This window comes from Nannobrachium achirus (assembly GCF_963921795.1).
Source record: "Nannobrachium achirus genome assembly, chromosome: 4".
In the NCBI taxonomy this organism is placed as follows: Eukaryota; Metazoa; Chordata; class Actinopteri; order Myctophiformes; family Myctophidae; genus Nannobrachium; species Nannobrachium achirus.
The window spans coordinates 17,331,176-17,403,264 of record NC_137813.1 but is presented as its reverse complement, the minus strand read 5'-3'; the positions used below and the strand labels follow the sequence as shown (position 1 = coordinate 17,403,264).

General features: G+C 42.0%; 3 protein-coding genes across 4 annotated transcripts; 1 reads left to right on the top strand and 2 right to left on the bottom strand.

Annotated features, from left to right (window-relative positions):
• Nucleotides 1-29,317: 29,317 nt before the first annotated feature.
• LOC308282711 (uncharacterized protein) lies at nt 29,318-40,977 on the bottom strand (the record flags this gene model as incomplete). Its single annotated transcript, XM_080723099.1, has 6 exons — nt 40,907-40,977; nt 40,121-40,307; nt 38,525-39,609; nt 34,336-34,573; nt 32,329-32,810; nt 29,318-29,452 (listed from the first exon to the last, which is right to left on the bottom strand). The coding sequence occupies exons 1-6, from the start codon at nt 40,922-40,924 to the stop codon at nt 29,318-29,320; spliced, it is 2,145 nt and encodes a 714-aa protein (XP_080579225.1). The 5' UTR covers nt 40,925-40,977.
• A 4,266-nt stretch (nt 40,978-45,243) lies between these two features.
• Nucleotides 45,244-54,752, top strand: farsa (phenylalanyl-tRNA synthetase subunit alpha). Of its 2 annotated transcripts, none has more exons than XM_080724847.1 (13): nt 45,244-45,418; nt 46,410-46,547; nt 47,092-47,181; nt 47,662-47,780; nt 48,734-48,826; nt 50,886-51,014; nt 51,509-51,624; nt 51,863-51,947; nt 52,273-52,372; nt 52,898-53,063; nt 53,174-53,251; nt 53,684-53,798; nt 54,461-54,752. In XM_080724847.1, the coding sequence occupies exons 1-13, from the start codon at nt 45,272-45,274 to the stop codon at nt 54,564-54,566; spliced, it is 1,482 nt and encodes a 493-aa protein (XP_080580973.1). In that variant the 5' UTR covers nt 45,244-45,271; the 3' UTR covers nt 54,567-54,752. The 2 variants fall into 2 exon arrangements, with proteins under 2 accessions (XP_080580973.1, XP_080580972.1); XM_080724846.1 differs by having other exon boundaries at nt 52,895-53,063.
• A 13,569-nt stretch (nt 54,753-68,321) lies between these two features.
• LOC308284271 (E3 ubiquitin-protein ligase TRIM39-like) lies at nt 68,322-70,104 on the bottom strand (the record flags this gene model as incomplete). Its single annotated transcript, XM_080724845.1, has 1 exon — nt 68,322-70,104. The coding sequence occupies one exon, from the start codon at nt 70,102-70,104 to the stop codon at nt 68,461-68,463; it is 1,644 nt and encodes a 547-aa protein (XP_080580971.1). The 3' UTR covers nt 68,322-68,460.
• Nucleotides 70,105-72,089: the final 1,985 nt, after the last annotated feature.

The window sequence follows — 72,089 nt, the reverse complement described above, 5'->3', positions numbered from 1 at the left end:
GGATTTTCCCTCCAACGTCTCATTGGTGAAACATCTGGAAAATCACCCTAAAGATGACTGTGGGCTTTGTGGGATGCACTTCGAGACAGAGGAGGATTTTGAACTTCACCTGAAAACTCACATAGCAACGGTGTGTGAGGTTTGTGGGAAATGCTTTGCCAATAAACCTTTCTATTTGGAGAGACACATGATGACCCACATGGGAGAGAAGCCATTCAAATGCAGTCAATGTGGTAAAGCCTTCAGACAACGGTGCACTTTGACAGATCATCTCAGGATTCACACAGGAGAGAAACCATACTCATGTGCGACATGTGGTAAACGCTTCAAAACCAACTCTAACTTAAAACAACACATGCGTGTGGTAAAACATTTTGTGTCCGCGACGCCTTGAAAAGACACCTCAGGATCAATACTGGGGAAATGCCGCACTCATGCACAATCTGCAGCAAATGTTTCATTAAGTACTCTGCATTAGACTACAAGAGACACTTTCCATCTCCTTCAGACTGGCATACTGTGGCATTTATTTGGCACAGACTAAACTCAAACTAGTCGGCCAAAGGAACGTTCTTTTTGAACTGATTTGTATGTTGCCACGTCTATTATAAACGATTTGGCTTGTTTTCCTTTAAAGTAACTAGTAATCTGTAAGTGTTCATAATTGTGCGTTGCTTTTATTTGGGCTTGTCCCAGTTCACCTCTGGGACAACCAGATCTTATTTTATTGTTGTTTGGGACAAGATCAACACAGTCCTGAGTTATTTGTTGTGTTCAATCTGTGTTTTGAGATATTTAAGTATTTAAGCATGAATGATGATGCATTTTGCATCATATGATGCATCATACTGCATTGCGGTTTGAAGCTTGAAGCTTGGACTTAAACAATATGAACACAGTGGTACATTTACGTTTACGTAAGTAGAATTTTGATATATTTGTACTTGTACTTTACTGGAGCAGAGTTTACAGGTAGGCTATGTGATGTGTCTGACTGATGTGCTCACAGATCCAAAAAGGATGAAAAAATAAAATAAAATAAAACGTGTGTGTGTGTGTGTGCGTGTGCGTGTTTGTGTGTGTGTGTGTGTGTACAAAAGTGAAAGACAAGTATAATCAAAGCACACCAAGATCATTATAGAACATGTTGGGGCTGGGGGTTCCCGAAAAGATATTGAAACCTTTATTTAGAACCAATAACCAATGTCAATGAAGGTTAATCGAATAATCGAGAAGCAGGTTTAACAATTCAACAAATTCGAATTGATCTTTTAAATAATGAAATGACCAATTAGGCTAAGTCTGCTTAATCTTCACCCTGTATGCTATTATACTTTTTTGCAAAATAGTGGCGTACAAAAGTAGCGAGAGTAGCTGATAAAAGTTCACAGTCATCAATGATGTGATTTGTGAACTGCTATTTCTTTTCAATAATTGTTCATTAGAGATTTTTTTTTTTAATAATCGTGATATTGATTTGAAGTCGTATCGCCCACCCCAATAGGAAATGTTTTAAAACAGTAAGAGAGGTTGTCACTCTTTGTCGAATGTTATCTCAATAATTACATTCGTAACCTGACTCCGCCATATTGGGTAGAGTCAGGTTGAGTGAAAGGTGAGGCGGTGTTGTGTCCTTGCTATGTTGATTGTGATGAATGACAGGAGAGAATGTTTTGAGTTATGAGTTACTGAATGATGTCATATTGCAGAAGAATGTCGTCAGTTGTCAGTAGGGATGGGTATCGTTAAGATTTTAGCGATTCCGATTCCGGTTCTGCTTATCGATCCGGTTCCTTATCGATTCTCTTATCGATTCTCAGCCCCCTCGCCATGCAGGGGGCTGGTCAGAAATAGTGGCCAATGGTCTTTTCTACCTCCTCCACTCCTTATTCTCCTCCTGTCATTTTCTTCTTTTTCTAGTTTTTATTTATATTTTTCACCCAAAAAAGCTCAATCCAACGTCCCGTTTTTGCAGTGCTCAGAATGTGAAGGCACAACTTATTTTTTTTACAGTGTAGCCCTAATATGGATATAATATTGATGCCAGCTGATCATTCACTGAAAGGCCTAAAGTTAAAAATACATACTACTGTATATAGCCTATATTTGTAATTGTTGTGCCATTGCTGCTATGTCTGTGTCACTGTTAGAGCTGCATGATTATGGCAAAAACTTTATTTTAAAATTATGGCTACATATTGAGATAATTTATTTCAAATATTATTAAAAATATTATTATTGAATAAATATTGTTTTAAAACGATTGTCTTAAAAGCTAAAATAAATAAGGTTGCATTTGTTGTTTTCAAGGTGAGAAATTTACCTTATGTCACAGTAGTCTGACTCTAGTCTATTCCTTTCAAATATTTAAGGGCAAAATATTACCTCATGACACTGTTCCTGTTGTTTGGGTTGTAAAACCTCTGTAAGGGACTTAAAATGTTAAATAATACATTTATGTTGCTTAATGTACTTTGTGAAACTATCGGAGGATACTATAACGACTTTTAACGGGCTTCACCTGGACATGCATTGATTAATCCAGCGTGCGGACAGACACACAACGACACCACGCAAAGTGAACTGACTTTTTTTTTTTCAACAACAGAGAAACGGGAGGTGGTTTTCCTTTGAAACTGGCTAAAATAAAGGGACATTTAGGCTATAGGATGGCTTTTTCTGTACCTTGCAGCCTTGCAAGAGCTTTTGCAAAGCTGTTGCTTTCTGTTAAATGAAAGTGAAAGTAAACTCCTTCTGCATGGACCGTCTGGAGGCAGGAAAGCCTGGTGACACGATGCTTTTTTTTTTTCTCTTCTTCTTTTTTGAGACGACATTGACAGACACAGGATTATGGAATATATCCGTACATTGCAAAGGTAACCAGCACCATCTGTATTATGTAGGCTGCCACTATAAAGTAGACTGCCTGCTACTTGTTATGTTTGCTTTAGTTAGTCACAGGACCAGAGCATCAGACAACATGTTGGCTGCTTCTAAACAAGGCAGCGCGTCGCGTGTGTGACGTGATGTCATCGCGCATATGCAGGAATCGATAGCAGAATCGTTAAGGACATTGGCTAACGATTCCATGGAACCGAACCACGGGCAACCGGTTCTCAACAAGAACCGGTTTTCGATACCCATCCCTAGTTGTCAGGAGGATGAGTGCAGCACAGGGTGGTGTATTAAAGGGCCATTTATGAGAGACTAGGCTAATGCAGGGGTCTTCAACATTTTTAGGCCAAGGACCCCTTAGTTGAGAGAGATGAAGCAGGGAGGGACCCCCACAACCTTGTCATAGATTCCATATCGTTTCCTTCTTTGACAGCACGATCATTAGTGTATTTTGGATTCATGTCAATTTGTGTTTTCAGATATTTAACCACTTGAACCGTCAATACTTTTCCCTCTACACCAAACCTCTTTGCTGAAAATAGCCGATCTACAAGCTCACAACGCTTCGCAGCTTGTAGATCTGCTATTTTTGGCTAAAGTTCTCAGAATCTGGATAAGAATCTGGCTAAAAAGATTTGTTTTTTTCTTTCTATCACACTAAGATTTGGAGGAATCCCTGTAGTAACTCTGAGGACCCCCTAGGGGTCCTGGACCCCCTGTTGAAGACCCCTGGGCTAATGGGTTTAAAAATGTAAAATGGGGAATGGGCTCTGGGTTAGGGTTAGAAAAAAAAAAAAAACGTTCTCCCCAAAGATCCAGGCCTCAACTTATATATATAATATTGGGGTAATGTTATAAGAAAAATTATACTCAGAGTCCAACAGCTTATATTTAGGCCTGCTAGTTTTGAATACAAAATACATAGGCCTACAATAAATGAATGATAAATCATGATATTACATGTAAAGCCACTCATTGCATCTTTACCAGCTGTAACGTTGATAGACTACATTTACAACAATCCAATAATATGATTTTGAAATGTAAATGGGACATTGAGCACAACTAAGTTACCCGGAAGTACAACGCCGGGACAGCGGAAGTAAACAAGTGTAGTCTTTGTTTACATCTGCACAAAGAGAATGCATTACTCTCGTTAACAGTCAACAAGATACCAAGATGAGTAAAATTCAGTCAGTGAAGCCGCTTCTGTCTGCGGCTGCAGATGAGATCATGAAAGATGTTGAAAAGATCATCGCAGGCTACGAGGAAGAAATGTTCCTGTCCAAACGAGAGATCAGTCGACAACGCAAGATGCTCGATGCGCCTAAACCTGAGATCAAGTTAAATACAATAACAGGTAGGCTATGTGATGATGTGTCTGATTGATGTGCTCACAGATCCAAAAAGGATGATACAAAACAAATCATCTGTGTGTGTGTGTGTGTGTGTGTGTGTGTGTGTGTGTGTGTGTGAGAGAGAGAGAGAGAGAGAGCGAGAGAGAGACAGAGACCTGGTCACCAGCCTTTCAAATGCTCATTTAATAGAGGTTGTTTAGCACTGTTTTCAGTTGTATTGATTGTTCCTAGTATAGCCTAATCAATCTGGCATCTACAGTTGCAATACCAAACCTTGACGGTTCACAGGAAAGGTGCTCATAACTGGGCAGGAGTAGGCAACCTTAGGCACGGTGCCAACTTTGGCACAGGGTAGGGTGATCACTGGCTGAAGTGTAGCCATAAATTATAACTTCCAGCAGAGGGTGCTAATATTCGGAACGTCCGAATATTAGCACCCTCTGCTGGAAGTTATAATTTATGGCTAGCTGAAGTGTGAGACAGACCCCATTTTTGGTTTCAAATATATATATATTTTTAAACACGGTCAATTAAACGAAGTCACCTAATCTACAGCAAATCCTGTAAATAATTCTAGTCTACATTCATTAAAACTCTGAACTTTGACTGGGGAAGGAGTCTGGGAGATTGGTGGATTATTGCTTTAAGTCTATTGACCGTTATAACAATGTCCTGACAATCTAAATAGGCCTATGTCTGAATTTGTGATGGCGTATCATCAAAATGTATGTTGACATGGCAGTGATGGCACACTGACTATCAAGAAAATAAAAAAAAACATGGCACTTAATTTGAAAAACGTTGCTGACCCCTGGTCTACGGTGGATTTTGATGAAACAAAAACTTAAATCATGGTGAGTTTAATGTTGTTTAATACAGTCAGATAGGACTTTTCTGTTTGGCTGAATGGGCTGTCAAGGGTTGTTACTGCGAACACACACACACACACACACACACACACACACACACACACACACACACACACACACACACACACACACACACACACACACACAAACAAACAAACACACACACTGATGTTCTATCATTGCTCAATGTTCTGTTCTCTTCTCCTTCCCTGCTCCTCAGAGAGGCTCCCCATAGAGGCTGATGAAGATGCCAAGATGAGTAAAATTGAAGGTCTTCGGGTCCTTGTGAAGCATTTTCTGTCTGTGGCTGCTGATAGGATCGTGGAAGCTGTTGAGAAGATGATTGCAGACTACGAGGGAGAAATGCACCAGTCCAAACGAGACATCAGTCGACAATGCAAGATGCTCCATGTGCTTCTACAACCTGAGATCACGTTAACTAGAATACCAGGTACATGTGTTCAAAATGTATTTGATTATCCCTAGAATGGCTTTGATTAGGGATGGAGCGCCTTAATTTGTATTGATAATGAGCACCTTATCGATCCTGCTTATTGACCCGGGCTTTTATCGAGCCCACTATTGAGCGTTTTCTAATATTTTGTGGAAATATATGAGACGACAAATTCAGAACATAGCTGGTATATCTTTTATTGGCCAGTCGTTGCGACTGTGAGTTTGTGGCTGACCATCTATGAAGATGACAATTGACAAGTAACAAATATCATTAAAACAATCATTCATTAGTGTGCAATAAGTGTTAAATGGCTTTATATTACGGATAGTACTGTTATAATTTCATGATCGCCTCTTGTCTTGTTTAAACATGACATCATGGGCCGCTATGCTCGATAACAAGCTTGATAAGCCCAAAGCTTATTGATAGCGGGTACTCAATAAATCTGTTATCGGGTTATCGAGCTACCCTTGTTTAGGGCTCCATCCCTAGCTTTGATATTACATACTTTTCATGTATTCCAGATGCACAGCCATAGATCACTCCTATGCCGCCCGGGTAGCAGAGTCTGCTATCCATATCCATATTTGGGAAAATATTTTGTCAAATCACACTTGCAAATGAATTCCGTCCTGGGCAAATTCTGTCCTGTTTTCCGCCCTTCGGCGTCTTACTGATTTTTTTTTTTTACATAATATTTAAGTTAATCAATTTTAATTTCTGTTTACATTGGAGGTTATACTGTTATTCATTTTAAATTGCATTTCCTAATTCTGTATCTACTTAGCACATTTCTTATCTGCCCTTATCTTTTTTTTAACAAAATATATATCTTCCATTCCGTTTCCCTTAGACAACTGACTGAACTGTGAGAAAGCACTACTGTTTGTTGAAATCACTGCTGGACTGAACAAATGAAAACTCCCTTGGGGAGAACTTTTGTAGCAGGTGTGTTGTGGTTCGTGTGGGTTAATCACACCTGTCTGTGCTCCCCAATGGAAGTTATTATTTGTTCAGTCCAGCAATCTTTTATTTTTAATATATATTTATCCAATGAAACTGGAAATGAAAACGAACTGAACTGATACGTGTGGCATGACTAGGGTGACCATATTTTCAGCCACTAAAACCGGGACCCTAAAAGCAATGTGCACGTTACCACGTACGCGCGTGCCCATTCTCTAACGTTTCGTGCAAGTGCACACACGCACCGCAGGGTTGCAAACAGGCAGCGAGTGATTGACAAACAGGCTCAGTGTTGAATTCAGACACGCAATGTATTTGTTCATGTTTTCTGATTGGTTTGGTGAGCATGTTTTCATGAAAAGAACATGATAAATGTCTATGCAACCACTGAAAACAGCTACTATTATTTTAATTCTGGCGAAACCGGGACTTTTTTGAAGTGAATGTTGAAAACCGGGACATATTAGTGTTTTAGAGATATTTGTCGGGACACCGGGACACGCAGCTTGAAAACGGGACTGTCCCGGTTGGGTCACCCTAGGCATGACGATTAAAACCCATTCAGGCCGGGAACACATTTTAGTGTATGGGAGGGGCTTACAGTACATGTACAGTATGTAGCAACATGTTTGTTTTTGTAGGCCAATTTCTGATTTAGGCCTAAATGGGTTACATTTCCATGTATAGCAGCCTATTGGAGGGGAATTTGACATCCTAGAAAAGCTTGACCATAGACCAAACATGATAAGAGTTCAGTGATTCTCAACCTTATGAATTTGATTTAGTTAGGTATTAGCTTTAGATATTAAGCCAAGTTAATGTTTCTTTAAGATAGTTCAATGTTTCTACAGTACAGATTGTAAAGACAGGGACAGCGGAACAGGAACAGTGAAATGTCCACAGGACCCTTAACATTTTGAAGCAAGAACCTTGAGATGTGTGATATACTGACGTTGTTTAATCCTTAATGTTCTCTTCTCCTTTCCTGCTCTTCAGAGGAAGCACAGCTCAACCTCTCTGTGTGGGAGGAGGATTTCCTCAATTCGAGTCCAAGGCAGAAGAACCCAGAGTCCCTGCAGACTGAGAGGAGCCACAAGGACAAAGTAGAAGAAGAACCTCTTCTTGTCCCATCTCCAGGATTCTCTGAGCCTGAAAACGGAGATGACGATGACTGGAATGCTACTCAAGATGGAGACAGTGACAGAAGTGAAGAGTGGAGTAACAGTGGACAACATTGCACACTGACTGCAAAGAAACGGAAGAAGAAAAATCTAAAGTCACGGACAGAGAAAAAGCTACAATCCTGCAAAATATGTGGGAAGTCTTTTCATTATGAAGGCTCATTTGTGAAACATTTGAGAAGTCACCCTAAAGATGGCTGTGGGCTGTGTGGGATGCACTTCAAGACAGAGGAGGATTTAATACTTCACATGGAAACTCACAAGACTGTGAAGACTTCGAAAGTGTTGGCTTGTGATGTTTGTGGAAAATGCTTTGCCAAAACTAGCAATTTGAAGATGCACATGAGAAGCCACACAGAAGAACCTCTACCTGCCCAATCTCCAGGATTTCCTGAGCCTGAAAACGGAAATGACGATGACTGGAATGCTACTCAAAATGGAGACAGTGACAGAAGTGATGAGTGGACGCCAAGCACACTGACCGGTATGACACCACCGATGAAGAAAAAGAAAAACTCCTGCAAATTATGTGGGAAATGTTTTCATTATGGAGCCTCATTGGTGAAACATTTGAAAAGTCACACTAAAGATGAGACACCACAGAAGAAGAAAAACTCCTGCAAATTATGTGGGAAATCCTTTCATTATGAAGGCGCCTCATTGGTGAAACATTTGAAAAGTCACCCTAAAGATGAATGCGGGCTGTGTGGGATGCACTTCGAGACAGAGGAGGATTTTAACCTTCACGTGGAAACTCACAAGACTGTGAAAGTAGTGGTTTGTGATGTTTGTGGGAAATGCTCTGCTGATAGTTTTGCTTTGAAAGTACACATGAGGAGTCACACAGGAGAGCGACCATTCATATGTGAGGTGTGTGGCAAAACCTTCGTCTCTCGCCAAGATATGACCCAACACCTCATGATTCATACTGGAGCGAAGCCTTTCAGTTGTGAGGTTTGTGGAAAATCATTCAACAAACAAAGTGCTTTGACAAGACACCACATGATCCACACTGGAGAGACACCATACTCATGCACCATCTGCAGTGAACATTTCATTAGGTACTCTAGGTTAAGAAAACACATGAGGACTCATTCAAAACGCAAAAGAATCTCTGCGACCACTGCTGTATTTGACAATGGGGATGGTAATGCAGAGATGGAAGACAGTACACCGCTGATGACAAAAGAGCAGCAAATCATATGTAAAGTGTGTGGGAAGGACTTTCACTCCAAATTCTCTTTGGTGAAACATCTGGAAAGTCACCCTAAAGATGACTGCGGGCTGTGTGGGATGCACTTCAAGACAGAGGAGGATTTTGAACTTCACCTGAAAACTCATATACCAACAGTGTGTGATGTTTGTGGGAAATGCTTTGCCAATAAACCTTTCTATTTGGAGAGACACATGATGAGCCACATGGGAGAGAAGCCATTCAAATGCAGTGAATGTGGAAAAGCCTTCAGACAACGCGGCGGTTTGACAGATCACCTCAGAATTCACACTGGGGAGAAACCATACTCATGTGCGACATGTGGTAAACGCTTCAAAACCAACTCTAACTTAAGACAACACATGCGTGTGGTAAAACATTTTATGTCCGCGACACTTTGAAAAGACACCTCAGGATCAATATTGGGGAGGGGAGCGCTTCGCTGTTCCTACATGTCATCTTTTCGACACCCAACTCTAACCCTTACCTCCGTGGAGTGAGTCGCTAACCCTCCGGTCGAAATGATGGTCGTTCGAAAGAGCGAGATTTTACCATTGGGGAGATGCCACACTCATGCACCACCTTACTACTACAGTAGGTCCTCGTCCGTTCCTTATCCGTTACTCGGACGAATGGAGTTTGACGTCACCAAGAATGCTGGTCCCTGATTGGATCAGGATGACAGACGTTTTCAACATTTCATTGTTTAAAGGAGTAGTTCACCCCCAAAATGACTTTTTTTCTACTGATTAGTCACGCCATGGAGACTAGAGTTCAATAATATTTTTAGTTTTTTGTCGCATTCCTAAGACAAAAATGTGATAACAATAAATTTACCCCCATTCGTTCGGAATCAATGGGGGTAAATTTACTCGAATCAAATTTTTGTCTTAGGAATGTGACAAAAACCAAAAAATATTATTGAACTCTAGTCTCCATGGCATGACTAATCAATAGAAAAAAAGTCATTTTGGGGGTGAACTACTCCTTTAATAGTAATACTTTATTATATATAATTTATAGTAACCACTCCCGTTTTTTTCCCGTCAAGGGGAATGTTAGTGCAGAGGTAGAAGTGCTGATGCAATTAATCATACCCTAAAGCTAACTGCAGCGGGCTGTGTGGGATAACAAAAGTCTACATTTGCACTGTCTCCCTCTCAGAGTAAACTTTTTACCAAGGATTTGACCGTGTAGTCAGTCAGTCAGTGCTTCTCAAACATTTTTGTGTCAAACTGTATTAGACCACAGACCCTGATTTGAAAAGAGTTTCTACATGGGGAAATAAATTAAATAAACTGTCTTGAGGACCATCTGGAACCCCCTGAATGACCTTTGGGTGTCCCAGGACCCCACTTTGACCGTCTGTCTACATCCTGTCATCACTGAAACGAAACAGTGTCGCCACCATGGTAACAGCCGCATATTGAAACAATGCCCAACTGACATCCCTGACTGACAACACTACAGTGCCAAAATTCGGAGATGACATCACAGACTGGCCTGCACACAGAACACCATATGGGCATAAAAGAGAGCCAGACAGGCAGATGAATACAACGGGTATTGCACAACTGGACATCAATGGTGACTATTCTACCCAACGGGCACCAGTCTGGGTTCTCCAACATTACTTCTGAGACTCCTACATTCAATCCCTCATACTGTGCACCCCCCCGGGTAAAGTAAATAATCTGATCATCAATGGCCAAATAGTCCCCTAGTGTAAAATAGTTTGAGAGGCATCATAGACATAAAAAATGAGCAGTGCCAACTAATTCCTGCAAGGGCGCCTGCGCAAATCAGTGTTGATGGGCACACATGGCATTATTTGTTTTGTTGTGTATGATGTTAGACTAGAGACCTGGTCGGACTATAAGGTTTTGTGTGATTTTTTAGGATATGGGGTTGGTTAGACTTGGCCCTGGGTTTTGAGCCCTAGCAATGTGTCTTATTCTGTCTGCTGGGTGCTGGGATGACTCGTATTGCTGGGTGCTCACTGCTCACTCTATGGCAGAGTGCTGTAGCAGTATGGAACTACCGGTATTTGACATTGGCCTTTGTACTTCTCTATATAATTTTTCTTAATTTCGTATTATTTATTTCTTGCATTGTTGTGTTTTGTTTACAATAGTTATGTTGTGTCTTGTATTAGTTTGTAGCCTACTATGTAGCCTACTATGTTTGTACTAAAATCACAGTAAAGTATCATGAGGGAAAACATTGTGAATGAGTTATTCCTTAACTAATGTTGCAACATTCATATCTGTTCATTAGTAGTACGAGAGAGAGAGAGAGAGAGAGAGAGAGAGAGAAACCAAGATCATGAAAATGTATTTGAAACCCATTTTTAGAACTGATTGATAACTAACTGACTTAATCATGCAAATGATTTAATAAATAAATAATAGATCATTAATAATGATAGAGAAAAAAAACAATATTAGGGATAATTTATTACCTTAATAAAATGTAATAAAAATGAGACTCAGAATCTAACAGCTTTAGTTAGCTATTAGTAGTAGTTTTGAATAAAAAAAATAAAGAAAGAAAATGATCATGCCTACCCAGCAGCATCTTTGAGGGAGAGTGTTTTCTGATTCAGTCCGAGTGTATCAAAGGGTGCGTTCGGAAATGCGCACCGGTTGTGGTTAGGGTTAGGGGTTAGAGTTAGGTTTAGGCATAGTTTTACTGAGGTTAGGGTTAGGGTTGGGTTTAGGCATAGTTTTACTGAGGTTAGGGTTAGGATTGGGTTTAGGCAATCACTACATTGAGCACACACCCGGTGCGCATTTCCGAACGCACCCTTTGATACACTCGGACTAAAGGTGGTTGCACACTGCTGCATTTTTCGGGCCGAATATCGGAGTGAATTTCGGAGCACGCAAATAAAAAAATCAAACCTCGGTTCGAAGTGGAGCGGTGAATCTGTGTGTGTGTGTGTGTGTGTGTTTGTGCCTGCACAACAGCGCCCCTCCTTTAACTTGTGTGGCCACTCAAGGTATTGCCAGGCTACAGACATACCCAGCCAGCCAGCCAGCCAGCCACATAGCCAGCCAGCCACAGACATACCTGTCTATTGGGAGCGCTTTCACCGCTCCAAAAATCAAACTCTATGTCAGTCACGTTTGCACACTGCCGCCCGTTTCGCGCACCACTCGGTCCCTTGCTCTCTCTATCTCTCTCTCTCTCCTTGCCCTGAAAAACGCATTTCGCAACGAAAAACGCAGCAGTGTGCATTGCAACCAGCTTAACCTCGCCCACCAGGCTTTAACACTCGGACTGAAACACCAGAACACTCTCCCCATATTTGATAAATTTACCCGGAAGTAGAACGCCAGGACAGCGGTAGTTTTAAACGTCCGTGTTTACATCTGCACAAAGCCAGAATCATTACTCTCGTTAACAGTCATTGTGATCAGAGCCATTTAACACGATACCAAGATGAGTAAAATTCAGTCAGTGAAGCCGCTTCTGTCTGCGGCTGCTGATGAGATCATGAAAGATGTTGAAAAGATCATCGCAGGCTACGAGGAAGAAATGTTCCAGTCCAAACGAGAGATCAGTCGACAACGCAAGATGCTCGATGCGCCTAAACCTGAGATCAAAAATACAACATCAGGTAGGTCAGGATATGTCATAATGTGATATCCAAATTATATAGTAGTAAACCTGTGTGTGTGTGTGTGTGTGTGTGTGTGTGTGTGTGTGTGTGTGTGTGTGTGTGTGTGTGTGTGTGTGTGTGTGTGTGTGTGTGTGTGTGCGCGCGCGCGCGTGTGCGTGTGTGAGAGAGAGAGAGAGAGAGAGAGAGAGAGTGTGTGTCGTGAGAGATCTGGTGACTGGTCACCAGCCTTAAGGTAGTTTGTTTGACACTGTCAGTTGTGTTGATTCTTCCTAGAATAGCCCAATAACCTTGAAAGCCCATTCATCCAAACAAAAAAGTCCTATCTGTATATGATAATGATGATTGTATTAAACAAATCTCACCTAGCCTAGCGTAGCTAGCAGACTATGACTGTCTGCCACTGTCTGCTAAATAACACAAGATATTGTCTGGCTACGCCATGGGCTACGCGATCACACCAAGATCACAGCTGTTACTAGAAAAGCTTGGATTATCCTCTTTGTATCTATCAAGTTTTTGTTTTATAAAAGTCTACTGTAGATATGTTATGAGCTACTTTCTTTCAGAGCTACTTTCTTTCAATAAATTATGTGCAAGTCTTTGAGTCTGGAAGGCAGCACTCGTTTTCAATAACTCAAAAGGTCCTGCTGCCTCCTTATGTGTAGAAACCGGTCGTATGCTGGACAATATTATTAAACAAAAAAACTTGACACATACAAAGAGGAAAATCCAAGCTTTTTGTACAGCATCAATCATGTGAGTTTAACATTGTTTAATACAAACAGATAGGACTTTTCTGTTTGGATGAATGGGCTATCAAGGGTTGGTATAGTAACGGTAGATACCGGATAGCATTGTAGAGTCTATAAGAGTTGCTTGCGGCTAGATTGTTCCACGTTTTGGCAGTACTGAGAACACACACACACACACACACACACACACACACACACACACACACACACACACACACACACTGTTCTATCATTGCTCAATGTTCTGTTCTGTTCTCTTCTCCTTCCCTGCCACCTGCTCCCCAGAGAGGCTCCCCATAGAGGCTGATGAAGATACCAAGATGAGTAAAATTGAAGGTCTTCGGGTCCTTGTGAAGCATTTTCTGTCTGTGGCTGCTGATAGGATCGTGGAAGCTGTTGAGAAGATGATTGCAGACTACGAGGGAGAAATGCACCAGTCCAAACGAGACATCAGTCAACAACGCAAGATGATCCATGTGCTTCTACAACCTGAGATCAGGTTAACTAGAATACCAGGTACAAGTATGTGTTCAAAATGTATTTGATTATCCCTAGAATGGCTGTGATATTACATACTTTTCATGTATTCCAGATACACACACACATTAGGCCCGATTTCAGATCTGATCAGATCTGATCAGATCGTTAGCCGTATTTAAACAAATTATGCTACATATTATGTGTGTGATCACCCAATAATTAATTGCTGCGACTTGAAGTCAGATATTGTCCTCTAGTTCCATCCATTTGAAAGTTCTGGCAGTAAGTGCCTGTTTAGTATGAAATATCCAAATTTCCACGACCTGCCTGCGATGGAGCTCGAAATTTTTGCTAGACTGAACAAATAAACTTCCTTTAGGGAGCACATATGTAGCTGTCAATTGTGTGCCACATACGTCATACTCATCATGAATGCCCATTACCCCAGTTCTCAATGTCAATGCTATGTGACTGAATCCTAGAGCAGGAGCGTGTCGATATTTCAACATAACATTTGTTCTACGTCCGATTATTTCGACACGGGTGAATGTTAACCTGGCGGGAAAAGCTAACCTGCCTAAACCTAATCCAAACTCTAAGCCTAACCTACCTTAGTAACCCTGACGTGGGTGAGTAGCTACCGACGCTGGTTGTCAAACGTCTCACTGGAGCTACAGTGAGACGTCACACATGGGGCTAGTGTTCTGTTCATGTTTCGATAGTTGTAGCTCAGATGTTACATATCTAATTATTTAGCTACTGTGTTTTACTGCACATCTGTTTTAACCAATCAAGTCACAGCTCCCTCAATTACTATGGCATCAATAGATCACTAGATGCTGTAATTAAATGTAATCTTTGGATTCAATATTGCACATCCAAAGTTTCTAGGATGTGGTAATGTGCTAGTTAAAAACTTTTTTTTTTTTTTACATTGGTATTACGGTTCGGTTACAGAGAAATGTCCACAGTACACTTTTAACATTTTCATGCAAGAAACTTCAGCTGTGCGATATACTTATGTTTTTTAATCTTTGCTAAATGTTAAATGCTCCTTTCCTGCTCCTCAGAGGAAGCCCAGCTCAACCTCTCTGTGTGGGAGGAGGATTTCCAGGAGTGGAATTCCAGTCCGAGGCAGAAGAACCCAGAGTCCCTGCAGACTGAGAGGAGCCACAAGGTCACAGTAGATGAAGAAGAACCTCTTCCTGTCCCATCTCCAGGATTCTCTGAGCCTGAAAACGATGACTGGAATTCTACTCAAGATGGAGACAGTGACAGAAGTGAAGAGTGGAGTAACAGTGGACATCCTCACAAACTGACTGCAAACAAACCACAGACAAATACAAATAAAAAATCCTGCAAAGTGTGTGGGAAATCTTTTCATTATGAAGGGTCATTGGTGAAACATTTGAAAAGTCACCCTAAAGATGAATGCGGGTTGTGTGGGATGCACTTCAAGACAGAGGAGGATTTTAACCTTCACGTGGAAACTCACAAGACTGTGAAGACAGTGATTTGTGATGTTTGTGGGAAATGCTTGGTCGCAACTAGCAATTTTGCAATGCACATGAGAAGCCACACAGGAGAAAAGCCGTTCATATGCGAGGTGTGTGGGAAAGCCTTTAAGTGTCGCCATAAAATGAAAAGCCACTTCAGGTCCCATACTGGGGAGAAGCCTTTTGTTTGTGAGGTTTGTGGAAAATCATTGAGCTCACAAAGCATTTTGGCAAGACACCACATGATCCACACTGGGGAGACACCATACTCATGCACCATCTGCAGTGAACATTTCATCAGGTACTCTACGTTAAGAAAACACATGAGGACTCATTCAAAACGCAGAAGAATCACTGTAACCTCTCCTGTATTTGACGATAGTGATGTTAATGCAGCGATGGAAGACAGTAGAGCGCTGATGACAAAAGAGCAGCAAATCATATGTAAAGTGTGTGGGAAGGATTTTCACTCCAAAGTTTCATTGGTGAATCATCTGGAAAATCACCCTAAAGATGACTGCGGGCTGTGCGGGATGCACTTCAATACAGAGGAGGATTTTGAACTTCACCTGAAAACTCACAAGAATGAGATGGCAAAGGTTTGTGATGTTTGTGGGAAATGCTTTGCCAATCCTTTCTATTTGGAGAGACACATGAGTACCCACAGAGGAGAGAAGCCATTCAAATGCACTGAATGTGGTAAATCCTTCAGACAACGGTGCACTTTAACAGAACACCTCAGGATTCACACTGGGGAGAAACCATACTCCTGTCCCACGTGCGGTAAACGCTTCAAAACCAGCTCTAATTTAAGACAACACATGCGTGTGGTAAAACATTTTGTGTCCGCGACACTTTGAAAAGACCTCATGATCAGTACTGGGGAGACGCACAGGAAACGACAACGGAAAACATTCCTTGGGGTCAAGGCAGCTCCCAAGGCAACTCCCCCCAAAAAAGTGATGACTCATCACTAAACAATAATTGTATGGGGGCTGTTTCTAGCCCAAGCAATGTTTTTTGTGCAAAACAAATGCTTGCAATGGATTCAGAATCATTAAATAACCCTAGGTTGACCCCTCACATGCTACTTAAAGCATATTTATTTTGGTGTTTTATCCTGTATAGTTTTTTTTTATGTGACTCCAACTTTCATCAGCTGTATTCATGTAACTGTTTCTCCTAGGGAAACTGAATTTCAGTCTTTGTGGGATGTGTTACTAGACACCTTTACAAACACATTGGTGAAGAAATATTTTGGTAAGGAATTTATTCCAGGATATGACACTATTTCTGAAGATATCCCCTTCTTATAGTAGAGCTTTGGCTCCTAGTTTTGAATTTAAAAAAATCACAGATTTAAATGATACATTATTGTGGTATTACAAGTTAAGCTACTTAGCAGCAATTCAAGCCAGCCCATCTTTACCAGCTGCAACATTTATACAACAATCCAATAATAGGATATGGAAATGTAATGGGCCGTTCAGCACAACTAAGTAAGGTCACCTCTGTTCCTAATGGTGAGAACGAGAAGTGAATCTGACAGGTATGAGGAGTGTGGTGTTATACAGGAAGTGGAGCATGTGCTGTTGAGATGTAGGACATATGGAAATGAGTGGGCAGTCTTCTATGACAGGTAATATGATTTAAATTTTAGAGAGACCATGCAGTTTATTACGGAATAGAGAAACGAAGCCATGTCGTCATTTGTGCGTAATGTCGCCCTCTGGGGGGTTCATGCTGGTATTGTTTTGTATTCAGATTGCCATAGGGGATTCTGCGAACGCCGCATATAAGGTCTGTGTTAAAAATATAAACACACCATGTGCGCGTTTCTGTCAGCGGGGGGGTTCTGCATAGTTTATGATATTCATTCATATCTGATATAGCCTGTTGTAACTCGTTTCTAGCGTTTATTGTGTTACTCTTTGGGTAAATCTGTACATTTCCACCTTAGTCGATGCTTCATATCCATTTGGGTCAATCCGAGAGCATGGTGTGTTTATATTTTTAACACAGACCTTGTATGCGGGGTTCGCAGAATCCCCTATGGCGATTTGAATGCAAGACAATACCAGCATGAACCCCGTAGAGGGCGACATTTCACGCCATTTCACGGAAGTGACATCACACTTCGCTACTGAATAATGGTAAAAGAATAGAACGGCATTGGGTTAATTAATAAAATATAGTTAGATCATGATATTTTTTTATTTTTCCCATTATTATTATTTTATTTGTTTAAGGGAATAGCATGTAACCTGAAGAACTATGCCCTTACAGTATTTACACATTCCGGTACAGTAGGTGGCGCTATACGCCTTTGTTGGTTACAACCGGCGTTACCCGGAAGTACAAAGCCGGGACAGCGGAAGTATTAAACGTAATATTTTACAGCGGCATCATTCATATGTAGCTTTGTCTGTAGCCTCGCGTAGCCAGGCTTACTCATCTGCGAAGAGAAAATCATCTGTGTTTACATCTGCACAACAAGAATCATTACTCTCGTTAGCAGTCATTGAGATCAGAAGATGAGTAAAATTCAGTCCGTGAAGCCGCTTCTGTCTGCGGCTGCTGATGAGATCATGAAAGATGTTGTAAAGATCATCGCAGGCTACGAGGAAGAAATGTTCCAGTCCAAACGAGAGATCAGTCGACAACGCAAGATGCTCGGTGCGCCTAAACCTGAGATCAAGTTAAATACAATAACAGGTAGGCTAGGCTGTGTGATGTGTCTGATTGATATTGCCACAGATCTAAAAAGTATAGTAAACTGTAAGCCTAAAAAAAAGTAAAAATCGTTTGTGTGTGTGTGTGTGTGTGTGTACTGTGTATAGAGGGATGATGTCCTTTAATGTAAAGTTATAGTTTGTTTGGCATTGTTGTCACTTTTGTTTATGACAGATCATACATCCAAACAGACAGAAAAGTCCTATCTGATTGTATTAAACAACGTTAAACTCATCAAGATTTTACGCAAAGCTTGGATTATCCTCTTCGTATTTATCAAGTTTTTCTTTTCATAAATATACAGACATCATCATTACTTTCTGCCAATAGATTTCGTGCAGGTGATATTTTTTTCTTCTTTTTAATGAAGCAACGCCCTGCTGCCTCCTGTACCATTTAGAAACATTTTGCACGCAGGATCGTTGAGTGATTTCCAAAGAGCACTCACAAACTCGAACACTAACAACCTATCACCAGCAGAGAATTTATTGACAGAAAGTTGCTCATAACATCATTGGTTACAGTGGATTTTTATGAAACAAAAAGCAATTTTTGTGAGTTTAACGTTTGATACAATCACATTGATATAGGACTTTTCTGTTTGCATGAATGGGCTATCAAGGGTTGGTATATAGCCCTAGCCTAGATTGTCTGTGATCTTACATACATTGCATGTGTTTCAAATACACATTGACAGATGACAGATCGGTCCTATCCGCCGTTGGTTAGCTGAAATGACTGTTGGACTGAACACATGAAAACTTCTTTGAGAATGTGTTTGGGAAACAAACATATGGGGAACACAGTTGACAGGTACATTGCGATTGGCGTGGGGTAATTATTAATCACACCACCTGCCAATTGTGTGCACCATACATTTCTGCTTTCCAAAGGAAGTTTTTATATATTCAGTCCTGCACTCATTCCAGGCCCCTCACCCAGAGAGAATGTCATCCGTGTGACAATATCTGATTCCAAGTATTAGAAATTCATTATTATGAAAGTACACACGTAACGCAGATGAGATTTGCGCCGCGGAGATCAGTCCGCTAACCGGCCACAGATAGGACTGATTTCTGTCTGTTTATTTGGAATACATTGATGTATCTAAGATTACAGACACAACACTAGATGCCAGATAGCATTACAACATCCCTAAGAGATGCTAGCAGCTAGATTGTTGGCACTGAGAAAAGGCACACACACACACACGTTCAATCATTGCTATGTTCTCTTCTCCTTCCCTGCTCCTCAGAGAGGCTCCCCGTAGAGGCTGATGAAGATACCAAGATGAGTAAAATTGAAGGTCTTCAGGTCCTTGTGAAGCATTTCCTGTCTGTGGCTGCTGATCGGATCGTGGAAGCTGTTGAGAAGATGATTGCAGACTACGAGGGAGAAATGCACCAGTCCAAACGAGACATCAGCCAACAATGCAAGATGCTCCATGTGCTTCTACAACCTGAGATCAGGTTAACTAGAATACCAGGTACAAGAATGTGTTCATAATGATGAATTTAATTAGCCCTAGAATGGCTGTGATATTACTTACTTTTTCATGTATTCCAGATACACAGCCATAGATCACTCCTATCCCTGCTCAGGTAGCAGGCTGATCATGGAGGTATTTAACTACAGCGCTGCGTGTGTACTCACCCAATTATTAGTTACTGCGACTTGGACTCAGATATTGTCCTCTCGTTTCGTCCATTTGAAAGTTCTGGCAGTAAACATGTGTTTAATATATCCACTTTTCTACGACCTGCACACAGACAAGATTGTCCGTGATGGAGCCCGAAATGTTTGCTGGGCTGAACAAATAAAAACTTTCTTTGAGGTGTGTTGTGGTTGGTTTTGGGTTAATCAAACATGTTGATTGTGTGCCCCATACTTTTGTGCTCCCCAAAGGAAGTTATAATTTGTTCAGGCCCCATTGCGGGTAGAGAACGTTGATTGTGTGCAGCTTGTGGAAAAGTGGAGATATTTTACGAAATACACGCTTACTGCCACAACACGCAGTGCTACAGGACAAGTTTACCCAGGCAGGCATAGGAGTGATCTATGGCTGTATATCTTGAACACATGAAATCTATATAATATCACAGCCATTTTAGGGATGGTGCGATGGTGCACGGATCGCGCGCAGATCCACTTCCGGTTACTAGCCCAAAACGGAATCACTATCTTTAGGGTAATTAGGAGCGCCACGGAGCGGGATCCGATTTTCTATTGTTTCTATAACTGAAATCAAATAGAATTCTCTGGTTTCTCGGGTGGGACGTCCTGGGCCAACGTCTTTTTCTCTGGATTCTCTGGTTGGGAAAGTAAATGAATTAACTGGGAGAAGTTATGGGTTAAGTTTTGTACTCATGGATTATACTTTGACACATGTAGAATGGGTGGTGCTGGGGGTAGATCCGGTGACCTTATGATTTCCATGCGTTCTCTATCCATTATGGCCAACCATACTACATTTACTTTTTCTTTTAGGACACTGTCAAATTGGTCAGTTTCTGAATGGCAATGCTATGTGACTGAAGTCTGGATCTACAGTCAAAGAGAGGTGTGCCTCCAGGATGTGTTAGTGTGCTAGATTAAAACAGCTTTTTAAACTGGCACTACGGTTAGAGAGAAATGTCCCTAGGACACTTCTAACAATTTGAAGCAAGAACCTTGAGCTGAGCCTTGTTAAATGTTCTCTTCTCCTTTCCTGCTCCTCAGAGGAAGCACAGATCAACTCCTCTGCGTGTAAGGAGGATTTCCTCACCGAGCAGCAGCAGGAGTGGAATTCCAGTCAGAGGCAAAATAACCCAGAGTCCCTGCAGACTGAGAGGAGCCACAAGGACACAGTAGAAGAAGAACCTCTACTTGTCCCATCTCCAGGATTCTCTGAGCCTGAAAACGGAGATGACGATGACTGGAATGCTACTCAAGATGGAGACAGTGACAGAAGTGAAGAGTGGAGTGACAGTGGACAACATCGGACACAGACTGCAAAGACACCACTCCCTAAGAAAAAGCAAAAATCCTGCAAAGTATGTGGGAAATCTTTTCATTATGAAGGATCATTGTTGAAACATTTGAAAAGACACCCTAAAGATGAATGCGGGTTGTGTGGGATGCACTTCACGACAGAGGAGGATTTTAAACTTCACGTGGAAACGCACAAGACTGTGAAAGTAGTGGTTTGTGACGTTTGTGGGAAATGCTTTAGCAGAACTAGCAGTTTGAAGGAGCACATGAGAAGCCACACGGGAGAGCGACCGTTCATATGTGAGGTGTGTGGGAAATCCTTCTCCTGTCTCAAAAGCATGACCATACACCTGAGGACTCATACTGGGGAGAAGCGTTTCAGGTGTGAGGTGTGTGGAAAATCATTCAGCCAACGAATAAATTTGACCAAACACCACATGATTCACACGGGAGAGAAGCCATTCAAATGCAGTGAATGTGGAAAATCCTTCCGATTACGTATCGGTATGACTCATCACTTCAGAATGCACACTGGGGAGAGGCCATACTCTTGCGCCACCTGTGGTAAAAAATTCATTAGGCACTCTAGGTTAAAAGAACACATGCGGACTCATGTAAAACAAAGAATCACTGTGACCACTCCTGTATTTGACGATAGGGATGTTGTTAATGCAGAGATGGAGGACGGTAAAACGCTGATGACAAAAGAGCAGCCGTTGCGAATCCTATGTAAAGTGTGCGGGAAGGATTTCCACTCCAAAGTCGCATTGCTGAATCATCTGGAAGCTCACCCTAAAGGTGAATGCGGGCTGTGCGGGAGACACTTCAATACAGAGGGAGATTTTGATCTTCACATGAAAACTCACTTAGAAAAGGTTTGTGAGGTTTGTGGGAAATGCTTTACCATACCTGCCTTTTTGGAGAGACACATGAGGATTCACACAGGAGAGAAGCCCTTCCAATGCAGTGAATGTGGTAAAAGCTTCAGACAACGCGGCGATATGACAATACACCTCAGGGTTCACACGGGAGAGAAACCATACTCATGCGTGACATGTGATAAACGCTTCAGAACCAACTCTCAATTAAAACAACACATGCGTGGGGTTAAACATTTTGCGTCCGCGACACTTTGAAAAGACCTCATGATCAATACTGGGGAGATGCCACACAGTACAGTCCTCTTAAACTTGCAGGATTTGACTGTGTAGTCAGTCAGGTCATGTCTACTGTAGGCCAGCTGTAGGCCACGCTTCAGAGCCTGGACATCTTTTGGGGACAGAGCTCCGTTCAAAAACAATAAAAGGGCAAAATATGTGTGATTATGGCCTATTTCGTCATAAGCACATAAGAAACGTGTCAAACTATGATGAATGCGCCTCACCCCTGACGGAGATCAATCCCCATCTCTGTCTAGTATTTACACATACTGCCATACTGCCCTCCTAAGATATGAGCAGGCTGTGTTTTTTCAATTCACGTTTTCATTTACTCTTATCGATAATTTTGTGTATTTATTGAATTCTTTACATTTTCCAAAAAAAATATATTGAAGATAAATGAAAAAAGTAATACAAAAAGAAGAAAACAGTGCAAATATGTTTATTTTTATGAATGTATCACTGTTAAAATTGAGTTTTAAGTTACAATGGGTTTGTATAGGAAGATAAAATGAATATCAAAAATCTAAATACTGAATCGAGCAACATAAAAAAACTTCCTGGGATGTTTCACAAGAATCTGCTTAAATAATAAAATGACATTTTGTCTTTTTTGTCATTTTTTTGTTGAAATAAATGTCATTTTTTTGTGATGAATGAATCTTGCGTAACCAGACTTTCCTCCTCTACTAGTGATGAACACACTACTCTGCATTGCAACATTACAATCGATATGATTGTGATGACTTCACATATCTGTCTTTTTCTTTGTGATGAATGAAAGTAACTATGGAAAAGAGCTTTGGCTTCTAGTTTTGAATTAAAATAAAATCACTGTTTTAAATGATACATCATGGTATTACAAGTTAAGCTACTTAGCAGCAATTAATGTCAGCCCATCTTTACCAGCTGCAACATTTATACATTACAACAAACCAATAATATGATTTTGAAATGCGGTTCTTCAGCACAACTAAGTAAGGTCACCTCTGTTCCTAATGGCGAGAAGTGAATCTGATAGGTGTGAGGAGTGTGGTGTTGTGTGGACGGTGGTGTTATACAGGATGTGGAGCATATGTGCTGTTGAGATATAGGACATATGGAAATGAGTCTTCTATGACAGGTAATATGATTTAGAGAGACCATGCAGTTTATAAGGGAATAATGATAAAATAATAAGATATAGGTTAATTAGATTGTTTTAGATTATTTTCCCCCTTAATTCTTTGTTTGAAGGGAATAGAATGTAACCTGAAGAACTATGCCCATACAGTCTTTACACATTACGGTACAGTAGGTGGCGCTATAGGCCTTTGTTGGTTACGACGGCGTTACCCCGAAGTACAACGCCGGGACAGCGGAAGTAAATGTGTAATATTTCACAATATCACAGCATTTGTGTTTACATCTGCACAACGAGAATCATTGCTCTCGTTGTGATCAGAGCCATTTAACACGATACCAAGATGAGTAAAATTCAGTCAGTGAAGCCGCTTCTGTCAGCGGCTGCTGATGAGATCATGAAAGATGTTGAAAAGATCATCGCAGGCTACGAGGAAGAAATGTTCCAGTCCAAACGAGAGATCAGTCGACAACGCAAGATGCTCGATGCGCCTAAACCTGAAATCAAGTTAAATATAATAACAGGTAGGCTATTGATGATGTGTTTGATTGGTGTGCTCACAGAACCAAAAAGGAAACCATGAAAATCGTTTGTGTGTGAGTGTATGAGACAGAGAGACCTGGTCACAGCCTTTTAAATGCTCATTTAATAAAGGTTTGGCACTGTGTTGATTGTTCCTAGTATAGCCTAATGCTATCTGGCATCTGATCTAGAGTTGCAAAACCAACCCTTGACAGCTCATCCATCCAAAACATAAATTATGATTGCATTGCAATTGGATAGGGATTGCATTATCCCTATCCCTATAATGTCTGTGATCTTAACAAATAACACTTATGTGCGGCACTAAAGTGGTTCATGTTACTTGTGTATTCACACAATAATTAATTACTCAACCTTGGATTGACATATGATCCTCTATTTTGAAAATTCTGTCTGAAAACGTATTTAGTCAAATATCTCCACTTTTCCACAAGCTTCACACTGGATGCCAGATAGCATTATAGCATCAAAGAGTTGCTTGAGGCTAGATTGTTCCAATATTTTGGCAGTACTGAGAAAAGAAACGCACAAAACAATACACACACACACACACGTTGGACAATCATTGCTCAATGTTCTGTTATGTTCTCTTCTCCTTCCCTGCTCCTCAGAGAGGCTCCCCATAGAGGCTGATGAAGATGCCAAGATGAGTAAAATTGAAGCTCTTCGGGTCCTTGTGAAGCATTTTCTGTCTGTGGCTGCTGATCGGATCGTGGAAGCTGTTGAGAAGATGATTGCAGACTATGAGGGAGAAATGCACCAGTCCAAACGAGACATCAGTCAACAATGCAAGATGCTCCATGTGCTTCTACAACCTGAGATCAGGTTAACTAGAATACCAGGTACAAGTATGTGTTCAAAATGTATTTGCCCTAGAATGGCTGAGATATTACATACCTTTCATGTATTCCAGTCAGATACATTACACAGCCATAGATCACTCCTATGCCCGCCCGGTTTGCAGACTGATCGTTAGCAGTATTTAAAGTGCTGCGTGTGTACTCAACAATAATTGAGTACAATGGGATGTGGCTGACAAGGTTGGGCATTTAGCCCATGAGGGAGCAGCGTTTTCGGTCATGTCACCACAAAAGTGTCGTCTCATACCCACAGACAGCTGAGCCACATACCCACATTGCTCGTCACCCTGCGTGCATGCTCTGCATGGCGCACAAGTAGGGCTTTTTTGGCTATGACACATTTTGACGCAAGACATTGAGATATACTGATGTTGTTTAATCCTTAATGTTCTCTCCTCCTTTCCTGCTCCTCAGAGGAAGCACAGCTCAACCTCTCTGTGTGGGTGGAGGATTTCCTCACTGAGCAACAGCAGGAGTGTAATTCCAGTCCGAGGCAGAAGAACCCAGAGTCCCTGCAGAACGAGAGGATTCATAAGGACAAAGTAGAAGAAGAACCTCTACTTGTCCCATCTCCAGGATTCTCTGAGCCTGAAAACGGAGATGAGGATGACTGGAATGCTACTCAAGCTGGAGACAGTGACAGAAGCGAAGAGTGGAGTAACAGTGGACAGCATTGCACACTGACTGCAAAGACGCCACAGACGAAGAAAAGGCGAAACTCCTGCAAAATCTGTGGGAAATCTTTTCATTATGAAGGCGCGTCATTGGTGAAACATTTGAAAAGTCACCCTAAAGATGAATGTGGGCTGTGTGGGATGCACTTCAAGACAGAGGAGGATTTTAACCTTCACGTGGAAACTCACAAGAAGAAAGTAGCGGTTTGTGATGTTTGTGGGAAATGCTTTGTCAACCCTCCCTACTTGAAGGATCACATGAGGAGTCACACAGGAGAACGACCGTTCATATGTGAGGTGTGTGGTAAATCCTTCTCCTGTCGCCCAAATATGACTCAACACCTCAAGGTTCATTCTGGGGAGAAGCCTTTCAGATGTGAGCTTTGTGGAAAATCATTCGTCGCACAAGGAACTTTGGCAAGACACCACTTGATCCACACTGGGCAGACACCATACTCATGCACCATCTGCAGTGAACATTTCATTAAGTACTCTATGTTAAGAAAACACATGCGGACTCATTTAAAATACTCAAAATTCACTGCGACCACTCCTGTATTTGACGCTAGGGATGTTAACGCAGAGGTGGAGGACAGTACAGCGCTGCTGATGACAAAAGAGCAGCAAATCACATGTAAAGTGTGTGGGAAGGATTTTCCCTCCAACGTCTCATTGGTGAATCATCTGGAAAGTCACCCTAAAGATGACTGTGGGCTGTGTGGGATGCACTTCAAGACAGAGGAGGATTTCGAACTTCACCTGGAAACTCACATAGCAAAGAATTGTGATGTTTGTGGGAAATGCTTTGCCAACCCTTTACATTTGGAGAGACACATGATGAGCCACATGGGAGAGAAGCCGTTCAAATGCAGTCAATGTGGTAAAGCCTTCAGACAACGCGGCGGTTTGAAACAACACGTCAGGATTCACACTGGAGAGAAACCATACTCATGTGCGACATGCGGTAAACGCTTCAAAACCAGCTCTAACTTAAGACAACACATGCGTGTGGTAAAACATTTTGCATCCGTGACACTTTGAAAAGACACCTCAGGATCAATACTGGGGAAATAATCATTAGGTACTCTATATTAAGAAAACACATGAGGACAAGAAAAGAAAATCACAGTAACCACTCCTGTATGTATCCATTTGCATCTTGGAGTGTACAGAACTTTACATTTGTACGGTCTCTCAAACTTTGTAACAGTCAAGTCAGTCAGTGCTTCATGAAATTAAACTGTTCATTTTACTAAGGAGTGAGGACCCCTTTGAAGTTGAAACCCCCTGAATGACCTTTGGGTGTTTTTTATTTCTCATGATTCTTTTTTCTTGCATTGTTGTCTTTTGTTTCCTATAATTTTTTGTGTCTTCAAAAATCACAGTAAAGAATCATGGGGGAAAACATTTTGAATCAGTTCTTCATCCGTCTGGCTTACCATCATGAAAGAAAAGTTCCTTTTCGTAGGATAGAATCTGTTCTTCCTTAACAGACAAACGTTTCAACAAAGTTCATATTTGTAGATATGCAGCTAACCGACGTATGTACACAATGTTTGTGTGTAAAGTATCCTCGAGAAACATATGTACATAAGTGAAAGAACACAAGTATAATCAAAGGCAATCACACCAAGACCATTATAGAACATGTTAGGACTGGGGGTTCCCGGAAATAATATTTAAACCCATATTTAGAACCAACAACTGACTTAATCATGCGAATGTAGGATAATAAAATAATTGGAAGCAGGTTTAACATACTGAATTTCTATTTCTATTGATTTTATTTCATATCACGCAGCCCTATAAGAAATGTTTGAAACAGTAAGATAGGTTGTCTCTTTTTGTTATTGTTAACCCAATAATTACATCCGAGAATTAATTAAAATTCTTGGCTCCTCCAAACTCAATCTTAAGATCCTTTACATAATATAGCTAGCTACTCTTGCAAGATTTCCACAACTCTAAAAAAGAAACGCCTTTCTGTTCACTACGTTCAACTGAGCCTGGAGGTGAACAACTTCAAGGAGTGGATGCTACAGAGGTGAAAGTTGTCCTTGGTATGTTGATTGTGATAAATACGGGAGAGAATGTTTTGATCACATGAGTTACTGATATTGCAGAAGAATGTCTGTTGTCAGGAGGATGAGTGCAGCTCAGGGTGTTAATGTGGCATAGAAATATTTAAGTTATTGCCAGACAACGCCACCGGGGGAGTTGCGCCCCCGGAAATAGTTAGATAATAGAATTATTGAATTCAAATACACTGATGTATAGAAAAAAGCACACAAGTTTGTTTTACATTAATAAAAGCAAGGCAGAAACGTGGCTCGGATATCAAAATACATGATCTTTATTTATACAGTTGTCGCTGATAATAATAAAATGGCATTTATTGAATAATAAGAGTGGTTCCACACAGGGTTACAAATAACATGGTTAGTTAGAATAATAACCCAAATAAATACATAAAACCACTTGGGGAATAGTAAAACCGACATACGATACAATGTTAGTATGGTGATATTGTCCACATTACTGTAGAGCCAGCAACAAGGAGGGATCTGATTGGCTCGGCTCTGTGGCCAGTGTTTCAATAGAATGTGGTCACAGTGATGTAAATAAAACAAAGCAGCAGTTGTGTCGTCGGCCCACTTAAACTCAGGCGGCACACGCAAGTACGTCCTGTCCGCGCAGCGGCCCTCAGGTAGAGCTGATGTGCGTGGCAATAGGTCACCGCACAACAGAGCAGCTCCAGACAGTGTTTGTTGCACAATACTGCACTGAGTAAAACGAAGGCACCGCTGTAGCCCAACGGCCAGCATTACTTTAGAAGACACTGTTAGTATTTGCAGAGTAGGCTTACACACGACCAGCGTGGCAGCAGGTGAGCAGAGACAGACAGCTGGGTCTGGTAGGAGTTGTGCAGCCTATATGGACCGTGGGAGCCAACGCCCATCCTGCTACATTAAGGAGAGGTTATGACTAGGAGTCCTGGGAAGAAAAGGGGCTGAAATGATTAAAGTGAACTGAGCTAAAGGGAATTCTCAACTGAGAATATAATGTGTACATATAAATTATAAGTGTACTCCTAAGTCAGAGCTAGGGTCAATTAGGCCTATTTTCAATTAGGATTCAAATGATATTAAACATTTGTTTAGTAAAGTACTGTATAAGCTCATACGTATCACATCATGCATACATTACTTTTACATACAAAGATATATTTTGCAAATTCTTCTTTAGCTCTAGTCTGCCTGTGTATGTGGGCTATAAGTAGGCTAAGTTAATCAGTCAGTTTGTGTCTGTCTGTAGCTGCATCTTGGGTTTTGGGAAATATTATGTAGGCCTACATCAAATTGCATTTGATGTACATTTGCCTCATTGTTCATTGTTCCGGCTCAAGAGGCTTTAATAAAATAAAAAAGCCAGTTCTTCCCCTCAACTTTAATTTTAAATGTTAAAACTCAAGAAATGAAGACAGAAAATGTTAAACAAATGGTACAGGTTAAGCTACCCAGCAATAATTAAAGTTAGCGCAACATCGATACATAACAATCCAATTATATGATTATTGGATTGTAAATGTACAACATTGTGATCTGACATAGTGTATGGTTAATCTGAGGATAATGGAGGCATAGCGTTGGCTGTATAAGCATTCAGCATTTATATAAGATGTTTTTACCCCTTGTCTTACACTTGACATACTGCTGAAAACCTGGCAGCACAGATTCAAGTTTACAATGGTTCACATCACCCAAAACAAAACACGGTGCTTCGGGGGTGCGTTTCAATTGTCTGTGAACACAGTCTGCTACAGCGGTGACTGCCCGAGCTGCATTTGCACTGGGTGCAATGTAGACAGCGCACAACACAACATTCCCACAGCCTCCCGGTACTCATGTTGATATCTGCTATTATACCGTAATGTATCTACCTTGTACCTCAGTGACCCGGCATTACAGAGAATCACGGATGGTAGAGGTGGTCTGTGCATCCTTCTCCGTAGTCGCCGTTTCACCCCTCCGCGTCTCCCCCTCTTCCTCGTTCACTTGCTGTCTCTGCCGCTCCTCGGCGGCGTTGCCGACAGTTCTCTTGGAAGCACTGGGGCCAGAGTGTTACTGACTGGCAACGAGTCGAAGCAGTAGAAGCTGGTCATGGGTGTAGCGCAGATACGTCACCGTTGTTGTCGGCGACTCTGCGTGGAGTCCTGACACGCCGGCGAGAAGCATTCTGCTATAATATCCCGGAGGATTGTTAAAAACAGCCATCTCAGCGGCCCCATCGTCAGGTATCAATCAAACACTGTCAGTGCACATAAAACACACTAAAGACACATACTGACATAACAATGAAAGGGTATAAAAGAGGCTAGCAGCAGGAGCAGCCCGGGTCGCAACAGTGCTTGCACCACCGGCAGAGGACATACAACTTATCTCCTGATTAGGGAATCTTACTGGTGAATACTTGTAATCACTAAAGCATTTTCAGATTTGTTTTGCAATACTTGTACCACAAATTCCACAAACCTTTCCCAGACAGCACAGTGACATAACGCAGATGCCTCCTCTCCCTCTATAACAATGTAGGCGCTATGTAGCGTCGGGAGCGTTTGCTCATTGGGAAGATGCATTTGCGACGTCGCTGCGCAAACGAGGAGCTAAATTGGCAAGCGACGTCGCAAATGTATCTTCCCAATGAGCAAACACTCCCGACGCTACATAGTGCCTACATTTTTAGAGGGAGCTACGAGGTCGCTGTGCTGTTAGGGTTTCAGTTCTGAGTTTGCAGGTGAAGCTTCAAGCTTTCCTCTCGGGCTCAAATTGTGTCCCACGGAGGTCCAAAATGTGTTTTTAGACGTGGTTCACAAGGGACGCCATGGAGTGAAAATTGTTTCATCACCTGCGCCGTACAGTTATTCACCTTCTGCATCATCATCCCCATCCTCAACTGCCTGAGTGGTTACAGCAAGTGTATTCTTTTGTGAGCAGCACTTGTGTCGTTTGAAATAAGATTTGCGACTGTAGCATTTGTTGCAAGAGTTGCAAGAGTATGGCTTCCCTCCAGTGTGGATCTTGGCGTGTTTTATCAAACATTGACGCAAACGGAACGATTTACCACACACACTGCAGCCAAACGGTTTCATTCCCGTGTGGAGCCTCATGTGATCTTCCAAATGCGCTTTGTCCCGAAAACACTTGCCACAAATTTTACAAAGCTTTCTGTACGACGTGTGAGTTTTCAGATGAAGCTTCAAGCTTTCTCCAGAGTCAGGTCGTGTCCCGCAGACCCCACAGAGGAGGTCCTCGGTGTGAGTTTTGGCGTGATTCACAAGGGACACCATGGAGAGAAACTCCTTTCCACACACTTTACATATGTACAGTAACTGCTGCTGTGCTGTACTGTCCTTCACCTCTGCATCGTCATCCCCATCGTCAACTGCAGGAGTGGTTACGGCGAGTATTTTGTCTTGTAAACACTTGTGACGTTTTAATGAAGAGATATCACTGAAGCGTTTGTTGCAGGTAGAGCAGGAGTACGGTTTCTCTCCAGTGTGGATTCTGAGGTGTCTCGTCATATGCTGGCGCACTCTGAAGGCTTTCCCACACACGCTGCAACTGAACGGTTTATCTCCTGTGTGAGTTCTCATGTGACTTTCCAAATGCGAGCTCTGCTTGCCACAAATCTCACACACTTTTAGTCTGTTATCGTGAGTCACCTGCGCTGTGCTGTCCTTCGCCTCTGCATTACCATCCCCGTCGTCAACTGCAGGAGTGCTTACAGCAGGTGTCTTTTCTTGGAAACAATTGTGACGTTTTTCACTGAAGCTTTTGTTGCAAGTTTTGCAGGAATATGGTTTCTCCCCAGTGTGAACCCTGAGGTGTCTTGTCATTTGATGGCGTAAGGTGAAGCATTTTCCACACACGCTGCAACTGAACGGTTTCACTCCTGTGTGGGTCCTCATGTGTATTTCCAAAGCGCTTTGACTGCCAGAGCATTTCCCACAGACATTACAAACTCTTGCTTGCAAACTCTTGTGAGTTTTCACGTGGAGTTTTAAATCCTCCTCAGTCTCAAAGTGCCTTCCACACAGCCCGCAGAAATCTTTAGGGTGAATGTCCAGATGATTCACCAGTGAGACTTGGGACCGAAACTCCTTTCCACACACTTTACATATGTACAGTAACTGCTGCTGTGCTGTACTGTCCTTCACCTCTGCATCACCATCCCCATCGTCAACTGCAGGAGTGGTTATGGCGAGTATTTTGTCTTGTAAACACTTGTGACGTTTTAAGAAAGAGATATCACTGAAGCGTTTGTTGCAGGTGGAGCAGGGGTATGGTTTCTCTCCAGTATGGATTCTGAGGTGTCTCGTCATATGCTGGCGCACTCTGAAGGATTTTCCACACTCGCTGCAGCTGAACGGTTTATCTCCTGTGTGAGTTCTCATGTGACTTTTCATATCAGAGTTCTGCTTGCCACAAATCTCACACACTTTTACTCTGTTACCGCGAGTCACCTGCGCTGTGCTGTCCTTCGCCTCTGCATTACCATCCCCGTCGTCAACTGCAGGAGTGCTTACAGCTGGTGTTTTTTCTTGTAAACAATTGTGACGTTTGTCACTGAAGCTTTTGTTGCAAGTTTTGCAGGAATATGGTTTCTCCCCAGTGTGAACCCTGAGGTGTCTTGTCATTTGATGGCGTAAGGTGAAGCATTTTCCACACACGCTGCAACTGAACGGTTTCACTCCTGTGTGGGTCCTCATGTGTATTTCCAAAGCACTTGGACTGCCAAAGCATTTCCCACAGACATTACAAACTCTTGCTTGCAAACTCTTGTGAGTTTTCAGGTGGAGTTTTAAATCTTCCTCAGTCTCAAAGTGCCTCCCGCACAGCCCGCAGAAATCTTTTGGGTGAACGTCCAGATGATTCACCAGTGCAACTTGGGTCCAAAAGGACTTCCCACACACTTTGCAAATGATAGAGGATTTTTGTTTTTTCTTCATCCGAGGTGTCTTTGCAGTCTGTGTGCGATGTTGTCCACTGTTACTCCACTCTTCACTGCTGTCACTGTGTCCATCTTGATTGGCTTCACTTCTGTCACTGTCTGTGTCTTGAGAAGCATCGCTCAGCTGCCAGTCCTCATCCTCTTCTCCATTTTCAGCCTCAGAGAGTCCTGGAGATGGGACCTCTTCATCAGTCTCAATGGGCATCTGCTCAGCTGAAGTGACAGGTAGAGGTTCTTCCTCTTTCTTGTCTATTTCCTGTTCCTCACACTGAGGAGTGAATGTGTCATAGGTGGTGTCGTCCTCTGGTCTTCTGTCCTGGCTGCTGCTCAAAGGTTCCTTGTGGCTCCTCTCAGTCTTCGGGGACTCTGGGTTCTTCTGCCTCGGACTGGAATTCCACTCCTGGAAATCCTCCTCCCAAACAGAGAGGGTGAGCTGTGCTTCCTCTGAGGAGCAGGAAAAGAGAAGAGAACATTCAGCAATGATTGAACAACATCAGCGCACACACACAAACCTGTTTGAATGGACTCTTGGTTGTTTTAAACATGCGTTACAAATAAAATCTATGATTATTATTGTTTCCGCCCGGCCGATGGCATGGTCAAGACTATGTTTTACACCCTGTCCGTCCGCCCGTCCGTAGCTAATCTCCGGCACTTTTGGCCTGATCGACGTGAAACCGTGCACACACACACTCCATGAAATTCTTTTAATAGCATCACCAGGAGGCAGATTTGGCTAAACATATTTTTTTTACTCTTAATTTTTAAACATATTACTCCTACAGATTTTGTCCAAACATCACGCAAATCTGTACTCATGTATTTCTATAGTCATTCAACTAAACGGGTCTGTGAGATTTTTGAACGTTGCTCCAGGAAGGAGCTAAGCTCTAACATCTGGCTTTGTCCAGTGACCCCCATGGGGTCACATTGGCCAAGCTTGGCCAATGGCCAACAAGTTCTCTGTATACCCAGGGTCAGTTGGCCAAGCTTCGCGGGACGCTTATTGAAATTAACTCATGAATAGCACCACTCATTTCACACTAGGTGTGATTTCTCATATTCCATCCTGATTGACGATCACTGTACTGATCAACATGAAACTCCCACACACTCGTGAATAATGCAAGACAGGGGTTTTTCTTCATATATGGTAGGAGAATGATTTTTGCTAACTCATTTCTTGATATTACTCCAACAGCTTTTAAATCATCATTAGATCAACACGGAGGTCGGATTTTTCATAATCCATCCTGATTGCCTAATATTGGCATCTAAAGTTTGCAGGAGTGGCTTGTATTGAACAACATGCCTCAAATTATAAACGCAACATGCAATACTGTCAAATCTTGCACGCACATTCCCACTAGGCTGAGGACAAATTGACACCCTTAATCACAACCTCCACCCCTCATTTCTCACATGGCCCTCTTCTAGCGCCACCATCAGTACGATTTTTGCAAAACACATTTTTGGTCACTGCTCCTACAGATTTTGCCCTAAAATCACGCAAAGCGGTACACAGTATCTCTAAAGTCATGTCATCAAAATGGATCTGTTCCATTTCCCATAAACCCTCCTGATTGGCTACGATTGCCTTCTAGGCTAATGTTTGTGTATGCGACCTAACGGTCGCTTATCTCCCGATTAGGGAGTTTTACTGGTTCATAATCCACCCTGATTGCCTAAGATTGGCATCTAAAGTTTGCAGGAGTGGTTCAATGCCTCAAATTATCAACACAACATGCAATACTGTCAAATTTTGCAGTTGCACGCATATTCCCACTAGGCTGAGGACAAATTGCCACCCTTTTCACATTGGGCTATTACAGCAAACGATACTACGGATTACTACCCGACCTGGGGGCTGGCGTAGACCTTCTTTTTTTTTCTTTTCTTTTATTTAGGTTTATTACTGTACTTTACTGATCTCTGGTTTCATAAAAAACATTGCACATTTGTGACATACCTGCTATTCTATTTAACTTGATCTCAGGTTGTAGAAGCGCATCGAGCATCTTGCGTTGTTGACTGATCTCTCTTTTGGACTGGAACATTTCTTCCTCGTAGCCTGCCATCATCTTCTCAACAGCTTCCACGATCTCATCAGCAGCCGCAGACAGAAACTGCTTCACAAGAACCCGGGGGTCTTGTATTTTACTCTTTTCAACAGCTTCCACGATCTCTTCAGCAGTCGCAGACAGAAACTGCTTCACAAGGACCCGAAGACCTTGAATTTTACTCATCTTGGTATCTGGTTAAAAGGCTCTGATCACACTGACTGTAAGAGAGCAACGTTTCTCTCTGTTTCTGATCAGATGACATTAATTTGTGCTACTAAATATGTTAAATAAGCTGTTCACATGCTGCTGCTAGCTACAGCTGCTATATACACGAGTCTTTGTTTACTTCCGTTGTTCTGGCGTAGCACTTCCGGTTGCTTTATCAAAATAAAGTGAGCAGAAACCTTTCCAGAGCGACTTGGTGACTTCAAAAAGAAAAAAAAGAGACTCTGTTACAAGTAAACGTCCAGTACTAAAATGTTCTTTAAAGTGCAATTTACTATCAATACCAAAAAGGGGTGAACTCATCATGCAGAATTGTCCATTTCACAATCATATCTTGTAACATTGTTTGTTCATGAATAAGATTAATGGCGTGTTGCTGCCATCCACAGTTTCTGTGTGGAATCACATAATTGTTTTAATTTTAACTTGTTGAAAGAACGAACATAAATAGATACAATAACTTAATAAATCCTCACCCAAATACCAACTATTGGGTGATTAGACCTGCCTGTTTTTGACCTCTGTTCACTTATTTTTAAATTGAGTAGACAAAAGTACCCCAACATAAACAAGCCAATGAAGCCATAGTGCTTTCTTTATTTAAATCCTATTTAAATTCGGAACCGTGTATCCGAATTGTACCGTCATGTCTTTTCTTATGCAAACTGCTAATTAAATAAGTATTCAATCAATAGCTGGTGGGGATATGTTTTATCTAGTCAGACTGAATTAAACTGACCTATAGGCATTTGTGCCTGTGAAATGTCACCCTTCTGATATGATTAATTTTGATAACACAATTTAACATATTTATGAATTAAATATATAGTAATATATATAGTAGGCTGTACTCTCTGGATATGACGCTAGTGTCGCAGGGCCTTACCCCCAATCCTTGGCAAGTTATCCTGTTATCCAGTCCCTGTTAACATTGCTAAAGTTATTGAGGAGTTATAAGTACCAACCTGGGTACTGGCAATCATTAGTTACAATAATAATACAACATGTAAACATGTCCATTAAACACTCTGGGTTAAATTAATACAGAGGATTTTAATGTGTTTTATTTGGCCTGGATTGACAACCTGAGTTTATGTAACAAAATCTAGACAGTCGAGGCTACACAATTTTAATGGATAAATGGAATGGACAAATGGATACATTTCACTGTGTCTACTTAAACATACTTTATTCGCTGCTCTTTTGTCATCAGAGATAAACCATATCTTCCATGTCTGCAATAACATCCCCCTTGTCAAATACAGGAGTGGATTTTGGAGGAGTGATTCTTTTAATTTTTGTCTTTTAATAATAATAATAATAATAATAGATACCCATTTCCTCTCGCGAGGGAAATTCAGTATTTTCTGCCCAACCCAGCTGATTCATTTCCCACAAGGAGCGCACTTTTAAGTGATGCCTTGTGTGTTTACTTGATGCAAAGTACTTAATGTATAGCCTTTACCTGTAGACCTACAGCGAGGGAAAACGGGTTGCTTCGTAGTCAGACGTGTGCATGAATTTCAATGTCCAGAGTGTTGTCTCAGGTTGGATATGCCAATCCATGTATTGTATAAAATTCCATAAACGTAGAACTCCATCAAAATACACTGAATGCCAACCAGCGTGGTGATATGAACACAGTAAAATAAAGGTTGCGTTTCCCCTTGCACACCTGAGCAGTAGGAGCGAGATCATTTAGCGACCTACAACCGGGTCGCGACGAGTGGCATCAGCCACTGCCATGTATAAATGGCCACGGTAACTGATAATGCCACACCCGTGTTGGTTGCCATGGTGAGCAATAATGCCGCACCTAGGCATCATATTAGGGCCACCCACTGTGTCAAAGACATCATGACGAGGCCACAGAATTCATTCAAAATTAAACAGAAAGGCATTTTGGCTCCAACACTTAATTATATGTGCCTGCCATGCAATGGCAAAACACTTATTGTAATCCACCTTACTGTAACTAACTATATAATCTCCCCAGCAAATTTCGGCACGTAATGACTGCCGCACGATTTACGCTACCCCCGCAATATATCAAAATGCTCGGCCGGGAATGGGGTGCTAATTCTTGTCTTTTCCGATCATCATTACCATGGCGACGTAATTCACAAAAAACGACGCCGAAACACCCATTGACTTTGAATGGGGGACTCCGAAAAAGAAAACAGAAACTTTGGCACCGCATTACTCTGGTATACTTTTGCCTAGCAACGTAATTTAAACTTTAAAGCTATACTGTGTAAGTTGCTCAACTAGTGGTCAGTAGCGTCCGCGTCTTTCAGCCGTTTTTCGCCGCGGACCGGGCCTCACACCCCCGCGTCACCCCAGCGTCTGCCTCCACCTCGCCGAGATCTATCTTTAGAGGGGTCCCTGGTTCCTGTGCGTTCAGGCATTCCGGAGAAACGGAGTGTTTCACCCGAGTATAGATAGAGACACACAGGCGCCTACAAATATGGCCGCCCTATTGTGATAGCTGCGACCCCACTTCAAGATGCGCTGTGATTGGCCGGCAGTGTATAACCCTCGCTGTGATTGGCCGGTAGTGTATGATGACGTAAATTTTCCGCGAAAACCGGACCCCGGTCAGGATCATAGAAAACATATAAAGAGAAGGCTTCAGAAGCTGAAAATAACGGAGTGGGTGTTCTAAAACTTTAGCGATTTAAGAGTTAGGACAATTTTAAGATTTGTTTTATAAGAAAAGTTACATGGTATAACTTTAAAGCGCTCACACGACTTTGGACTTTTTCCGGCCAATAGGGGCGAGCTGTAATAGATTAAGCCCCGCCCCCTCTGTATTCCTATTGACTGGGCTTTAAACATCCATAACTCCAGTTCCCAACATGTTTACTGGTCTCAAACTCGGTGGGTGGTCCCACAGACCTAACCGCTAATGCTAACCGCTACTTCCGCTAATGCTAACGTTAAAATGCTAATGCTAATGTTGCAAAATGTTAATGCTAATGCTACAAATGCTATATATATATATATATTAAAAATGCTAATGCACACACTTTGTGAGCTGCAGGCACACTTAAAATTTCGTGGGAATTTTCTTTTCTAGTGAAACATTTGCTGCAGACGGTGTCTCCCCAGTATTGATCGTGAGGTGTCTTGTCGTCAACGCGTCGCGCACACTGAATGAACACGCATGTGTTGTTTTAAATGAGAGCTGGATTTGAAGCATTTATCGCAGCTAGTGCACGAGTATGGCCTCTCCTCAGAGTGAGCCCGGAGGTGTGCTGTCATCATTCCGCTTGTGCTGAAGGATTTACCACACACGCTGCAGCTGAACGGTTTATCTCCCGTGTGGGTCCTGACGTGATCTTCCAAATGCGCTTTATGGCTAAAACACTTGCCACAAATTTCACAAAGCTTTCTGTACGACGTGTGAGTTTTCAGATGAAGTTTCAAGCTTTCCTCCGAGTCGGATCGTGTCCCGCAGAACCCACAGATGAGGTCCTCAATGTGAGTTGTGGCGTGATTTACAAGGGAAACCATGGAAAGAAACTCCTTCTCGCACACTTTACATATGTACAGTGACTGTTGCTTGTTTGTTGTACTGTCCTTCACCTCTGCATTACCGTCCCCATCCCCACCTGCAGGAGTGGTTACAGCAGGTATTTTGTCTTGTAAACACTTGTGACGTTTTAATCCTGAGTAATCAGTGTATCTTTTATTGCATGTGGGGCATGAGAAGGGCATCTCCCCAGTGTGCACTCGGAGGTGTCGTGTCATATTCTGGCGGGTGCTGAAGGATTTTCCACACACGCTGCAACTGAACGGTTTCTCTCCTGTGTGGGTCCTCATGTGAATTTCCATTTGCGAGCTCTGCTTGCCACAAATTTCACACACTTTTATTTTGTCGTCATGAGTTTGCAGATGAAGCTTCAAGCTTTCCTCTGAGTCCGATTGTGCCCCGCAGAACGCACAGAGGAGGTCCTCGGTGTGAGTTTTGGCGTGGTTCACGAAGGACACCATGGAAGGACACTCCTTCTCACACACTTTACATAACAGTAACCGTTGCTTCACCTCTGCATTATCAACGCCGTCGTCGACTGCAGGAGTGGTTACAGCTGGTATTTTCTCTTTTAAACACTTGTGACGTTTTCGCTTTTCACTGAAGCTTTTGTTGCAAGTTTTGCATGAGTATGGTTTTTCTCCCGTGTGGGTTCTGAGGTGTCTTATCATGTTTGCGCGTATGCTGAAGCCTCTTCCACACACGCCGCAGCTGTACGGTTTATCTCCTGTGTGCGTTCTCATGTGCGCGTTCAAATAGCTTTGCCTGGGAAAGCATTTCCCACAAATGTCACAAACCTTTGCCTTCATATTCTTGTGAGTTTTCAGGTGGAGTTTAAAATCCTCCTCAGTCTCAAAGTGCCTCCCACACAGCCCGCAGATATCTTTAGGGTGAATGTCCAGATGATTCACCAGTGAGACTTGGGCCTGAAAGGACTTCCCACACACTTTGCAAATGATAGAGGATTTTAGCTTTTTCTTCATCCGAGGTGTCTTTGCAGTCTGCGTGTGTTTATGTTGTCCACTGTTACTCCACTCTTCACTGCCGTCACTGTCTCCATCTTGATTAGCTTCACTGCTGTCGCTGTCTGAGTCTTGAGAAGCATCGCTCAGCTGCCAGTCCTCGTCTTCTCCATTTTCAGCCTCAGAGACTACTGGAGATGGAACCTCTTCATCAGTCTCAATGGGTATCTGCTCAGCTGAAGTGACAGGTAGAGGTTCTTCCTCTTCTTTGTCAATTTCATGTTCATTTTCCACACACTGAGGAGTGAATGTGTCATGGATGGTGTCGTCCTCTGGTCTTCTGTCCTGGCTGCTGCTCAAAGGTTCCTTGTGGCTCCTCTCAGTCTGCAGGGACTCTGGATTCTTCTGCCTCGGACTGGAATTCCACTCCTGCTGCTGCTGAGTGAGCTGTGCTTCCTCTGAGGAGCAGGAAAGGAGAAGAGAACATTCAGCAATGATTCTGTGTGTGTGTGTGTGTGTGTGTGTGTGTGTGTGTGTGTGTGTGTGTGTGTGTGTGTGAGAGAGATAGAGACACACGCATAAACACGCACGCACACACATTTTGCTAGGGATGTTGAATTTCAATCTTTATATTATGTTACTAGACACCTTTACAAACACATTGGTGAAGAAATCGTTTGGTAACAAATTTATTCCCATCTTTGACAGGAATTCTGCTAAAATTCCCTGACTATCTGCTCTGCTCTGCTCAGTGCTCTGCTCTGTGCTCTGCTCTGCTCAGTGCTTGTTTGAATGCTTGATTCTGATTGGTCAATAGCTGAAATCAGAGGTCTGATATTTCTGGATAACAGACCGCTCCGCTCTATAACAGACCGCTGTCTAATCAAAGACTCAGAGCACCTGCTGCAGTCAAGCTGCAGCCATGTAAACAAACACACAGCGACATTTAGAACTAAATGACAGCCCTACCTGCCATCTCATCTTCTCCTCCTGCTCTCTCCTCCTCTGCAGGAGACAGCACACAGAGCTTTCTGGGACGGCCACGTTTGCGCTTCTTAGACTGGATCTCCACACAGTGGACCGCAGGGGGGGGCAGGCAGACGGGGTGCTTTCTGGGACGGCCGCGGCCGCGCTTCTGAGGTTCCACCACCATGTGCTGTACAGTCACACAGAGAGAGAGAGAGAGAGAGGGGGCATGCAGGATTAATCGTTATTGTCCATCTTATTAAAAATAATGCCCAATAGTCAGGGAATATTAATAAAACCTGGGAATACATTTCTACCATACAATTTCTTCACCAATGTGTTTGTAAAGGTGTCTAGTAACATATCTAACAAAGATTGAAATTCAACATCCCTAGGAGGATCTTTGACAGCTAGGGTAATTCTGGCTCTCATTCACTTACTTTACACTATACTATAAAGGAAAAGAATTACTCCCGAAAATATGCTTTAAGTGGGATGTGAGGGGTCTAGCTAGGTGTTTTTAATTATTCTGAATCCATTGCAAGTATTTGTTTTGCACGAAAAACATTCATTGGGCCAAAAACAGACCCGAAAAACGATGGTTTAGTGATGAGTCATTACTTTTCACAGTTGTATGGGGTCCATTTTTGGCCCAAGGAATGTTTTTTGTGTAAAACAAATGCTTGCAATGGATTCAGAATGATTAAAAACGCCTAGTTAGACCCTTCACATCCCACTTAAACCATATTTTTTCGAGTCATTTTTCAAGTGAATGAGAGCCAGCATTACCCTATAGCTGTCAAACATTTTGCTAGGGATGTTGAATTTCAATCGTTGTTAGACATGTTACTAGACCTCGTCTTCTCCATTTTCAGCCTCAGAGACTACTGGAGATGGAACCTCTTCATCAGTCTCAATGGGTATCTGCTCAGCTGAAGTGACAGGTAGAGGTTCTTCCTCTTCTTTGTCAATTTCATGTTCATTTTCCACACACTGAGGAGTGAATGTGTCATGGATGGTGTCGTCCTCTGGTCTTCTGTCCTGGCTGCTGCTCAAAGGTTCCTTGTGGCTCCTCTCAGTCTGCAGGGACTCTGGATTCTTCAGCCTCGGACAGGGTAATTCTGGCTCTCATTCACTTACTTTACACTATACTATAAAGGAAAATAATTACTCCCAAAAATATGCATTAAGTGGGATGTGAGGGGTCTAGCTAGGTGTTTTTAATTATTCTGAATCCATTGCAAGTATTTGTTTTGCACGAAAAACATTCATTGGGCCAAAAACCCGAAAAACGATGGTTTAGTGATGTGTCATTACTTTTCACAGTTGTATGGGGTCCATTTTTGGCCCAAGGAATGTTTTTTGTGTAAAACAAATGCTTGCAATGGATTCAGAATGATTAAAAACGCCTAGTTAGACCCTTCACATCCCACTTAAACCATATTTTTTCCGAGTCATTTTTCAAGTAAATGAGAGCCAGCATTACCCTAGCTGTCAAACATTTTGCTAGGAATGTTGAATTTCAATCTTTGTTAGACATGTTACTAGACACCTTTACGAACACGTTGGTGAAGAAATTGTTTGGTAAGGAATTCATTCCCAGATTTGACAGGTATTCTCCTAATTTTCCCTGACTACAGGAGGCAGATTTTGCTAAACATATTTTTTTTTTACATATTACTCTTACAGATTTTGTCCAAACATCACACAAATCGGTACTTTCTATAGTCATTCAACTAAACGGGTCTGTGATATTTGTGAACGTTGCTCCAGGAAGGAGCTAAGCTCCAACATCTGGCTTTGTCCAGTGACCCCCATGGGGTCACATTGGTCAAGCTTTGCCTACATCTGGCCTACATCTTTCCAAGTGCCCAAAGTTTGCTGTACGCCCAGGGGGTCGTGGGACGCAAAATGAAATTAACTCATGAATAGCACCACTCATTTCACACTAGGTGTGATTTTTCATATTCCATCCTGATTGGTTACCACCAATCTGGCTAGCCATCGTCAAGGAAAAGTTTGGTCGCTCTTTTCACTTTTGCAGCAATGCGGAAGTCTGTAATTGAGAGACTAGGCTATCACTGGACCGATCAACATGTAATGAAACTCCCACACACTAATGTGAATAATGAAAGGCAGAGTTTTTTTTCTTTTTTTTCATATTAGAGGCTGATTTTTGCTAAACACATTTCTTGATATTACTCCAACAGCTTTTAAATCATCATTAGATCAACACGGATCGGTCTGATTTTGCATAATCCATCCTGATTGCCTAAGATTGGCATCTAAAGTTTGCTGAGGACAAATTGACACCCTTAATCACAACCTCCACCCCTCATTTCTCACATGGCCGTCTTCTAGTGCCACCATCAGGCCGATTTTTGTAAAAAAACATTTTTGGACACGGCTCCTAGAGATTTAAAATCACAAAAAGCGGTACACAGTATCTCTAAAGTCATGTCATCAACATGAATCTGTTCCCCATAATCCCTCCTGAATCTGATTGGCTAGATTGCCTTTTAAAGTTTGTGTATGCAACCTGACAGTCGCTTATCTCCCGATTAGGGAGTCTTACTGGTTCATAATCTATCCTGATTTCCTAAGATTGGCATCTAAATGTTGCAGGAGTGGCTCAAATTATAAATGCAACATGCATTACTGTCACATTCCCACTAGGCTGAGGACAAATTGCCACCATAGACCATATTCACACTGCGGCCATCTTGGATCACATGACTTCCTGGGATAGCAGCCTGCATTACAAACCATTGTGAACAATGGAGCGATGGTCCCAAAATATGAGTTCTATTCAACCGATTTCTTTTTACTAAATTGACAAAAATCACAATACAGTAATATTAACTATATGATGGCAGAGCCAGCACTAGTCTGCATATACTGTAGTGTAGCAAGTCTTTAAACAGATTAACACTTCAACCTAACTACCATGAATATTGTGGATATACCCTTCTATTTAATCATTTTGGGGATGTTGATGTTGTCATCTGCCCATTTGTCAATTTGGTAAAAAGAAATTGGTTGAATAAACTCATATTTTGGGACCATCGTTCCATTGTTCACAATGGTTTGTAATGCAGGCTGATATCCCAGGAAGTCATGTGATCCAAGATGGCCACGGTGTGAATGTCTATTTTCACATTAGCCTATGACCTGGCGGCTGGCATAGACCTTCTTTTTTTCTTTTATTTTATTTAGGTTCATTACTGCACTTTACTGATCTCTGGTTACATAAACACATTGATCAGATACATTTGTGACATACCTGCTATTCTATTTAAATTGATCTCAGGTTGTAGAGGCGCATCGAGCATCTTGCGTTGTCGACTGATCTCTCGTTTGGACTGGAACATTTCTTCCTCGTAGCCTAACATCATCTTCTCAACAGCTTCCACGATCTCATCAGCAGCCACAGACAGAAACTGCTTCACAAGGACCCGAAGACCTTGTATTTTACTCTTCTCAACAGCTTCCACGATCTCTTCAGCAGCCGCAGACAGAAACTGCTCCACAAGGACCCGAAGCCCTTGAATTTTACTCATATTTGTAGTTAAAAGGCTTTCCTCACTCAGACCTTTAACGAGAGCAACGCTCTGGTTCTGATCATCAGATTGCATTAATGATGTAGACTACCACAAATATGTGCTTGTATATTCGCCAAAAGAACGGACCTCTGCTGCAGCTTGCTGCTACAACGAGTCTCACTCTCTGTTTACTTCAGTCGTACTCGTTCTGGCGCGTTGTTGTTCTGGCGTTGCACTTCCCCTTGCCATTTCAAAATAAAGTGAGCAAAAAAGTGCTTTTCCAATACTTGGTGATGGAAGAACCCTTTTCTTGATCCATCCGTCCAGTATGTTCTTTAAAATAAACTATTTGTCTTTGGTATTGCTATCAATACCAAAGACAGATGCGTGCAAGTCATCATGCAGAATGGTCCATTTCACAATGTTGCTGAAATGCAGAGTAGACACAGACAGTAGAGTAGTGTATTAAACACTAAAGATGAGAAATCATTATTTAAGATGTCCTTTTGCTTCAGTCATCAAATTGATTGATTGATTGATTGATTGAAGGCTTTATTAGAAGTTTGCATAGGAAAATGTACAGATTCATGACGGTACAGTTCACTGGTACAAGGTCTACTAAAAGGAGATCCATGAAAAGACTAAGCTTATTTCAACAGGAAACCATTTAAGTATCTCATATAACATTGAATGACAGACAAATAGAACACAGTACTATGCAGTAGATATGTAAAGAAAAGAAGAAGGGGGGGAAAAAAGAAAAGAAAACAGTAGATCTAAACAAACAGTAAGTATATACAAGGAATATACAGTAAGTCTAAACAAACAGTAAGTATATACAAGGAATATACAAGTAGACCTATACAAGTATATACAAGGAAGGGGCAGGGAGGGTAGGGTTGGGCTAGGTTTTTTACCAGTTGCGAACGGCTGCTGCCTGTAAGTGGTTTTTCAGGGCAATTTTAAAGGATGCTAGTGATCCACACTCCTTTATGGCCTTCGGTAAGGCATTCCACATTTTTGTGGTATAGCAGAAGAACGAGTTCGACCCTTTCTTTGAGTTGACTCTGGGTTGAACGTGATCTGTGGCACTGCCTCTGGTGTTGTAATTATGGACATCCTTTATGGACATCCTTAACGTCTAACGTCTAATCTATTCTGTACACCAACATTTGGCATTTAAGGCTGAAATTGTACCCATGCTAGTAAAGCAAGCCTGATAAAAGTATCAAACATGCACAAAATTCAACAGAACACAGGAAAATATATCTATTAATAGGTTTGGGGAGAGGACCCCCAGACCCCGGTTGGGGAGTTCCGCGCAGCCCCCAAAAATAAATCTCCTGGATTCTGACAGTCCAATGTTGACAACCCTGACACGCACGCACGCACGCACAGACAGACAGACAGACAGACAGACAGACAGACAGACAGACAGACAGACAGACAGACAGACAGACAGTATTATTACCATGGATTCAGCTCGTGTACACGGTCATTTACGGTATTCGAGGTTTCGTCGCTACTCCAACACTTGCGGCTCATAAGAGAGACACGTCATGTCCGTTCTGCCTCTCCTCTCTTCAAGATCGGCTGGCTGGCGTAGAGAAGCATGGCGGACGCCGGCGTGATGGAGGCTCTCCTGCGGCGGGTGGAGAAGGCGGACGGCGGCGTGGACAGCCTAGAGGTTGCCGCGGATCTCGGCGCGGACCACCAGGCGGTCGTCGGGGCCGTGAAGAGCCTGCAGGCCCTCGGAGACGTGAGTGTTTTGGCAACCGCTTGATTTGTGTTCCGTTCGTACGCCCGTGTCGCGTGGCGAAAATAGCCGATCTACAAGCTCTCAAGCCTTGTGAGCTTGTAGGTCGGCTGTTTTCGATTAAAGCCACCAGTTGGGGCTCCGTGCCTGCTGTCACCGACTGTCCCGTGTGTTTGTGTTCATTCATTGACTGATGCAATAACAGCTTTTAGCAGTTTCATGGGGAGAAGTAGTTTATAATGTTAGATTTGTTTTAATTAGATTTTAGTTTTAGTTGATTTAGATTTGGTTTTAGTAAAAGTAGCAGTACCACAGTGTAGATTATATGATTTGAGCTCAAAAGGACCCCAATTTAAACAAGTCATTGAGCTTTCTTGTGGTTTAAATCCTTTAATTGTCCTTGCATCAGTGACTGTCCTACTGTCCTGTACCTTTTCCTATGCAAACTTATAATACATTATTTAATCATTCAATCAATCAACCTCTGTTGGAAGAAGTAAAAGTCTGTTTTCACTTTTCAAATGAGTATGAATAATATAAAAGTAGCCTACAATGTATAATTTGGCATCATATTCATATTGGCCCTGTACTCAACACTACAATGTAGTAAAAAGCACTCATTATGCACAATGGTCCATTTCACAATCATATCATTTAGTAAAGGTTTAGTGTTGATCACTTTAATCTACGTTGCAGCTGGTAAAGTTGGATTGTTTGAATTGGTCATGTGCATGATACAGTCACGCCATAATGTGTCAGTTAAGCTATGTTTCATTGTTTATAATATAAATATGCAGAAGTAACTAATTGCCTAATTGAACAGCCTCTGGCTCTGAGATGTACCAGAGTGAAGTGTATAAAAAAATAGGCCTACTATAATAAGTAAAGTAAAAGTATCAATGTACAGTAGTTTAAGCAAAGGTACTTACTTACTTTTTCACCATTGAGCTTAATGTATAGTTCATCTTAAGACTGCATCTTTCTCCCTGTGCAGGTGATCTCAGCCGAGCAACGCTCCTCTAAACAGTGGGAGTTGACGGGCGAGGGCACCGAGGTGGCCGAGCAGGGCAGCCACGAGGCCAGAGTGTTCAACTCCATCCCCGAGGAGGGCATGCCCAGGAATGACCTCATGGTGAGAGTGACCATACACGACACCATACAGTAGGTCCCTGCCCACAGCATCCACAGCTAGTGCTGTCACCATTATGACATTTTTACATGATGATTAATTGTCACTGCAATAATTGCGATTGAAGATTTTAATTGTGTTAGGCTTTGAAGTTGCGTATGGCAGATATGACACATAACCTAAATATGCAAAGAAATGACTGACATACTGTATTTGACAACTTTATACTTAAAAAAATATATATAATTTATAGTGGAAATAGACGATCTACAAGCTCACAATGTGTCGCATCGCAATGCGTTGTGAGCTTGTAAATCACCCATTTCAACATGGAAACGATTATGACGACTATGACAAACTTATTGCGATTATGTCAAATAATTGCCATTGGACGATTATGTAATAATTGTGACGGGCCTATCTACAGCTCTCGTGGGAGGTTTTTAGACCACAAAGTAATGGAAGTATATTTGTGCCGTGCATCTCGTAAACAAAGGAATTTCAGAATGCTTAACATGATGTCGCTATTTTCTGTGTTTGTATGCAGAAACTAGCCTTTGGGAAGGTGGGCTTCTCCAAGGCCATGTCCAGCAAGTGGATCAAAGTAGACAAGGAACAGGACAGGATATTCAAGGCTGTAAGTGCAACCTTTTCTCTGTACGGTTTAAAGCCTTGAACACTCAAGGCTTTCAGCTTTCAGAGTTATTGTGCTTTTGAGCATTATGTGCTGTATGATTCAATATCAGTCTTATGCATGGGTCTTCAACAGGGGGTCCTCGGGTTACTACAGGGGGTCCTCGAAATCTTTGTGTGACAGAAACCTTTTCTCCTTTTTACAGTATATTTCACTTGAACCGTAGCCTCTATATTCGGAGAACAAAAATAGCTGATCTACAAGATCTGCTATTTTTGGCAAAAAGGTTTGGTGTAGAGGGGAAAAAGAGCAGACTAGGTGTACAGAGTGAAAGGTCAAGTTTATTAAGTATTGACAGTTCAAGTCTGAAAACACAAACTATAGGGAATCTATGGAAAGGTTGTGGAGGTCCCTGCTTCATCTCTCTCAACTAAGGGCCTGAAAATGTTGACCCCTGGTCTAATGAGCTGTGTGTGTTCTCAGGTGGAGAGCATAGAGGACCAGGTCAAAGAGAAACTGTTGCAGGTACGGAACGGCCAGGCCTCCCAGCTGGACGACAAGGACCGAAATGAACTGAAGAAGAGGAAGCTGCTCTCTGAAGTGTATGTAAAGAATACCGTACGCTCATCAGGGGTTTCTCCCCACAAACTGATGCTTATTCCTGTCCAGTCTGTCCTCTTCTGCCTGTCCATGGCAGGGCAGGGTCTCGGACACAGGACACAGAGAAAAACATCACCCATATCATGGGGACTAGTCCAAAGACAAGGACTTTGTCCTAAAGGCAGGGTGGGACAAGTAAACATGGACAGAGGAAAACAAAAACAAGGTTGTGAAGTAGCTTAAGTTAAGTGGATAATATATGCCATTAGGATAGTTAAATGATAAAATGTACTTGTCACAATAGGTACTACTGTATTTAGTTTACAGCATGGGGTCCTCCGAGTTACTACAGGGGGGCCGCTCCGAGGCGTTGTGAGCTTGTAGATCGGCTATCTTTTGGCACAGAGGTTTGGTGGAGAGGGAAAAGAAGAGCAGACTAATAGGTATTGACAGTTCAAGTGGTTGAATTATATAATCCAACAGATGATAGTGCTGTCAAACAAGTCTAAGCTGTATAAGAAGTCCATGAACATTTTAAATCTGCAACACAATATTTTACGATATGTAGTGGGGGTCCCTGCTTCATCTCTCTCTCAGCTAAGGGGTCCTTGGCCTGAAAACATTGAAAACCCTTGGGTTACAGTACTATGGACAGGATGGCTGTTCAGCTTCATGCAAATGAAGATTGTCCAGCGCAACATGCCAGGCTCGCCACATTCTGGTTAACTGATCAAAGTAGACAACTCGTAATCAAATGTGAACCAACATTTTCTTTCTGCATTGCATATTTATTGCCTCAACTGTTTTTAATTTAGTCAGGCATGCTGTTTAGCTGTAAATTTAGATTGTGTCTTGCAGTACTGGGCCGCCTTGACAAACTGCCAATGATTCAATGTGGAGAATCCACGCTCTGTAAGAGGATTTCTATTTAGGAGTGTTGTATTTTGGTTTTCAGGACGGTGAAGTCGTACTGGATCAGCAAGGGTCAGTCCTTCAGCACCACCATCACCAAACAGGAGACGGAACTCACTGCAGAGATGATCGCCAGGTGAGGCCAGCACATCCACAGGCATGGATAGTATCTATGTGTGGAGCACTCCCAGTACTAAATGTCCTCTTGTGAAATCTTTGATTTGAAAAAGCAGTCCGCATTGCAGTACTCAGTTAATATTGATGTTTGCTTACAGGCTTGTGCATTGTGGATTTTATGGTTTGCAATTAAATTGAGCCTTGTTGTGTTTGCTGTTCCCAGAAGTAACTAACTTCACACTTTATTATAATGTATATTTATTTGACGAGGCTGGAATGTTGGCAGTAAACGTTAGGCTGTAATCGATATGTTAGGTCACTGCATGATGCAGAATCGTAAGCCGATCTGCTTCTTAGAATTAATTATTTTCCACCTCTAGCAGAAACTAGCCCTGAAAAAGTCACTCCAGCAAGCTATGTCTCAACAAAAAGTGGATGTTAAAGGACAACTCTGCCCTAAATCACTTCTAGGTTCATTTTCCTATTATATTGATCCAAAAAGACGGTCCATGGGGTCTATTAGGCAGAAATTCCCCTGTTGTCCAGTTTCCCCAGCAGCTGTCATAGCATAGAGTGGAGCCTATAAGCCAGGGGAGCCCAAAAGGTAGATCGTGATCTACCAGTAGATCACCAAGGGTGTGCAGGTAGACCACATGACATGCCTCTAAAAATCTATAATTAAAATATAAAATGTATGTCAATATGACATCAAGAAGGGCCTGTCAGCTCCCTTCATGGCTTCTAAAGTAGGCAAACCTCCAATACTTTGTTCAAGAGTCAGTAGCATTACAAAGAACCCCAAAACCTACTGTACCACTTCCGTACAGAATTACATTTCCCCCAGTATTTCCCATTTATTTCCCCCTAAAATGTAACGCCAGTGCTGCTATTCCAAAGCCCCCCTCAGGCTCTCAGCTAAAACGTTTTGGATGGGTAGATCATTTAGAGCTAGTCATTTTAAAAGTAGATCTCACATCAAAAAAGTGTGGGCACCCCTGCTATAAGCCTATCGCTTTTACACTATTTGTTGTGGTCAAAAGTGTTTTTATTTTTCATGAATGTAGTACTAGTTGGCATTACAAACACATCCATGTCATTGTCCCACACAAGCCATCACACTCTGCTGAATAGATGTTATGCTTTTATGTGTTTTGCCAAGTCCCGGAAAATATGCCCTGTGATTGGCCAGTGCAGTCACTTTGATTGGCACTCGTGCCAAATGATCACCCCAAAACATTATTTTATTTATGACATTGTGGTGGCTCGTGTGGGACAACCAAGGCATGGATGTGTTTGTAATGACGACTAGTAAGACATTCATGAAAAAGAACATCACTTTTGAACACAACAAATAGTGTAAAAGCGATAGGCTCCACTCTATGCTATGACAGCTGCTGCGTTCTGCTGGGGAAACTGGACAACAAGGGCATTTCTGCCTAATAGAACCCATAGACAGTCTTTTAAGTAAGCCTAGAAGTGATTTAGGGCGGAGTTGTCCTTTAATTCCAGGCTCCAGCCCCTCAAACTGTCCAGTCTGTCCTCTTCTGCCTGTCCATGGCAGTGAAGGGTCTCAGACACAGGACACAGAGGAAGAACACCACCCATATCATGGGGACTAGTCCAAAGACAAGGACTTTGTCCTAAAGGCAGGGTGGGACAAGTAAAGATGGCCAGAAGAGAACAAAAACACTTGTGAAGTGGCTTTTAGTAGTTATTCGATTTATTCATCATTGTCGTGTTTTATGGTTAATATGATGTTGGTTTGTAAAGTTGTTCTCCGCTACTCACCTACTCTACTTTGTGTGAATCTTTACTGATACTCCGCCATTATTGCATGTCTAATAAGTACTAAATCACAGTCCGGGGACCACCAGGGGTCCCAGACAGTTGACACTGTCAAGGTCTATTAACACTGCAGACTACAATGTATATTTTCGTCCCTGCTGAGATATAGTAAAATATCATGTGGCCTCCAAACCCCTGAATGAATTAAAATGTTGAGAATCATTGTTCTAATCTAGATGCAACGTGCAGTAGAAGTTCTGATATCTGTCCTCTCCTCTGTGCTGTGCTCCCAGTGGAAGCTGGAAGGAGAAGAAGTTCAAGCCGTATAACTTTGAGGCCATGGGCATCGCCCCAGACTGTGGTCACCTCCACCCGCTCATGAAGGTTCGAACCCAGTTCAGACAGATCTTCCTGGAGATGGGGTGAGCCACTGCACCACAAACGGCACTGTCAATCGCTTCCTCTTCACGTCCAAAGTGACCTTTTAAAACCTCATAAGTCAAATGGTGCATGCACGTGCGCACACACACACACACACACACAAGCGCGCATGACTTGGCGTTTGCCAGTGGGTCTGAGGCCCTAAACTAGATGCAGATAGATATTCCAAGACCCACATTTGGAGTGAACATTTTGAACTTGCATCTTTGTTTCTGGAGGTCCCTGAAACAAAATATTTTGAAATGGGGGTCCGTGGCCAAATGCATATCATTTTGGGGTCCTTGACATGACAAAGTTTGAGAACCACTGATATAGCGGATCAATAACAATGGTCACTCTAAATTTCTATTCTGTATCTAGGAATATCTATTCTGTATCTAGCTTAGGGCCTCAGACCCGTTGGCAAACACCAGGTCGCCACACAAACATAAGACTGCCTATCCTAAAGCCATGTCTTCCATCCTGGGGTGTTCAGTTTCACAGAGATGCCGACCAACAACTTCATTGAGAGCTCCTTCTGGAACTTTGACTCTCTGTTCCAACCCCAGCAGCACCCTGCTAGAGACCAGCATGACACCTTCTTCCTGTCCGGTGAGACTGTGTGTGCAGACTAACTGTTTTTGTGTCCGATAATGTTGGAGTGTCCTAGACCTAAACTACAGATATAAAAATAAAGGAACATCTTTTAAATCAATTGGAAAAAGTTGGATTTTATTAATGTTTTAAGAACATTTAATTTTGGATTTTAAGTATAAAGTTCACTATACTGTATGAAAATAACATCACTTATTATTACTGGCATCCGATTTCTTATTTGTTTGATCTTCAGACCCGGCACTGGCTCATGAGTTCCCTACAGACTACCTGGAGAGAGTCAAGAAGGTTCACTCCGAGGGCGGCTACGGATCTCAAGGGTGAGGGACTGAGGGCACAATCTTTCTAGAATGTACAATAGCATGCACATCCAGCACAAATTATTCTCCATTATAAAAAAAATAAAGTGTAAGCGAGCGATGGAAATGTAGTATTTTAGTTGTGAAGCAATAAGAAACCACTATAATGAGGCCTGTGTGAATGCTAATTTGTCAGCCAGAGTCTGCTGACAACACGGCTCAACAATGCACACCTCGAGGTTGCCTTGTTATACATTTATAATATTCACAGTGTAATATGAATTACATGATTGATGACGCATTGACGATGACCATGCTGAAGTGTCTTGACTGCTTTGCCTGGCAGGTACAAATATGACTGGAAGATCGAGGAGGCCCAGAAAAACCTCCTGCGCACACACACCACGGCAGTCAGCTCACGCATGTTGTACAAGCTCGCACAGCAGGTGACAAAACCACACATGGTCCAAATCATCAAATGTATGTCTATCTAGTTAGAACAGGGACCTGCATCATCATTCACTCATCTAGTGTTAATCTTTTTTTGCAAATTTAAAAATGTAATTTAGTTTTGGTCATATTTTAGTCATCTGAAATGTTTACGGCTAGTTTTAGTCGACTAAATCTACAGTTGCTTTTGTCTACCAAAAAAATCAGTCGCAAAATCATAGTTTGCATGCTGAAAATAGCCAATCTACAAGCTCACAACTTCTTTTAGTTCTGCTGGATGTCTTCTCCACCAGTCCCACAACATTTTAGCCTAGTTTTTATTTGCTGACAATTGTAATTAAATTTAGTGTTATTTGTTTAGTTTTCGTCAGTGAAAAAAGGTAGTCGAACATTTTTCATCTTAGTTTTAGTCGGCGAAATCAACACTGCACTCATGAACGTTTCTTTTCTCTCCTCCATCTGTCTGTGCCCACAACATACCCTAACCACCCACCCACCAATTCGTTCCACCCCCACAGAAGGAGTTCACCCCGGTCAAGTACTTCTCCATCGACAGGGTCTTCCGTAACGAGACTCTGGATGCCACCCACCTAGCAGAGTTCCACCAGATCGAGGGAGTGGTGGCCGACCGCGGCCTCACGCTCGGGGACCTCATGGGCGTCCTGCATCAGTTCTTCACCAAGCTAGGTTAAACCACTTTAAACCTATGTACTCTGTTGACTGGAATCCAATAGGGCAGTGTTTTTCAACCAGTGGTTCCTCGTTCCAGGAATCTGACCTCTTGCTTTGTGTCACAGGAATAACCAAACTGCGCTTCAAGCCTGCCTACAACCCATACACAGAGCCCAGCATGGAGGTGTTCAGCTATCATGAAGGTACAGTGTCCGTCTCAACCCCACACTACTGGTAGTAGGCCAGTCACCAATGGTTGCATTTTACTAGCCCTCAGGGTTCCTTGAGGAGGTACCAAATGGATCCTGGCCTCATAGGTCTGTAACTCTAGAAATGGCTCAGTTTTCACATTTCAGTTATGGGGGACCCACCCAACCATGCTACCAAAAAGTAATCCATTAATCGTGGGAGTTTTCATAATTATTTCTCACTCAATAATAATGATATATTTTTCAATACAACTAGTAGAGGGTTAAGAACTTCTTCCATCAGTTAAGATGTTGCAGACTACATGGTTGCTGTGGGATGAACCCTATGCAATAAGTTGTTAAAGTGCGACATCTAGTGGCTAAATGTGTGTATTTATTTAAACCATTGTAATCCTACTAATCTAGTGGACATTTAACTGTTTGCAGGCCTGAAGAAGTGGGTGGAGGTGGGTAACTCGGGCGTGTTCCGGCCGGAGATGCTGCTCCCCATGGGTCTTCCTGAGGACGTGACGGTCATCGCCTGGGGACTGTCACTGGAGAGGTGGGCATTAGGACGCCTTCATGTCCAGTGTTTTGATGGCGCGCATCATATGACAGGGTATCTTCACTTTCTTGCTGAAAATAGCCGATGTACCAGCTCACAACAACACATTGCGATTACGACATTATGACTCACTGACTGTGAGCTTGTGGATTTACTATTTTCAGAGGGTGATGCCAACATATGACAAAGCAAAAAATGCATAACTTTTGTTGTGTTGTTTTTTAGTAATCAACTTAATTTTTATTTGCAGTTTGTCACATATATACAGCATCACAGGGTCAACATTATTACATCATTTTGTTATCACATTTTAGTCATGTCAGACATTTGTGGTTCTGTTGGGTTTTATATTAAGTCCATTTTCTCAATGAACAGTTCTTCTTGTATCCTGAGTTTGTGTGTAAATCTCTCCATCACATATGTCCTCCACAATGTACTGTACAGCCACTGCTCACAAGTTGGAGGGTCACTTTTGTACCACAATCTTCGTTATTGCTTTTTTGCTAGCTGCCAGCAGCACCTTGACTAGATAGATACATGTCATCTCCATGTGTGTTTTCCTGCGTCGTTTCCTAGATACAGCACCACACTTGCCTTGGGCTGTTTGACAAACTATGAATTGACCTTTTAGCCCTGACCTCTTGTCTCTTCTCCTCCAGACCTACCATGATCAAGTACGGCATCAACAACATCAGAGAGCTGGTAGGACACAAAGTCAACCTGCAGATGGTCTACGACGGCCCTGTATGTCGACTGGACTCTTGAGGTCAATGACAGGCCCGTATGTTGACTGGACTCGTAAATGTTTTTATTTTTGGTTGGGACAACTGCTCCTTAATCCCAACTGGACCTCTGGGATTACTGCCACATTGACCAGTCTCACTTGTACAGGATACATGCATAAATAACGCTACTGTGGGATTTTAGCAATGGTCAAATAAAATGTGTTTTCAAAATATTGCTGGCATTTGGCCTGTGCGTCATTTGTTGGTACTGCAAGACTCAGTAGAACACCTTGTCATGAGATGAAAGATCCTGGAAGAATCAGACCGTTACATTCTAGATTAATATTCAGTGTCCATTGATAAGAGGGTGGGCTCTTTGAAGCTGCTTGGTTGCTGTATGAGTCTTGTTTGCTGATCTGCTATCAATGGATCCCTGATAGTTGTCACACTAACTGAATCCATATATGGCCAAGACAGCCCATATCTCTGTGGCTGGTTCTACAGACGGGATCTCCTTATATGGGCATAAAGGGATTGTATGTATGATGTCAGATGTCATATGACTTTCACATAACCAATAACTGAGTAAGCATGTTTGGGCTCTCAGTAGCATATCTCCATATACAGTACATGGATCTCCATATATGGGTAACTGGTCCGATATACATCACTAGTACTGGTACTGGTACATCACTTCACATCACCGGCCAGATGGCCAAGACAGATGGCGCGACCTCGCTTGTCGCCCTTAGGTGTATTGGGCTCGGTTCATACAGAAGTCCATTCAATCTGGCTCTGGTGTCTGTTTATGAAAGCTTTCAATACATTTGCTGTGGTCCATATGTAGGCTACAGAGAGGGGAAAAGGATCCAAGATATTTGCCAGGGTCTACTGTACATTTTTTTATTTCGCATGTTACAAATAATGCAAGGCATATGACATCTGTCATACATCACTAAACATAAAAGTATACCGTATCACTTCTCTGTGCTCTCAGCCGAAGCCATAGTACACAGTCGGTCACTACAGTGCAACAAGGCTTTGTTTAACGTCCTTTTCCACTCTTACTTACTTTTTCTTTTCTTTTCATTATTTAAATTATAATTTTAGATCAGTGGTTCCCAATCTTTTTCGCCTATGACCCTGACCATAGAGAAATTTAAGTGTGCCCGGGATCCAAACTAGTGAAAATGGCAGCTCTACAAGCTTGCGTACAGTAGATCAGCCACTTTCACTACTTTTTAAACCTTTTTTTTTCTCATTTATGGAAATAATTCGATTTTTATTTTATTCATTCATGAAATTACTTAGAAAAATCATTGCTTTTTTTTTTACATTCCCAAATAAAATGCTTGTTTTTATTTGTGATGTAGGCCGACCCAGTGTTTGGGAAACAGTGATTTTGAGTAAGATGTGTTTCGAGAGACATCAGACTTAAATAGCAATCATGAATAGGTGGGTACACTCAATGAGTGGAGGATGCTTGAAGCAGTTTTGAGAGATGAAATCCTATCACCGTAAGACTGACAAAGGACACTCATGTCAAAAAGGAAGACGGTCCCCAGAATTACAACTCTATTCCATTCTCCCATTTTGATTTCAAGGACCCCTACTTTGGTATGCCACACGCCACAGACCCCTTAACTTTTTAGAGGGTGCAAATGGTGCATTTATATAGCGCCTTCGCCTTTACACATTTGTGCGTTACATTCACCCATTGACACACACATTCATACACCGGTGACCGATGGCGGAGGAAACCATGCAAGGCACCAACCTGCTCATCGGGAGCAATTAGGGGTTCAGTGTCTTGCTCAAAGACACTTCGACTCTGGGGGTCACCTGGGATCGAACTTGGAACCAAATGGAACCAAAGCGACTCTACGGGTCCGTTTGGTTTCATTTGCACACTCCCCGAGTTACAGACCCGTACAGGTCCATTTCGATCCTATCCATGATTTACCTGGGGACCCCCTAAAACCCCCTCAAGGACCCCCCCGGACCCCACTTTGAGAACCACTGGCATACTGAACTCTGGGACTGTCCCGGGGCCGTTGGCCAGGCCAAGCGGTGGAATGCTGTCCTTGAGGCGGGGCGGATACGAGAGCAGGTAGAAGACGAGGGGCATGGTGGCCGGCAGCGGCCGGTTCTGGTTGACGGGCAGCGGGATGACCACGTCTTCCTGGTCGGCGGCCAGCGGGATGACCACGTCCTGGTCGGCAGGCAGCGGGATGACCACGTCGTCCTGATGGAAGAGGTTGGTGTGAGACAGGTGCAGGGACGGAGGCGGGTGGCTTTGGGCCACGTGGCGCAGGTTGTTGTCCCGGTCTTTGTCCCCGTCCTCGGGCGGGCCCAGCATGCAGTCTGCCAAGGGCAGGGAGAAGTGGGGTGAGTAGCCTGTTCTAGACCAGTGGTTCTGAACCTTTTGGAATTCCAAGCACCCGTGGTTTGATATGCATCGGCCAAAACCTCCTAACTCCATCGGATCCTCACACTGTCTGCCAAATCAGCTAACTCCACCCGTTTAGCACTCTTTTTTTTTTCTTTTTTTTTTTTACATAAATCAGTGCTATTGAACACCCTTTTACATCTGTGCGATGGTTAAAACCCAATCCTCCTCACTCCACCTGAGGAAGATGTTTTCTTTATTTTCTGTTTATTTTTTTGAAAAATGAACATTTTGGAGTTGGCTGGTTTTGGCCAGACAGCAGAGATGTATACAATATTTTCAAAAGCTGGTGTATTATAATCGTTAGTACAGAAGTCATAAGCTAGCCTGTGGTGTACAATCTCCCTTCTCAACACATCAGGTTTTACACAACTGTCACTTTCTCCTTTCAATGTCTTAAATGTCCATCTCATTGTTTTCACATCTCTAGCGCACAAATTATAATTTAGCTGATTACATGCTTGTTTGTACAGGAACCATTTTTTTTTTTATCTATACGTTTCTGGCATAAAAGGTTAAACGTTTCTCTTGTTCCAAACCGCATCTTGTGTGCCTTTCTACCATCAAAACACAGATGTATGTACAGATAAATACATATTGGGTACACCTAAGTACTCTTAGTTAAAAAAAAATATGATGGTGTTATGGTACAGTATTTCCATCTATGACTTTGCAATAGAGGAATACATTCTCCAGTAAATGAGAGTGGTGATGTGAAAACACTACTATCATGTTGGCTCCGAAAATAGGCAAAAGCATGGCAAATGAAAACTAAACATTTGTAAGCAATAACTAAACTGTGCAAACCCACTCTGCAAACATATAACTAATGGAACTTAATGACATTTACGAGTGCAAAAATGAAAATGAAAACGAATGAAAAAAAGAACTCAGAACTCTGATCTGTTACCTGCAAGGTCAACGGCCAGGTCTTTGATGAGATGTCCAACAATAACATAGGCAACTCCGACCAGAGCCAGTGCAGCTATCAGCAGATATAGCACAGGTTTAGGCAGAGGGAACAGCTCCTTGGCCACAGGCTTGTTGTACTGCTTGTATATGGGCTCCTCTATGGACGTGGAGTGCAATGCCTGCACTCCAACTGTGAAGTTATTCATGTTTTTTAGGAGAATAATAATGTGATATTCCTCCAGAGAAAGACAACTCCAACGCCTGATCTCTCTCTCTCTCTCCCTCCCGAGGTTCCACTCAAGACTGAGACATGGAGGTAATGTTATCCCGCAAAGCTGAACTCCAATCCTGGTCGGAATAGTCGATAACCTGAAAAGAAAACGACAAGTCACAGGGGGAAAAACCCTCAAAGATTGTGTTAAAAAAATAAAACCACTAAAAAAATTAAATAAAACAAAGCCTTCGGTTTAAAGCCATTATTAAAACACTTCACTTCCATGTGACTGTAGTAGACAAAATGTGGAGGTTTGCAGTGAGCGCTCCTACCTGTTGTAAGCTGCAGGGCTATTCCTGTCACTGTCCTTGGTGCTGAAATGAAACGCACAGTTGAACCAGCCCACGTCCATTCAATTCACTTGAAGTGCCACGGTGTAGCTTGCTCAAACATTTTCATGCCAAGGAGGAACCCCAACCCCAAATGAATAGGCTGTCAGCGGCAGCGCAGGCTCCCATTTCAAAATATTTTGTGCAAACATTTTTTAATTCATTCAAATACTTTCACTATTGTAACTATTTATTCACTATATTAATTGAATTCATAGAAACACTAGTATGTGCACTGGTATGCCCAGGAACCAGTACACTGCACACACATCAGTAAGACAGTGGTTCTAAAACATTGTCATGTCAAGGACCTCCAAATGTATTTTGTGCCAGAGACCCCCCCAATACGAATATGTGTGTTGTTAAACTAAACATTAAAAAAATCTAATAGCCAGTATAAATAAAAAAATATAAAATAGGGTTAAAGACAAGTGTTTAAACAGATGTTTGATTCTATATTGGCACATCTTCTAGGGTACGCCACAATGACCCCTGGGGATCCCCAGACCCCACTTGGAGAACCCACCAGGATTGAGTTAAGACCCGCCTCGCGGAAACGCGAGGACTTCCAGGAGTGGCTGAAATCCCTGCCTGACACATGGAGGGTGGATAAAGTCAGAGGCATGAAGACTTGTACTTGAGAAAAGCCTGCAATGCACAGCTATTAATTTCTCACTACAGTGCTCAAAATAAACTGTGCTAAAAAAACTTGAAACTGACTGTGCTAAGGGAAAACTTTGTAACTTTGCTAAAGAGAAAAACGTACTGAGAAAGCTATTAATTTGTCACTACTGTGCTCAAAATAAAAACTCTTACTGATTACCAGTTAAATTGTTATGGTTTGGATATGGCTTTGGGCCTATTATGCTGCGTGTATTGTTGTAATGGATCAGTAGGGAGTAGGTACTTTGCACTTGAGCGAGCAGCACTAACGTTCATGGGCACTTTCATACTTAAGATTATCAAGAGGAGGCGGGTCTTAACTCAATCCTGGTGGGTTTAGGAATCACGCCTTCAATAAGGACCACTGTAGGCAGGACAGAACCACCTTTACCTCTAGGGGGAGACCGAGGGCCCCCGTAGCCGCCAGCATGGCCTCTTAAGTTAATGAGCCCTTGATAGGGTGTCCCATTACCTAAATCTATTTTTAAGATAGTCTAAAATTTAGGACCAAGTTCTCTCTTCCCTCACATAACCCTACTACTGTAATGATAGCCTCTAATAACAAAATATGTAATATTGACATTCAACATTGAAGATGACAGTAATGATCAGTCAGAATATTTTTTATAGCTAGAGATGTGTGCATATTATGTAATTTGTCTTTGTGAGGTCAGTGCACATTTAAAGTATCCATAGCGCTTTACAATGTGTATTATATTCACACACCCACACTCGCATTCACACACAGATGGAGGAGGAAACCATAATTATGCAAGGTATCCATCTGCTCATTTGGAGCAGTTTGGGGTTCAGTGTATTGCTCAAGAGGACGTTGACAAACCCTCTGTTTTCTCAAGCATCTGCCCCAACTGCTTCACAAAATAACACATTTAAAGGGATATTCCACTTTCAAAAAAACTTTTGGTCATTTTATCGTCTAATCAGGCTTTTATGAACACCCTGAACAGTTTTTAAATTGCTTGATTCGATATTTAGATATTTGATGTAAATGTTACTAGGCTCTCCAGGCCCAGTTCCTCTCCACATACACACCCATTGTAACTTCAAACTCCATTTTAACCATGATAGATTAATTAAAAACACCCATTATTTGTTTCTGGTGACTCATAATACCCTCCTAATACGTGAGCAGGCCGTGTTTTTTCAATAATGTTTTTCATTTATTTTTTATAATTCTTTTGGAAAATGGAAAAAATAAATACAATAAGATATTATAAAAAAAAAAAATGAAAAAAGTTATCGAAAAAACACGATTTTTAATGAATCTATCATGGTTAAAATGGAGTTTGAAGTTACAATGGGTGTGTATGTGGAGGCCTCCTACAGGAGGACGGCCTGGTAACATTTACATCAAATATCTAAATATTGAATCAAGCAAATTAAAAACTATTCAGGGTGTTCATAAAAGCCTGATTAGACAATAAAATGACCAAAAGTTTTTTTGAAAGTGAAATATCCCTTTAAATCCTAAATGGACCTCCATTTTACACTCTACACTGAGGATTTTACTGAAAGAATACTTTGCATTAGAAGCTTATGCCATGTATCCAATATAGTATTACAGGATAACCAGGATTACAGCATGTTTTTTTTGAGGGTATCTACCCTAGGAAATATGGGGAGAACATGCAAACCCCACACAGAAAGGCCCTTTTTTCAACCCCACCTAGGGGTTCTCAGATTTATTCTTGAATTATTTATGTAATTACTTGAATAATAACTTTATTACTTAGTAATTATGCAGACAAATGTTTAACTTATAGGTTTTACATTTCTAATCATTTATATTTCAAATAATTCCTTCAAGTAATAGTGGTGATATTTATTTTGAGTACAGGCCATTACATAATTTATGTATATTATATGTACTGTAGTAGAGGGGAGGCTCTCTCCATTCCGACATGTCGCCACTCCGAAATGGACTTCTTATTGTCGGAGTGGCGACACTCCCCATGGGCCTAAGGTTTAGGGTAGGGGTAGAGATAGGGTTAGTGTCGGAATGGAGACATGTCGTAAAGGAGACATGTCGGAGTGGAGAGATGCACCCGTAGTAGAGCTAAGGTGTTTGACATTCATATTAGGATTACGGTATTTCTGCCCCACCTCAGTCTCAATCTCAACCCCCCTTTGGTCTAGGTCTTGAATCAGCCTTCATTCCATTTCCCAAAAGGTGGAAGTGGTAGCGGGGCGCTGCTTGTCACAGCAGGCAGACCAAGAATGCAAAATCCATCTCCTTTACTCATTTGGGACCAAAAGATGAGCGTCCTATTTCCTCATGTAAGACCATGCTTAACAGGCCTCAGCACTGTGTGCACACAGTAAAATCCTCAATGGTAATTTAACTCGGATATACTGTCGAAATGGTACCAAACGGACCCATGCCCATTTGTAACTCAGAGAGTGCACAAGAGGAACCAAATGGAGGCATACTGATCCACGCAGGGGAGGGGTGGAGGTCTTTATCTGTCCGGTGATGCTCGCCCCACCCCTGTATCCCATTTACTGTGATGGATTTAAAACCACCAGAGACGAGAATAAACCTCCGGATATTATCTGCTGGACACTGAGGACGGTTTGTTCCATCCATGGTGTCCAGTAATATTCCCCAATGTCAAGGAGAGGATCCGAGAGAGAGTTTGGAGAGCAGGCAAGAGGGTGATTTAAGGGGTAAAGTTTTCAGAGTTGCTCAGTACTTAAAAACCTACTTCATTCCTTTGCTTAAGTACTTTTTCTGAAGAAGTATGTTTATGTGTCTACGTTCATTTTACTCCGCTACAGTTTTAAATACATTTTAAAGAAGATAATTATTGATGTTTATCCTGGTTCTGGGGGCGGCAGTGGCTCAGGGGTAAAGTGGCCGTCATTAGAACACGGAGGGTTCCCAGTTCAATCCTGGCCTCCCCCAGAGTTAATGTTGAAGAGTCCTTGAGCAAGACTGACCCCTAGTTGCTCCCAATGGTGCCTTGCCTGCCTTGCATGGTTTCCACTGGCATCAGTGAGTGAATGGGTGAATGTAATGCACAATCTCTGTAAGGCACCTTGGATAAAGGCGCTATAAATGCACCATTTACTAAGGAAGATGCAACAATCATCACCCATGACCATAATGTCGATAGATCATTTGTAATTGCCGGGTTCTGGTCTGACTGAATTAAATACACAATTACCTTATGCGCATTTGAAATTTAAGTTTGATAATGTCACAATTTCACTAAAAACATATGTTAGCCACATTACATCTGTAGGCCTATTTTGGCAAATTGTCAATCAGTTTAAAAGTTAAAAGTTAATTTTGTTAAGCCTCACGAGAAGCTTGGCCAATGTGACCCTGGGCGTACAACAAACTTTTGAGTGCTTTATGCTAAGATGTAGGCCAGATGTATGCCACTTTGAGCGCTTTGTGCCAAGACGTAGGCCAGATGTAGGCCACGCTTCAGTGCCCAGACATTTTTTGGGGACCTGGACATTTTTGGGGGCCCGGACAAAGGCAGATGTTGGAGTTTAGCTCCTTCCAGGAACGGCCCTCAAAAATGTAGTAAATGTTTAGATCTGCTATTGTCACTAGTTGTTAATACAGTATCTGGCTTAAAGTCCTGTTCGCAATTTGGTGTTAGGGGAGTTTCTCACCTGAACTGAGTCAGTGGGTCCCTAGACATTAAAAATCACAGAGGTGCTCGTCCGCCATAGTGCCACGAATGGCGCAAATGGCCAAATCAAATATGGCTGCCATCGGCTATGATGAAAATCCAACTTTTCTGTTTCTGGGTGTATATGCACATGTAATACCTCTATTTGGACCAATTGTGGTGTGGGGAATTCATTTCCGATATTGTTTTGACCATTTTGGGTGATTAGGACCTCAAAAAGTCATGGTCAAGGTCATTTTGCTATTCCGAAGACTGTGGGCCATAACTTGGCCATTGTTAGGAGTAAAAACAGGTGCAGTAGGTCTAAATCAACTAATGCTGACATGTATAATTCATTTCTGACATTGTTTTGACCATTAAGGATCATCTTGTCTTTGAAATATCAATGTCAATGCCATTTTTCAAAAACGATTTTGTTCATTACTTGCCCCTTTATTGTATTTTGTGTAAGTTTGTTACTATTTTATAGTAAGTTTGTTTTGTTTATAACAAAAGACATACTAGTGAGAAATACAACAAGTAAGCATCCACGTTTAACTTTAAATTGGGGTTTAAAATGGGTGTTTAAATGAGCAAATAAGACTATTTACGAATAAAAGTGACAAACAAAATCACACACAAATTAAATAACAATTTCCGTCAAAGTGCACCATATTGGGATTGTGTGCATGCAAGTTAGTATGAGGTGTTTTTACAGGATGGATTTGGCATTGTTCCATGGCAAAATATGATGCACAGAACTCCATCAGTGTCGAGTGTCTTGCTTCAGACATGGCAGGAGTGTACTAAAGTCAAAGTGCTCCTTCCATCCATCAGAGCTTGACATTGACTTTTTGAGGCAGTTGTCCTTTGGACAAGTATATTTCCCATTCACTTGTCCGGAGACAAAAGTCACTTGTCCGGATAAAAAATTCATACATTGAAATAATAACAAAAGGACGGCTAATGACCCCCCTTGCTCCCTCCACTCCATAGTATGGGCACTTGTCCCGGACAACAGGACAAGCCTTTATGTCATGCCCTGTTCGATGTTCCATTGGTTCTAGTCTTTCCTCAGGTTCCTTGGCTGTTCAAGCAGGTGGCAAGAAATGCGCTAGAAAGGTGCCTTGTTGGTCTCAGCAGTTGTACTTCTCTGCTACCAATACTGTGTCTTGTTCTGTCAAGGTCTTTGCCTCTCCAAAGTTTGTTAGACATTGTACTCGGTCAGAAGCCATAACTACATGTTTAATCCTCACCTGGCCCATGCAGTCATCTCCTGTCTCCAAGGCATATGTGCCTTGATCACTGTCTTGGCTAGTGGTGCTCCAAGATGAGACTGCTTGATGCAGTGCAAGTGAGTCTCACCAGTGCTGCCAGATCTCCTTCATCCCCAGTGCTTGGAAATATGGGGTGTAGTATAGCAGTAATGTGAAGGAGACAACAACTCTCTGGGGTCCGCTCATAGTTCCGACATCCCATTATTCTGACCATTAGGTTAGTGAAGGTTAGGGATATACTTAGTTATAATGGAGGCTGTGTCAGCCTCCTCAATCCTATTCAAGATGTCTGGGATCTCTTCTCCACTAGCGACATCATCAACAGAGACAACAGAGCTGATAATGGTAAATGGACTGCATTTACAGTATATAGCGCTCTTCTCCAAAGCGCTGTACAATGTATTTCACATTCACCCATTAACACACACATTCACACATACATTCACACCAAGAAACCATGCAAGGTGCTCATAGGGAGCAGTTAGGGGTTCAGTGTCTTGCTTAAGGACACTTCGACAAATAAGCAGGAGGAGACATAAATTTGGCTCGACCCTGGAACCTTCAGATTCCAAGGCAGCCGTTCTACCTACATCGCCACAAGCTTGAATGGACACCATATTCCGAACACACAGCTGGAGAGCTGGTTGTTCTCCTCAGACACCCAGGATTTGTAAAGTTGATGAGGGATGGGTGCGTCTATCGACTCTGTTATCTCTGATGATGATGAGTGGCTCCCTGCAAAAGGGGCTGGAGGTGAAGAGATCCCAAAGATTGAACTAGATTGAGGAGGCTGTCACCAAGCTGCTGGTACATGTGGAGTCAACTGGCCCTATTATAACTAAACCTACCCATAACCCTAACCTAATGGAGTGAATAATGGGTCGCCAGGATTATGAGTGGACCCCAGAGAGTTGTCGTAGTGATACTTCCAAGCACTGGGGATTAAGTAGATCTGGTAGCAGTATGGCACTGTGTGCAGCGGCACATGCTTCTACAGCATCAAGCAGTCTCTCATCTTGGAGCACCACTAGCCAAGACAGTGATCAGGGGACATATGCCTTGGAAACTGGAGATGACTGCATGGGCCAGGTGGGGACTAAGCATGCAGCTATGGCTTCTGACCGAATACAATATCTAAAAAACTTTGGAGAGGCAAAGACCTTGACAGAACAAGACAGCATTGGTAGCAGAGAAGTACAACTGCTGCCTGAGACCAACAAGGCACCTTTCTAGTGCATGTCTTGCCACCTTCTTGCAACAGCCAAGGAACCTGAGGAAAGATGGAACATGGAACATGGACGGATGCAAGGAACACTTCGACTCTCGAGGATATGGCTGCCTTGCTGAATACATCCTGTAAAAACACATCATACTAACTTGGATGCACACAATCCCAATATGGTGCACTTTGAGGGAAATTGTTATTTAATTTTGTGTGTGCTTTTGTTGTGTGATTTTATTTGTCACTTTTATTCGTAAATAGTGTTATTTGCTCATTTAAACACCCATTTAAAACCCCCCTTTAAAGTTAAATGTGGATGTTTACTTGTTGTATTTCCCACTAGTATGTCTTTTGTTATAAACAAAACAAACTTACTATAAAATAGTAACAAACTTACAAAAAATACTATAAAAGTGCAAGTAATTAACAAAATCGTTTTTAGAAAATGGCATTGACATTGATATTTCAAAGACAAGATGATCCTTAATGGTCAAAACAATGTCAGAAATGAATTATACATGTCAGCATTAGTTGATTTAGACCTACTGCACCTGTTTTTACTCCTAACAATGGCCAAGTTATGGCCCACGGTCTTCGGAATAGCAAAATGACCTTGACCATGACCTTTTGAGGTCCAAATCGCCCAAAATGGTCAAAACAATATCAGAAATGAATTCCCCACACCACAATTAGTCCAATAGAGGTATTACATGTGCATATACACCCAGAAACAGAAAAGTTGGATTTTCATCATAGCCGATGGCAGCCATATTTGATTTGGCCATTGCGCCATTCCTGGCACTATGGCGGACGAGCACCTCTGTGATTTTTCATGTCTAGGGACCCACTGACTCAGTTCAGGTGAGAAACTCCCCTAACACCAAATTGCGAACAGGACTTTAAGCCAGATACTGTATTATTGTCCAGTACTGGTGTGTAAGTGGACCTTGAACACATATCATCTCTGAATGGCTGAGTTTCAACAAAAGCAGATACTGCCGTGCAGATACATATCTGAATAAATACAAAAAAAAAATTAGCTACACCCAAAGCCAAAATACTAGAGCGAGCGTAAACAACAATCTGGTAAGTTAACACCCACATACATAACAAACATGGGTAAATTCTCCTTCTACAGCACTGTCACCCAAGTGTGGAATGCCCTGACACTGGCTTCCTTTAAAACAGCCCTGAACATTCACCTTTCAAGAGGCCAAAAGTGGAGTTAATTATCACTTCTCCCTTAGACAAACCCCACTTTTCCCCCTTTCTACTCGTGTACATATAGTGTTTTATACTTATGATGGTATTTAATTTTTGTTAATTTTACATGAATTGAATCATAGCCTAGGACCCCAAATTAGCCAAGTGTTTGATTGTACTGTTTTTACATTTCTGTCTAATAAAATATTCAATCAAGTCCCAGTGTAGCTTACACACGTTTAACAGATGCACGTAAAACAGCTGCACTGTCATCTAATAAACAGCTGCAATGTCATCTAATATGATACACATTAGGTGCACCTTGAGATCTTAACTTGCCATTTGGTGTGCCTTTAGCACCACAAATATGGGCTACAGTATGTCCGGTTGTATCAGTCTATCATTATCAAAATGAGAAACACAGCCCAAAGTTTTAGATTTCTGTCTAAATTTACATTTTCTATAATCTTACATCATAGCACTACTCATTTTGGGATATTCAGACCCTCTAAGGTTACCAGCAAAAGGTACAGTGAGTACACGAGTGATCGAGTACAACGTGGCCCTCTGCCAACACTATAGAGGATGATACTCCACAGCACCTCTCCAGTAATACGATGTCCTGTACCTCTAAATGAACTCACATGAATGATCTGATTGAAACATATAGGCTTCTGCATAGCTTCTTATATTTAACTAAAACTAAAAAATAATAGCATTTGTTCTAAGCTGAATATGTGCCATCCTCTTCAAAAACATGCTGGCTGGCCAGCAGTGGTGTAAAGTAACTATGTACATTAAAGTACTGTACTTAAAGGGGAAGACCACCCATTTTCAATATTGAACTATGTCATTAATATACCTTGGAGGAGTTGTGTGGAAATAAAAGAAAAGTTCCCCCTCTTCTGTGTTGCCTAGAACTGGAGGATTGATTTTGGGGTTTGTATTGTAAAGTACAATGTGTGATGTCATCAAGTTGTAATTTGCAATACAAACCCCAAAATCAATCCTCCAGTTCTAGGCAACACAGAAGAGGGGGAACTTTTTTTTTATTTCCACAAAACTCCTTTAAGGTATATTAATGACATCGTTCAATATTGAAAATGGGTGGTCTTCCCCTTTAAGTACTATTATGAGGTATTTTGACTTTACTGGAGTGTTTCCAATGTTCAGTACTTTTACTTCCCTACTACATCTCAAAGGCAAATGTTGTACTTTTACTCCACGACAATTATTTGAAAACCTTAGTTACTACTAAAGTATCTTTTAAAATCGTGTTCTAAAGTATCTGTATGTTTAGTTGTCTGTACATCTGTCTAGTATTCCATCTGAACTGATAATATAGCCCAATATGGAGATTTTGCCTGGGTTAAACAAATTGTGTGTATACTGTACGATTGCAATATATTTTATTTGATTTTTGTACATTTACATACATTATTGCAATAAAACCCAGTGGAATTAAGCAAAGAAAGTGTAAGAAGTAAAGTGCTGCACAGACATTTGCACATTTTCTTTGGAATATGTTTTCCACATTTACATAATATGCAGCTACATAGTGTAAGTCAATCAGCATCAGGATCATTGCATGCCTCTTGCTTTAATCCACTCAAGAGACGAATGAATGAATGCTTTAACTCACTGTACATGTACATTTAGCTGCAAGTCATAAACCTTTATTTTTTATTTTTTATAAAATGTTATTTTATAATACCATATATATATAATTAGGTTATTTTACAAAGTTAAAAAGCTTCAGCTCCCGTTCTCAATCCATTAGTTCTATTGCAGTTCAATTCAACAGACGTTCTTGCACTTCAATAAAACATAACCGTGTAAGGATCATTTTACAATTGGATGGCTTTGACAGTTTGAACAAAGTGATAAAGAAGATCCTTAAATATGCACACTTGTTGTAAATAAAAAGGAATACTTTAATAAAAAGCTTTAGGATTAGTCTAATCTGTGTGACTGACAGGAGTTATTATCAGAGGAGCAGAATTTGTGCCATGATTGTTATCCTCTGGACTGAAGTATGGATAGAGTTTCTCAGTGAAGGTGCAGTCAGTGAAAGAGTAGAGATGAACTCTGGCCTCCACATCATAAAAGGAGACCAGACCCTCATCATAATCTACAAACACTCCCACTTTTTGGACCTCCTCTTGTACAGGGAGGCGGATACGAGGGTCAGCAAGGGCCTCGTACTCATTTCCATTGTTCAACCATATAGCCCAGTAACCGTTGTTGGGGTCCAGTGTGACCTGTCGCTTTCTGTTGATGGACTGTCTAACCACTCCTATGGTCCACCCAGTCTTCCCTTTAACCTGAACCTCATAGTAAATTCTTCCTGAGGAGAAGCTTTGTTTGCCTAAGACATCAAGCCATTTAGATAATCTCTCTGCATTGTCTGGGACATTGTTCTCTTTGTCTCCATGAGTCACTTGCTTTCCATTTTCAGACAGGATGAGATTGCGGTGTGCTGTATCAGGGTCCAGAGTTACATCCACAGCATATTGCTGGACCCTCCTCAGCTCAGCATTACGCAGCTCCTTCTCCATCTCTTTATTAATTGTCTTTTCCAGCTGAGCCATAGCCGTCCTCACACTCCCCACATGTGAAGACTGATGGACATGGATCTTTGTCCAATCCTTGGTGGGTGGATGGGCATGGATAGATGTGAAGTTTTGGAGGAGGTGGAGGTGGTCTTCAGTGTGTGAGAGCTGCTTCAGCTCAGAGCTTCTCTTCTTTAACTCAGTTATTTCCTGTTCCAGCTCTTTAATGAAGCCCTCAGCCTGTTTCTCTGTTGTTTTCTGCTTCTCTTCAATCACACCAATGAGCTCAGCCTGACTTCTCTCAATACAGCTGATCAGAGCAGTGAATACCTGCACAATGTCTGCCATCTCTCTTTCTGCATCTTTCTTGCTGAGCTCTGCTGAGTGTTTGACCTCCTGAATCTTCACTTGTCTCTCCTGGATCATCTGCTGAACCTCAGCCTCTGTCTTCCCCAGTTCAGCCTTCTCCTCTTCATATTCCTCTTTCACAGATACGATTTGATGTAACTTGTGGCCTGACTCAGTGCAGAACTGACAAACACATGTGTGGTCAGTCTTGCAGAACAGCTCCAGAGGTCTGCCGTGCTTCTTACACATGATGTCTTCCAGGTTCTTTACGGGGTTCATTAATTTATGTGGTTTTAACGCTGTGAATCTCTGATGAAGCTCCAGGTGAGTCTCACAGTAGGAGGACAGACACACCAGGCAGGACTTCAGGGCCTTGAGCTTGGTCTCAGTACAGACGTCACAGGACACTTCATGTGATGTAGCAGCTTCTAGGTTTGTGCTGGAAGTTATTTTCGGTGGCTTTGACTTCCTGAAATGATCAGCCATCTCAGAAACTAAAGTATTGACAAAGACTTGTGGTCTCTTGTCAAAGACTTTTTTACACAGTGGACACTGACACACATCACAGGTGTCCCAGTAATGTGTGATACAGGTGTTGCAGTAGTTGTGTCCACATGGAGTGGTGACTGGAGCGGTGAACACATCCAGACAGATAGAACACAGGAACTGTTCTTCAGACAGGAGACTGCTGGCAGACGCCATTTCTACACACTGAGAACAAAAGTAAAAGTCATGTCAATTATAATAGCATACAAGTAAAGTCAAAGTGCTCCACATAAAAACAACAAAACATGCTGATATGTAAACTGTCAGGCTCAGCACTCGATCCTATCCAACCAGCCACACAGACATGGAAGTTGGAACATATACCTGTAGGCCTAAACCCCGCTGATCACAACAGCCTTTCTCTCTCCCTATCGCTCGCTTGCACGCAGTAGGCTCGGCTAGTAGGCCTACTTTTCCCCACAAACTAATTGTATTGAGATTGAGAAACATGATGCAGACAGACTTCACTTCACAAAAATACTTCCTTGAGACAAATACGTAGAAATAACCAAGGCAAATGGTTTGTTATGTGTTGTGCTCACCTGTCTTGAATGTCTTTTCTGTTTATTGAAGATCCTGTACTGGTAGTTGTAGCCTAGTGATCGTGTGCTGACTCACTGACTGTGCTGCTCAGTCTATTGCGCTGCTGTATTTTCTTAACTTTCGGTTTTGATACACACTGTAGCTACAAGTTAACCCTTCGCTGCCATCTATTGTGCTGCGATGGAATTGTTGAAAAGGGCAGAGTAAAACCTTTAATACATATGTGCTGTAGTTAAATTAAATTAGGTCTACTCTATTTATTTTATTCTTCTTGCTGCTCATACTCACAAACTAGTTTTAATCCTCCTGCAGTGTTCCGTTCAAATGTGTCCGATTTCCAACTTTTCTGAATCCTAACTTTTGGGAGCCTTGAGTTGAGAAACCTTATGATTTTCAAAGATCAAACCCTGGATATCCATACATGGTGACGACTGGATGATCACTTAGATCTCCTTATATGGAGCTGACCTCTACATCTGATTCGCAGATGATGCCCGGCACCACACAAATATAATTCCTAAGTTGTATGCCCATCAATATTAAGCCTGTATCTCAACACGAATCACACTTGCAAATTAATTACGTCAATTTTCCCTTTTATGTCCATATATGGAGATCCATGTCCTCTATGATTCCCAGATGCAGTCATTGTCCCAGACAATCATTTTGTAGATTTGCATTTTAGGCAAAGCTTACCAAGTATAGTTCCAAGCAGATGGAATAGTATAGAATAATTTATGTTTTGCCAAATGCCTGTAAGGTTACCTGACTTTCGCCAGATGGTGGCAGCATTGCGTGGCAGAGCGTTACGCACTGCTGCAACTATCTGGCGAAAGTCAGGTTACCTGTAAAGTGTTGTGAGCTTGTAATTTTTTTTGTGTGACACCTTTGTACAATGAAGTAGGGTCTATATTTATGTCCAAGCCAAGTCTCCACTTGGACATGCTTGCTGGATTAGTCCAGTCAGATCGCAGCTCTCAGCGGATTCACCCACCCTTGGTTGGTCCTGCATAAACTAAATTAAACATTTACTGGTAGGCCTAAGTCCTTTTGCGGAGTTTATCTTGAACATTTGGCACCCACCTAAAATTGCCTGCTGGCCCTTTTGACTGCAGTGAGCGCCCAGCCTGTCCGTTTGTAAAATCTGCTAATTTCTAAGTAAATTAGGCCTTTGCCCTGCTAGAAAAACCAGCACAGACCAGCACAATTTTCATGCTGGTCTGTGCTGGTCTATGCTGGTTTATGCTGGTTCATGCTGGTCTGTGCTGGTGCTGGTGCTGGTCTATGCTGGTCTGTGCTGGTCCCATGCTGGTCCACCAGCACAGACCAGCACCAGCACAGACCAGCATGAACCAGCATAAACCAGCATAGACCAGCACAGACCAGCATGAACCAGCATAAACCAGCACAGACCAGCACCAGCACAAACCAGCACATGTTGTGTTTTACTGCTGGTCTGTGCTGGTGCTGGTGCTGGTCCAGCACAGACCAGCATGAACCAGCATAGACCAGCACAGACCAGCACCAGCACAAACCAGCGCATGTTGTGTTTTACTGCTGGTCTGTGCTGGTGCTGGTCCAGCACAGACCAGCATGAA

Coding starts and splice junctions, on each gene's coding strand:
- farsa (XM_080724846.1), top strand. CDS start 45,272: ATGGCGGACGCCGGCGTGATGGAGGCTCTCCTGCGGCGGGTGGAGAAG. Junction 48,827..50,885: donor ACTGCAGAGATGATCGCCAG/GTGAGGCCAGCA, acceptor CTGTGCTCCCAG/TGGAAGCTGGAAGGAGAAGA. Junction 51,948..52,272: donor GGCGGCTACGGATCTCAAGG/GTGAGGGACTGA, acceptor TTTGCCTGGCAG/GTACAAATATGACTGGAAGA.